This window comes from Ixodes scapularis, unplaced genomic scaffold (genome assembly GCF_016920785.2).
Source record: "Ixodes scapularis isolate PalLabHiFi unplaced genomic scaffold, ASM1692078v2 PGA_scaffold6__148_contigs__length_123643588, whole genome shotgun sequence".
NCBI lineage: Eukaryota > Metazoa > Arthropoda > Arachnida > Ixodida > Ixodidae > Ixodes > Ixodes scapularis.
This window is the reverse complement of record NW_024609881.1, coordinates 66,873,597-66,945,685: the sequence shown is the minus strand read 5'-3', so window position 1 is coordinate 66,945,685 and position 72,089 is coordinate 66,873,597. Positions and strand designations below refer to the sequence as shown.

At 46.4% G+C, this 72,089-nt stretch overlaps 1 protein-coding gene across 1 annotated transcript; it reads right to left on the bottom strand.

Annotated features, from left to right (window-relative positions):
* Positions 1-14,102: 14,102 nt before the first annotated feature.
* Positions 14,103-50,549, bottom strand: LOC115316311 (venom metalloproteinase antarease-like TtrivMP_A). The gene is made up of 14 exons (XM_040212251.1): positions 50,483-50,549; positions 47,977-48,134; positions 46,994-47,086; positions 46,491-46,608; positions 45,690-45,731; positions 45,141-45,268; positions 44,930-45,001; positions 35,620-35,753; positions 33,918-33,973; positions 32,662-32,773; positions 32,263-32,430; positions 24,204-24,336; positions 22,896-23,015; positions 14,103-14,231 (listed from the first exon to the last, which is right to left on the bottom strand). The coding sequence occupies exons 1-14, from the start codon at positions 50,529-50,531 to the stop codon at positions 14,184-14,186; spliced, it is 1,431 nt and encodes a 476-aa protein (XP_040068185.1). The 5' UTR covers positions 50,532-50,549; the 3' UTR covers positions 14,103-14,183.
* Positions 50,550-72,089: the final 21,540 nt, after the last annotated feature.

Sequence of the window (72,089 nt, the reverse complement as noted above, 5' to 3'; positions counted from 1 at the left end):
CTTATGAGACGCCGAAACGTCCTGGAAAGTAACAGGCGCGCTGGTGGTGGAACAACTGAGATTTCTCCATGCCTTTCTTATTCTGTCTGTTGAGCGTGTAACTTCTATTCTCTAACTCGCCCTAACATGGACAGAGCTGAGGAGTAGGGTTGTGCGATTAGGGGATTTTGATTTCCAATTGAGTTCGAAGCTAATAGCGATTTTGGCCGAATATTTTCGAATTGAATATCGAATACTTGCTGTTAAAAATTCTTGGCCGCAAAGTGGCATGCGAGATAATTACTGCAGACGTGCAATTACTAAGTTTGCTGATTTCTGAGTGTGAGACATTAATTAATTCATGTATGACTTATTTATTGGAATAGAGGGCGCCAAGATTGTTAAATATGGCGCAGGCGTTGCTCGAGCTCATTCATCGGTTTCTTTTGACCGTTTTTAAAGAAAGTTGATGAAATGACTACGATGAATATATTTGAGAGTTCCCACCATAATGTCTGTATCACTTTGCCGAACATGTGAGTATATTTTTGATTTTAGAAATTATTTCTTACGTATTTTACGCAGTAAACAAACACGCGACTCGAGGTTGTCAACAGTTCAAAAAGCACGAATATTACGACTGCTCTCGAATCGAATATCGAATAGCGTAATATTCGAAACTTCTATTCGAAATTTCGAATATTCGCACAACACTACTGAAGAGCATAGGCCTGGCGAGTGCCCTTATACTGCATACGCCTTTGTACAGCTGAGGCTCTTTCTAAATCGAGTACCTTGTGTATCTTGGCTTCAAAAACACATCCTTTATGGGTGCGAAAGGAATTCTAAAACACATTTTTGCTTGTATTTTCCTATCACGCATTGACTTCTTCGACTAAAGGCAGAGTCGACCCAGCGTCGTGAAAAATATATTGCCTGCCAAATAGTTGTTTTGCATTTAATTAATATAACACTATACAGTTACGTATCCCAAGTCATTAGTGATTGATACCCAGTCTCTCTGTAAGTCAGTCATTTTAAACATTCATAATGTTGCTAGTGAAATAAAGACACAGTCGAGGTCCTGTACTCAGCTCGAACAATCGCTGGGCAGAAGCTGGTCGGGTGGTTACAGGCAGCAAACATCCCGTTTAGAACGTCTGAGTACCTACTTCGCAATGTAGCTGAAGATTGGCCCTGGGCCCACTTGCAAACGTCTACACTTTGTATCTCTTTAAGGTGGACCCCTTTTGGCACTACAAGCCATAGCAGCAGAAACAACGTGACACGCTCGACGTACCGTGGCGTCCAACTGAAAGGTCACATGGCTTGCTTCCTGCCCTGAATTCATAATATTGGCTTGAAGCATCCGCCGTGGTTAACTTTAAAGGGTGCAGCAATTCTAAGATTAAAAAAATTTTCATCGCACTTTTACGTGTTTCTTTTTGTGTCCCGGATGATAGAGAAAACATCTCCCTCATTAATAAATGGCACGATTCCGCTGCATAATCGCAAAGGAAAAAAAGTCGAACTTTTTTCCCACCTGCAGCCGCGAGCGGCGTCCGAAGCAACTACGGCGGGAAAAACCTTGGAAAGTAATTCGCTACAAGTAACGGATGACTTGTAATCCGTTACTTTTTAAAGTAACTTTGTAATTGCCACGTTACTTTATTTCGGAAGTAATTTGTATTGTAATTTCGTTACAAAATATTCGTAACGGATTACTTTAGTTACTCGTTGCTATTTAAAAATATGAGCATAATACAGTAACTGAGCCATACGAGCAGAACATTCACCAGTATAAAGAGCGCATGTTCAACAAAATATAAAACATCAGGAAGGGGAGAATAGCCGAAAAGAAAACTGGATTTTTGTATGACCGGTCACTAGAACCACTAGAAAAACGGGCAAGGTACCTACAAATATACGAAAGACAAAGATCAAATAAAACAACGTCAAGTAAGCTCTCCGTCCCCCATCTTTCATCGTGTATTACTTCTTCTCCCGGCCAAGAGAAGGCTGTTCGTGTTTATTTGTATTTGTCTTTTACACCGTCTTACCCTTTACAACTTCGACGTCTGCACAGACATCAAACGCGGCTCCGTACCCTTTCGCTTCGCGGGTTCACAACTGGCGTAACAGACAATGTAGCCTCGAGCGAGGGGTCGAATTCTTTTTGTTTTTAATGTGCGCTACTGGATTATGGCACCCTCTTGAGGCACGGCTGAAAAGCGCCCGGCGCGAGGCTGAGAGAATCGTCTTCGAGGGTGCGGACACGACACTCCCTTTGGTTTATTGTCTGGGCATGGTTGTTGAGTTCACTCCTCACTTTACAGTTAACTGTCAACATGAAAGGGAAGGGGGAAGAGCGGGGGTTAGGCTTTCTAAACAGTCCTGACAGAGAGACGGGGAACGTGTGAAAAATATGATTTTTTATTGTTTTTTGAGACCGGCGGCCACCGCTTCTCTTGCTCTCTATGCTCTCGCCTCCACTGGCATCCACCAATACTGGTATGAAAGCGAGAACAGATGAACGCTCGATAACCCGTAACCGCCACTCTTTTTCTGACGGGTCGACCTTTCGGTCATGGAGAGTCCGTCGTCTTCATGGTCATCCCTTATTGAGATGTTCAAAATTCAGTGCATTGCGGAGAACGGAAACCTGGAGCTTCAGTGCATATTTGCTCGCCAATAACACACGCATTGTCATCAGCAAGAACAACGAACTAATCTACGGAAACACATCAAGGTAAGCTGGCATACTTGCATTCTGAATTGGCTATACATTGTATCGTCACAATCAAATTTTTCTTTAGTTGAGACTGCCAGGCGAAACAACCGAGTCAAAAGGGAGCTTTCGTAGAACGCGTCTTTAGCTCCGAATCTCGCAGCGGAGAACGCGTCTTTAGCTCCGAATCTCGCATGCTGCTAATGAGCATGCGCACCACTAGCTTTGTCTGCTAAATTCCAGGGATCATTTCTGTAGGCCATAAGCTAGCGGGATGGTGGTTGCAGCTTTCGGTGCCTTGTCAGCTTACAGGTGAGCGGAGTGCACCTACACTCACTATCTTAAATACAATGCTTTATTTTTACTAGCACCACCATAATACTGGCGAATGAGAAATGAAAAGAAGTGGTTGCGACACATTGTGAAAAATGTAAAATTTTTTATTGTTTTCTGGATAAGTGTACGGAGAAAGTAAAGTGAAAGTAATTTGTAACGTGTCGAGTAAAGTAATCCGTTACTTTTCAGCGAAAGTGATTGGTAACAGTAATGCATTACATTTGAAGCTCGGTAACTTGTAATTGTAATCTATTACATTTTTTAAATGGGCAAGAAGCTTGCTTGACCTCGCTTGGCTCTAAGCTTCCGCTTAACGGCCGCTAATGTCAGCAGACAGAGGAAGAGTTAGCGTCCTCCGAGAGAGCACACGGGAACCTACACGGCACTATGGTGCCTGGAACGCGTCTCCGACTGGTGTGTTTACCGCCTCCAAAAAAGTGGTCCCTTGATTTCCGCCTGATGACGTCATAGAAGTGTCATGCTGTCGCCGATCGAGATCCTGGCGGCGTCTCAACAGTTGTGGTGTATATGGCAGACGCCTGTTCTGCTGCAGGTCGCTCTCCACTGTGACAGTCCATGGAAGTTGAAGCAGCCGGAAGTTGGGACGCCTGGGACGCCGTGACGACAGCGACACTCGCGTTCACTCGTGCTTTTCTGCCAGCATTCCTACGCCCAACCGCTTGGATCGCGACAGGCAACAGCATGACAATCCGGCTTCTGTGACGTCATTTGTTGCCAGTTTGGGACCACTTTTGATCTAAGGGCAGGATAGTGCGCTAAACACACCATTTGAAGACGCGCTCCAGGCACCATAACGCCACCCCGAATTACGTCACTAGGAGTGAGACCAGGTATGACCCTGAAGACCAACGCTACTAAAACACTCAGTTGGGAAACTGCCATAGAGTCTAATCAGAAAAAGTGGCCCCGATCTGTCGCCGAGAACTGAGGTAATGACGAACACAACGCCGCCATTTCTCCTCTCAAAGAACTTTTCGTGACTTCAATTTCGGCTTTAATCGGCCATCGTGGAGCCGAAGCAGATACAGCGGAAGAGCTTTCAGGGATGCCACCGCCGTCTCCCCAGTGGACGCCTCGCGACTTAGTACGGAAGTTAAAATGCGCCTAGGTCGGGACGCGCTACCTGAAAGCACCGGTGAGGCATGGATGTATAAAAACAATATTAATTGTGCCGCAAAACCCTGCAACCTAAAGATTTTAAAAACATCACGCGCCCATCATGTGGTACTAAACTCCAATAAATTTCATACAAAAAGTCTTTTCCGTTTGTTTTTACGCAAAAACATGCTCTCTAAAAGCTCAAGATGACCACCGTACAGACAAATGATAAACAGTGGCGCTATTGTCGTATTTAGCTCGGTCTCGGTGGACGCCAGAGGCCCAAGTTTCGACGGCGAGTTTCCCAACAGAGTGTTCTAGTAACGTTGCCGAAGACTGTGAGTTAAGGGGGGCAAAAATGTCAATAGTCATCTTTTTTTTTTTTTTTTTTTTTTTTACACAGCAATTAGGAGACGCAGGCGAAATCGGTTTTCTGTTCTTTAATTCAGAAGTGTCAAAGGGCAACTTACACGAGTTTTTCATTGAAGACCGGAAATCGTTGTAACCCCCCGCCCCCCCCCCCCCCCCCCGTTTAAGCTGAGATGGTATTGGATTAATGCTTCCGGTTTTTGCGTTGCCCGCCACAGATAACAATTTGTTGATCTAGTGATGCATTTAAATGTCAGCGCATTCATGACAGTATCGCCTAATGGATGCATAATAGCTATTAAACTCTCCGTTTTGCAGAGAAATTAAAGGCACCTTACATCCAATTGAAGCGCCTTCTCGTGCACTATGGTATGAAGCACCTTATGGCTGCAACCAGAGTGGATCTTGTTCTGTGATCTGCGCTGCGCAGGCGCATTGCAGGAAGCCACTTCGAGAGCATCACCAGAGTTCCCTGCCCGTTGTCGTTAGTCCTAAAATCTTCTGTTGTAGGTATGCATCCCCTGTCTTTCCCTGGTATTCGGGTGTTTTCTTTTCATTGTCGCCAATTTGCCTCAAAATTCGTTAAGCAGACGAATAGACGCTGTGAAACAGTATCCCGCATATCTTGGTCAAGATATCTTTGCCAAAGTTACAGATTCTTTATGAAGGTTGGTCTTTCTTGTTTTCATTTATAAATATATTTGAAATTCTCCATGGGCAGCAATAAAACGTTAAGCCTGCGGCAAGGACAAGTTCACTGCTCGAATTTGTTCTCAACTGATCGAAAAAAAATGGTTGTGAAAAATGGTTGCGTTAAATCTCCTTCCCGCAGTTCCTCTGCAGCGCGATAAAATATATACATAAGAGTGAGGGCTTAATGTCTGGGGGGGTCTCAGGGGGTCTCAGACCCCCCACTGATTTTAACGGGTAGTCTGAGATCTTTCTCCGAAGCCCCGGCGTTAGGCAAATCAAAATTATATATTGCAATAAATTAGCTTGTCGTTTTACGATGTGACATGAATTAGCGATTTGAGGGTTGCAAATAAAGTGTGGACAGAATCAATAGTGGGTTTTATTTTTTCTTCATGTACTACATCTCGTCAGAACACACTGGCTCCTCTTACCACCACCTTTTTGTAGGCACCCCCCTCAAATTATTGGAGACTTTAGGCACTCCATAAGACATACCCTGTTTTTTAGACTGTTTGCTCATTAGTAGCTTTGCCTGCATGCAATAGATTTGTGCTACTGGAGAGAGAAGGCCAAATCGAATGTTAGGTTTCCATTGCTTTCTTTAGCAGTTGTTGAATAATAGCAACAGTTATTGAATAATGTAAACGACTTTGTTTTTGCGGGCTCAAGTTTTCACAAATCGGGCCAAAGCAGAAACCTTAAAATTATTCCCAGGTTCTAATTTTCGCGAATCGAGTATAGCTTCCGTAGCGTTCAGGTATTGCGCGAATGTTTCGCGGGACGTATTTTGCGCGAATTGTAGGCGATTCGGGAAATTCGCGAAAATTAGGTCCTCCCGAAAATTTAGTGGTTTACGGTATTTAGAGATGTTCCTAAAAAGCAAGCCGGAAAGAATATTTAGTTGGATTGGGTAGCTGAAAATAATGACCGAGTACCCTTTAGTCAGTAAAATCGATACCGTGCGCCACTGTTAATGCCAAGTCGAGATCGGCGCTTTTTGGGGATTTTTCTGTAAGTAGCACCAATTTGTCTCAGTTAGCCTGTTAATGCGCCAACTTAACTCTTTCGATGCAGACACCTGCCCACTGCTGGTACACTCTACCCTCATGCCCAGTGAGTGCATGAACTGGAGTTTTATTCCCAGTCGACTCTGGTTGAGCGTGAGGTTAGGAAAAATTTCCATTGGAGTAGTAGTTGTGTTTTCGTAGTCTTACATTTGAATGCTAATAGTCGACAGAAATATCTCAGGTTTGGGACGGAGAAGGGTTCAATGAACATGTTTAATCATTTAACTTAATTAGGTACCTGTCATTTCAAGGCCTATATTGCCTTGTCCTCAGGAGTGACTATGGCTGTAGCAGCAAAGGAGCAGTTCTTTTTGTTAGCACAAGTACAAAGTATAAAAATAAAAGGATATATGTGCTGATCCAAACGAATATGCCAGCCTTTGTAATGTATCTCTGCCAAGTACTTAAGTTTCATTTGTGTTTATTTTCAGCTACTTGGGAGCCTCAAGATTGGGAGATCCTAGTGGCCACAAGCTCGGACTCAATCTTCTTATGTGGTTTGGCCAGATCCATGGGGGAGGAAATCCTAGCATCAAGAACATTGCAGTATCTCCCTGCCTGTGACTTTTGGTTAGCTTCGGGACAGGGGAGTCCTCGGGCCACCAGGTGTTAGGTACGGCACTCAAAATAAGCATTCTTCTTACCTATCCGTTAAGTGAAACAGCAAAAGCACTACTAAGTCAAAAATGCAAAAGGCATATTCAAAACTTGGGCTGGATGGAGTTCCAATTACAAAAAGGAGTCTGCTGACGTGATTAACATGTAAACATAAAGCCCACGGATACAGGTTCGTCGGTGCCACAGAAATAACTTCTCACAGATGGCTTCGCTCGTGCTATACCCAAATTTTTCAAATGATCATTGTGTTACGTTGTATGGCGCACCGTGCATTCACGGGGACGCCTATCAAACCACTCTGCCGTCTCGGCCGCGAGGCAGCTATGCAGTTGCCTCGCCTCAGATATGATCACATGGTCGTGTCGGAGCGGCGTCGATCGGGATCTGGAATTCGGCTCCCGACGAGCCGCTTTCTCTCCTAGCCACTGGATGGCGCTGCAGGCGCCCCTTGGCGGGCGAGGCGGCCATCGATCGCTCTATACCCGGTAGACACGGGTCGAAGAGTCTCTTAGAACTTCGAACGCTACCGAGTGGCTAGGAGAGAAAGCTGCTTAAATAGTAAAACAAAATGGCTAGGTGGCGTAAGCTACCGCCCGATCCAAAGGGCTCACCCGAAATCATCCATCCATCGTCGGGCGAGGAGAAGGCTTCTCGCCATCGATCGAGATATACTCGGTAGACAGGGAGCGAAATGTCTCTTAGAACTTTGGACGCTACCGAGCCCAAACAAGTATAGGGCGACCGGATCTAGGGTAATCGCGGGACACGAGGCCTGGGGGCCCTCTTTGTGTTTAGCTTGGGGCTTAACGTGCGTTTGCAAATATTTGTATAATGCCGGGATTATTTGCACTTTAGATTAGGTGTTTTGTAGCGTTGTGTTTCATTGTACCAATAAACGGGGAGCGGAATGCCGCTCCCGCGAAAGAACCAGGTTGGACTCCGGTTGTTGATTCGCGTCAAACAAATTAATTTTACAGAACCAGCAACAATCACACTGAGACCCAGAAGATTGGCGCCCTAGACAGCGACAAAATCCAGCTTATGGGTGGACCATGACATCAATTGAGGCTCGTACGGTGATTGACCGAAATGAGCGTAGTCCGCTCCTCCTCTTTTTCGATTGTAAGTTCTTTAAAATATTTCGTGTCATTTTTTTATTTAGTAGCAACGAAAATTTTTTGTTTTGAAAGAACTAATTTTTACTACAAAAATAACATAATATTTTAGTCCACGGGCGCGCAGAGGGAAAAGACTGAAGAGCCGAGAGGCTTGTAACTTGAAAAGCGTTTAGTTTGGTATCAACATAAGATCGTGTTGTTGTTGTTTTTGTTTTCTGTTGAGAAAAACAAAACTGGGGAATCATTGTGTTTTGTCCCGTTTTTTGCGCAATTCTTGGTTCCAGGCGTGAAGGGATCTGCAGAAACGGTTCTAGGCTGACACCTGGAGTTTCCTGTACTTTCGCGAGTTCATGTCAAAAATCTTCTGTCAGACCTCCTCTCGCACGCCGCGATCTTTCCTGCACATCCATGCAGCTTTTCATCCGTGACCCTTTTGCGCCTGTAGTGTGCTGAAACATCGGAACACGTCCCTTCGCGAGCCCAAGACTGCGCTTCTTTCACGCCGAGCCTCCTCGAGCAGGACCACAATTGTGTCATGTCTTGGGTTAGCAAAGCTGATTGAACTCTGCCTTCAGTTTCTCACAATCTTATGTCTCACTTGGTGCGCCACAGCAACACGCAACGATTAGTGATCTTCGTAATGGGATAGCGCCGCTCACAACGCGATTGGCAATAAACGGTGTCGGCAAAAAAGAATGTTCCTACACACAGCGGCGTTTGAATGCGTTCGAATTCGCCTTATTAACGAAGATCTCAATTTCTGAGATACGTAGTTTTATTGTGCAAAAAGTAAAACCGGTTTTATTTCCTGGAACTAACATAGTATCTTAAATTTACCCAGGACTCCTTCAAATGAGACATCATTTCTTTTGATTTACTTCTTGCTCACTTTATATTTCTGTCACGTGATGAAGACGTTGGGTTGCAATAGCGACGAAATATGCTGACACGTGCGAGAGGATACGCGATAACCAGAAAGCTATCCTGCGCATCCGAAATAAAGGCTTTATATGTGCAGGCTGTTGTGTATTGTGTGGCAATTCAGAAATAAAATTGATTGGCCTCGATTGATCTGATACAAGTTGCTACAGTGCTCTCGCTCTTCATCGATTTGTAGCAGGGCAGGTATCAAAACCAAGACTAATGACTGCCGCGAAGAATCTTTTACATTCTAGTAAAATTAAAGCAAAACGACCCGTTAGGTCAAGTCTTTGTATTTCGGTTTTCGTGTTACTTTTGCAGCTATCACTAAATGAAGTTCATAAAAAGTTGTAATAGGCATTTTATTGTAACAAAGATATTGTAAATACATAAATTTATTGTGATTAGTTTCTCATATTGCCGCGCGCCAAGTAGGCAGCGCCGCCGTAGCCTAACGGTTATCGCGCTTGCCTCACTCGCGAAGGGCCAGGGTTCGATTCCTGGCCGCGACTATGCATTTTTGTTAACACTGTAATGTGAAGTTGTGGTCAAATCGAGAACCGTCTAGCTGATTCGAGGTCAGAATTTTCTACGCGTCGAACCTTCTACGTCGAATGCTCCAGAAGCCAACGTGTGTACAAAAGCGGCTCCGCGGGCAAGCCGGAGCCAGTCTCGCCCCAGCGTTCGACTCTGCTGCCAGGCCGACTTCGACGCCTGCGACGCTCTATTATTATCTTTTGTAATCTTTTTTTTTTTTGGCACAAGTTCGCCACATTAAACGTTTCTTTCTTCCTGTTTATTTATTCTTTTTTTGGTCACCACCCGTGACATTTTTGGTGGAGGTGCGCTGTACCGCATGTCCGTGCAGCGCAGCCCTCCGAGTTCCCGCAGTACAAGTCCAAACCCAAGCTCCCGAGGACCCAACGAAGACCAGATCGAGGAATACCTCCGTCGCCCTCCATCACCAGCGCCCACCGCACCTTGAGGTTCCCGTTCTCCATCCCCCCGACGTTCCGCGTCGCCTTTCCGTCGGTCGCGCCGTGACAGCCTGTCCCCCCTATCTCCTCGGGAAAACTAAGTGCGGCAACGCCTGGAGGTGCCGTTGCCGAAGACGACCCGAGTAAAGAGCCACCAAGAACCCCGGAGCGCTCCCACTCTCCCGACGCCACGTATCGCTACGACGCCCCTGCAACGGTGTCCAACAACCTAAACGTCGTCATCGACGGCCACGACGCATCGGCACTCGTGGACACCGGAGCAGACTACTCAGTCTTGAGTGGGAGGCTCTCCCGCCGCCTTCGAAAAGTCATGACGCCGTGGGAGGGACCCCAAATACAAACCGCCGGAGGACATCTCATCACACCAGTCGGGAGATGCACTGCTCGCGTCGAGATCCACGGTGAAATGTGCCCTGTCAAGTTCGTCGTTCTGCAAGACTGTTCGAGGGACGTTATCCTCGGAATGGACTTTCTCTGCGAGTATGGCGCCGTCATCGACCTCGGAACAAACCGGCTGACGCTACGAAAACCTGCTCCACCAGCGGAGGAACCCCAAGCGACGTCACCCACGGTCCGAGTTCTCGCAAACCACGTAAACCTACCGCCGCGGTCGAGTGTTTTCGTACTTGTCGGGATCGATGCAGCTTCCTGTGGCGAAGTTCTTCTCGAGGGAAGCCTCCAATTGCTCCTGGGAAGATGCATAGGCGTCGCAAGGGGAGTAGCTAAACTTCAGGATGGGCGGCCTGTGGCCCTCGTGACGAACTTCCGAAACGAAACGCAACACCTCACGAAAGGTGCAGCCGTGGGCCCCGTCGAGAAACTCCGAAACCCCGCCGAAATCACCGCGATTACTGACGAATCCTCGCCGCCCCAGCAAGACAGTACGTTGCCAGCGCAGCTCGACATTGACTCTAAGCTTCCGGACCCTAAACGGCGTCAGCTGGTTAACCTCCTCGCCAAATACCGCGACTGCTTTGCGACGTCGTCCAAGGTGCGCCAGACCGCGGTTGCCAAGCACCGCATCGGTACCAAGGACGACGCGCGCCCTGTGCATCGATCGCCGTACAGAGTCTCTGCTGAGGAAAGGGAGGTAATCCATCAGCAAGTTCAAGAGATGCTGAATGACGACATTATTCAACCTTCAAGCAGTCCATGGGCCTCTCCAGTCGTGCTGGTTAAGAGAAAGGACGGAACTCTTCGGTTCTGCGTGGACTCCCAGCAGCTCAACACGGTAACGAAGAAAGACGTCTACCCACTCCCCCGCATCGACTACACTCTAGACCGGCTGCGCCACTCTCGATACTTTTCATCGATGGACCTGAAGAGCGGCTACTGGCAAATCGAGGTCGACGAACGGGACCGAGAGAAGACAGCCTTCGTCACGCCGGATGGACTGTACGAGTTCAAGGTCATGCCCTTCCGACTATGCACGGCGCCAACAACATTCCAGCGTGTCATGGACACCGTACTGGCAGGGCTGAAGTGGCAGAGTTGTCTCGTCTACCTTGACGACGTCGTAGTATTTTCAGCTGACTTCGACGAGCACTTGAGACGACTCCGAGCTGTTCTTCAAGCCATTCAAACCGCCGGACTCACACTCAAGCCGTCAAAGTGCCGGTTCGCCCATGACGAACTGAAGTTTCTTGGCCACGTGGTTAGTAACGAAGGCGTCCGCCCAGACCCCGAGAAGACTGGCGCCGTCGCGGCATTTCCAGCGCCGACAGATAAGAGGGTCGTGCGAAGATTCCTTGGACTTTGTGCCTATTATCGACGCTTCGTTCGGGATTTCGCAAGGATTTCCGCACCACTTACGAATCTCACGAAAGACACCGAGAAGTTCGAATGGGCCGAGGAGCAACAGCCGGGATTCGACGAACTGAAACGACGACTCCAGACTCCTCCTGCGCTTGGACATTTCGAGCAGGATGCGAAAACAGAAATTCACACGGACGCAAGTAACATGGGACTGGGTGCAGTACTAGTCCAAGTGCAAGAAGGCATCGAGCGAGTCATCGCCTACGCAAGTCGGACATTGTCCAAGGCGGAGAAAAATTACTCCACGACTGAGAAAGAATGCCTTGCGGTCGTCTGGGCAATAACGAAGTTTCGTCCGTACTTGTACGGGAGCCCGTTACGTGTAGTCACGGACCACCACTCGCTCTGCTGGCTTGCGAACCTGAAGGACCCGTCAGGACGCCTCGCTCGATGGAGTCTTCGACTACAAGAGTTCAACATGACAGTGGTCTATAAGTCAGGCCGCAAGCACAGCGACGCCGACTGTCTGTCCAGAGCCCCCGTCGAAACCCGTTCCGGCTGCAGCGACGACAATGACGACGAGTGCTTCCTAGGAGCAGTGAACCCCGACGATATGGCACGACGTCAACGGGACGATCCTGAGCCGCGCGCATTAATCGAGCACCTGGAAGGGGGCAGGAGTACCGTGCCACGTGTCTTCTCACGAGTACTGCCGACCTTCGCCATCCGACAAGGTGTACTCTACAAAGAGAACTTCGGCAACAACAACACACCGTGGTTGCTGGTAATCCCGAGTGACCTTCGAGAGGAGATCTTCCAAGCCTGCCACGACGACCCGACATCCAGACACCTTGGTTACAGCCGGACACTGGCCCGTATTCGTGAAAAGTATTACTGGCCGAAGCTCCCCAAGACCGTCTACCTATACACACGATCATGCCACGAGTGCCAGCGGTGCAAGAAACCGCCGACGAGGCCGGCCGGACTTCTGCAGCCCATTTCTCCTCCAACTACACCCTTCCAGCAGATCGGAATGGATATACTTGGTCCTTTTCCGCCTTCGATGTCGGGGAACCACTGGATCATCGTCGCCACTGATTATCTCACGCGGTACGCCGAAACTAAAGCTCTTCCTCCAGGGACTGCTGTGGAAGTCGCCAAGTTTTTCATCGAGTCCATCGTCCACCGGCACGGCACTCCCGAAGTTCTGATTACAGATCGCGGATCTTTGTTCATGGCCCAGCTGACGCAAGAGATCCTTCGTCTCAGTGGCACCGGCCATCGTCGAACCACTGCATACCACCCGCAGACCAACGGGCTGACCGAGCAACTCAACAAGACAATCGCCGATATGATCTCTATGTACGTCGACGTAGCGCACAAGACGTGGGACGAGGTGTTGCCCTACGTCACGTTTGCCTACAATACGGCGGTTCAGGAGACCCCTGTATTCACCCCTTTCCAGCTGGTACATGGTCGGAAGGTAACAACCATGCTGGACGGAATGCTGCTGCCCCATGAGCCATCTGTCAATGAGAGCGACGACGCCCAGGCTCTTGCTCAACGTGCCGAAGAAGTCCGCCAGCTCGCCCGACTCATGATGCAAGACCAGCAACGCGTCGACGCGGGCCGCTACAACCTTCGTCGCAGGGACGTTCACTTCCAGCCCGGAGACAGGGTGTGGGTGTGGACGCCCATCCGTCGCCGCGGCCTCAGTGAGAAACTGCTGAAACGGTACTTTGGACCATACAAGGTACTTCGTCGCCTCGGCGAGCTGAACTACGAGGTGATGTCCGACGGAACAAGAACATCATCACGCCGTCCACCACGACCTGAAGTCGTCCACGTCGTGCGCCTGTGATAGGACTGTGGATCTTATGTGTTTCAAGGGACTCTTTAGTTTGCCGTTCTTTTTATGTGCTTTGTTTTGTTTTGGGATGCATCGGGGCGATGCACTTTTTAAGGGGGGAGTATTGCCGCGCGCCAAGTAGGCAGCGCGGCCGTAGCCTAACGGTTATCGCGCTTGCCTCCCTCGCGAAGGGCCAGGGTTCGATTCCTGGCCGCGACTATGCAATTTTGTTAACACTGTAATGTGATGTTCTGGTGAAATCGAGAACCGTCTAGCTGATTCGAGGTCAGAATGTTCTACGCGTCGAACCTTCTACGTCGAATGCTCCAGATGCCAACGTGTGTACAAAAGCGGCTCCGCGGGCATGCCGGAGCCAGTCTCGCCCTAGCGTTCGACTCTGCTGCCACGCCGACTTAGACGCCCGCGACGCTCTATTATTATCTTTTGTAATCTTTTATTTTTGGCACAAGTTCGCCACATTAAACATTTATTTCTTCCTGTTTATTTATTGTTTTTTTAGTCACCACCCGTGACAATATAACACTCAATGCGAAAGGCAAAAAGAAACGCTTTTATTTATACTTCTTCAGAGGCGTGGATATTTGAGACCGCAATTTTCCACCTTGTAACTGTTTAAGAAACCTCGCTGTCAATATTTGTGCAGTTTCCGAACCAGCACCGCTGAAAAAGAGGGAACATTTTTTATATCATGTTTCTCAAACTCGTCGTGGGGAAACACCGAGAAATGTTAGCCAGCCGTCAATTTATGCTTTGTACGCGATTCTAAGCACCACGCAGAAGTTTTAAAGTAGGATCTCTCAATCACTCGTACTGGTCTGGTTTCGGTTTTCGGAGCGTAATATACGTTAAAAATAAGCATTAAGCAAAAATCTGACAAGGTTAGCAAAAAGATATGTCTGAATACATATAGTTGTAGTACATTTGTGTATACATGTGCGAACAACTTAAGACAAAACAAACACACGCGTATTCGCACTATATACTGACATAGGAAAAGCGCCTCATGCATCAGTATCAAGTTTACGTAGGTTTGAGCTGTTTGCAATTTGTGACGAGCTCTACTTATTTGTTTCCCGCCTGGTTACAATGGGTGTGCGTGCCGAATGGAATTGGTTGCTTTGAACGAGTCATCAGATAGCACAGTTTCAATTAATTTGAGCTTCACGTCAAAGAGTGGTTGGTAATTAACATCAGACTAAGAATGCTTGAAATGGGAAAGTGGCGCTTCATAAATGTGCTTTCTTTTTTATCTTCTACGGTGTTCGAAAGACTGCTCTTGCTGGCGATCCTCTCGGTTCAATGTGAAATTGGAGATATACAGAACTGGGCAGTGTCGCGGTACACAGGTATCCCGATAGAATCTTAGAGAACCTTTTGAGTGTCTGTATCTTTCTTTCAAGCTACATGTGCAATATGAATTTGTATCTCAGTCCTAAAAAAAGAAAGAAAAATCGATGTACCACTTGCATTGCAAAACTGTGACAGGCTTAGTTATCTCGTTACATTCGATGCCGAGTTTTAACTGTCCGATTTTTACCACAAATTAAAAAAAGAAAAACATATTTTTGGTGAACTCGCCCTATCCCCTTTACAAAAAAAAGGCCTAAATTCTATTTTAAAAACTGGTTCGGAGGAAAGTAGATTTTAAAAATTGCACAATAAGCTTTGCTCACGAACTCCTTCACTCTTTCCACAATAGCAAAGGGAACTCCAGAGAAGAGGAGAGTGGGGAAAAGGAAACCTCTAAGCATCAAGAGTAGGGTAGCTTATCTTCCTCTGATGGTGCAACAAAGAGAAGTTCAGCATTCTGCGCCCAATCTATCCACCCTAGGTGACTCAGGTCGAAAAGTTAAAAAGCACCATCACAGCTAAACCGGGTTTATTTACGAAAAATGTATTACGTAAAGCATGGTAGTTGGCATCTAGTCCCAATAGGTGTCGTTGGGGGCGACATTATATTTTCTCACCATTAAAGATGGCAGACTGTATTAATGCAGCAATCACTGCCTTTTTGAAAACCAAATCAGAAAGCCTAAAAGAACAGGCTGTGTATACAACTGGAGACTCATTGGTGCCGGACATTACTTTGTGGGGGCCCGCTCTGCCGCCGCCTGATTGCTACCAGACGCTGGCGGCCGAGGGCGGCTCAAGGGCGAGCCGTCGGCACCCTCGGTAGCCGATCGAGGCTGATAGTGGCCGGCTGGTGGCGGCGGCGGACGTCCTCGGGCCCCCTTCAAAGGAGCCCGACCCCCAAGGGCCTGGACGGCGTGGATGGGGAGCCGGGAGAACACCCACGTCGGGAGGAAGGCACCCGTCGGCCTGGCGCCGGGAAAAGGGGGTGCGAGGGAAGGACCGGCGGGGGGCTCGAGGGGTCAGTGGGAGGACGCGGGAGTGGTGCGACGGACGTGAAGGTGGACGGACGTTTGGATACCGTGAGGTGCGACCGCCGGAGAACTCAACAATGTGAGTGATTAAATGTTTATATGGAAAGTGGTGTTGTGTCACTCGGGGGTGTGGAAGCTGGACGGGGATAACCCCATACACTGGCGCCCAACGTGGGGCCCGATTAATTGTCCTTCTCCGGTTCCTCTTCCCGGGTGTCACCACTCTACTTGTGTTTAATTTTGGAGCGGGGACCAATTTGCCAAGGGTTCTGATTAGGCAGAGAGCTTTGACTTAAGTCGAGATGCCGAAGTCCAGGCGCGAGGGAAACGGAAGTTCAAACGGCGCGAACCAGCCGAGCAGACGGGAACCCACAGCCGCCTTTCCCCCTGAGGCTAACCCCGCAGGGGCGACTGCGTCGCTGGTTGAGAGTCCGACCATCGCGCAACCGCAGGCGCCTTCGGGTGCGGCTGAGCTCATGGAGCAAATGACAGCTATGTTCGCTACACTTACGCGGCAGTTAGCTGCGGCGCAGAGCCCGACTGCTCCCGCGCCGGTGACTCTTCCGCGTCCGCGGCTTACGATGGAGCTGCCCACGTATTCGGGTTACGCGGATGAGAGTTCTGTTCATGACTTCCTGTTGCGCCTGGGCACCTACCAAACGGCCGTTTGCGCGTCGGATGACACCGTCATCCGGCAGATCCTGCCAATCGCCCTTGTCGGGGATGCCGCCCGTTGGTGGAGGCTTCAGGAGCCTCCCTCATCGATGGCCGCGTTCCATGAGCGCTTCCGAAGCGAGTTTCTGCCGCCGGACTATGAGAGGCGCGTCCGCGAGGAATTAAACACGCGCACGCAGCATCCTGACGAGAGCCTTTTGGAGTACGTGCGCGCACTTCAGGAACTTTATTCGAGAGCAGACCCCGCGGCGAGTCACGCGGACCAAGTTTCGCGCGTAATCCGCCAGTGCCACCCATCCTTCAAGCCGTACCTTCGTGGGCGCAGCTTCGACACCCTGGAGGCTCTGGCTCGAGAGGCGCGCGTCGTTCAGGCGGACTTGCTTGCTGAGCTCCGCTACGCGCCGCCGCCTGGGCCGGAGGAATCGCTTGAGCCTAGCTGCGCCTGGGCGGGGTCCCAAAGCCCGACCCCCCGCGTCGAGGCAGCGTCGGTGTCCTCGGTTGTTAGGCGCGAGGCGCGAGAAGTCGTTTCAGCTCGCGCGCTAGACCCCTTCTCGTACGAGCAGAGACGCCGCGCCGGCCGCGAGAATCGGCCTTCGAGTTCGGTCGGGGCCAGCGCGGCCGGGGCGCGTGGTGTCGCGAGGCGGGGAGATAACGCGCCCCGTTTCGGTCGAGATGAAAGGGACGGGCGTCGCCAGAGTCCGGGCCGCCGACCCCTGCGTTGTTTCCGGTGTGACCAGCCTGGCCACATCATACGTAACTGTCCGCAGCTCGAGCGCGACGGTCAGCACCAGGGAAACGCCCGGGGCCAGCGGCGCTAACCGGATCATCCAGGTTCCCGCCGCTGGCCAGCGGCGAAAGGGAGGGGCGACGCGGTACCGTGGGGAAGCCCCACGAAGACGTGTCGCCGACATGTCCCACTGATGTCGCGGACGCGTTTGCCCCACTGGCATGTAGAGCCCAGACGGGACTCTCTGCCTCTGGACCTTACATGACGATTAACATTGCTGGGAGGGAGTTCTCAGCATTGATAGATACCGGAGCTACCCTTTGTCTGATCGGTGACGACGTGTACGAAGCATGCCGCGAGAGGAGGAGGAGTTTAAGACCGGTCGACATCTGCATGCGTTTGGCAACGGGCATGACGAGGGCTGAGGGGGCTCTGCGCCTTCAGGTCGAGTTTGACGGTCGACGTAAGAGGCAACGTTTTGTGTACCTTCGGGGTCTCACATCTCCGGTCATACTGGGGCGAGATTTCCTTTCTCGGGAAAGCATCATCGTTGACCTGCGGAACAATGGGTACCGTTACGACCCGTCTACTCCGCTGATACCTTTCGCCGACCCACCGCCCTGTGTTCCTTGCGCTCCACGTACGACGGCTCTCGCTGGGTGTCCCAAGCTCCAGCCAGAGGCGCTCGTCACGCAGGTTGGAGCGGCGGAATTGGAGGCCGTGCTCGCGTCTTTCGACGGCCCGACCGAGCAGAGGCATGCACTCGCGGACGTTTTGCGCCCCTTTTCGGCGACATTCACCGAACGGCCGGGCATGACTAACGTCCTTCAGCACCGGATCGACACCGGCGAAGCTAAGCCCTGGGGTTGCAATCCCCGGCCGCTTAGCGTTCACAAAAGAAACCTCCTAGACGCCGCCCTCGACGAGATGATTGACACGGGCGCAGTCAGGAGATCGAAAAGTCCTTGGGCTTTCCCGGTAGTTCTAGCTCCAAAGAAGGACGGGACAGCCAGGCTTTGCGTTGACTACCGCCAACTCAATTCTCTGACAACGAGGGATGCGTATCCTTTTCCGTCGATCGAATCCATCATGTATTCCTTGGGGAACGCCCGAGTGTTTACAACACTAGACTGCAGCAGGGGGTTTTTGCAGATTCAGATCGCTCCTGCCGATGTCGAGAAGACTGCTTTCACTTGCCATCGCGGGTTATTTGAGTTTACTCGCCTTCCCTTCGGACTGTCTAACTCGCCGGCAAGTTTCCAGCGACTTATGGACATCGTTTTGGGAGACGCCAGGTTTAATTTCGCAATGGCCCACATGGATGATGTTGTGGTCTTCTCCAAGTCATTCAGCGAACATCTCATTCACCTGACGATCATCCTCGGGCGAATGAGGGATGCGGGGTTGACGATTAACCCGAAGAAGGTACAGCTCGCTTCTCCGAAAATCGATCTCCTTGGGTTTGTGGTCGACGAGGGAACCTTGAAACCGAACGAGGAGAAGTTAAGGGCCATCCTTGATTTCCCTCGGCCGCAGGAGGTGAAAAGCCTCCAAAGGTTTCTAGGAATGATTGGGTTTTATCGCCATTTTATTCCCAACTGTGCCGAGCTAGCCCGCCCGCTTAACCAGCTGCTGCGCAAAGGCTCGAAGTACGTCTGGCAACGAGAACAAGAGGTGTCATTCATCTCTCTCACTCGCGCGATCGCGGCGACTGCCAGTTTGCGACTGCCGGACTTAAACTTGCCGTTTGTGGTGCAAACAGACGCCAGCGATTACGGCGTGGGAGCGGTCTTGTTGCAAGAGCACGACGGCCAATTAAGGCCCGTCGCCTTTGCGAGCCGCACACTCACGCCAGCGGAACGCAACTACAGCACCACCGAGCGAGAGGGAGTGGCAATTATGTATGCCCTGCATAAGTTCGATCTCTACCTGGATGGCGCTCTCTTTACCATCCAAACTGATCACAACGCTCTCGCCTGGATTCAGAGGCTGAAGCAACCAGCCGGCAGACTGGCCCGCTGGGTGCTCACTCTGCAGCGCTACGCCTACAAGATAGAGTATCGCAGAGGCACTGCGAACCAGGTCGCGGACGCATTGTCGCGCGCACCCGTGGAGACTGACCCGGGGGAACTGCCCCGGGCAACCCTCCACCCACGACAGCAAGCTTGCGGGAATGCAGAGGAAAGGGGCGAGAAGGAGAGAGCGCCCGGTCACGCGCCGGAAGCTGGTTCCAGGGGAGCCATCCACGCGGAGAGAAAGACTCGCGGCAATGCGAGCGGTGGCGGAAAAGGTGATACCCCGCCTTGTGCGGCTGTGTGTGATGCCACCAATGAACAGATGAACGCTTGGGGTACTGTTGTGAGCAGGGAAGAGTTGTTGGAAGCCCAGAAAACAGATGGTTTCTGTCAGCGAGTGTCGGAAAAGCTAGCGGATAACGCAGCAGACGCTGGAAACGCAGGCACGGGACAGCGGGTGTCAGAAACGCTGGAGGGCAACGCAGCGGACACCGGAAACGCGGGCGCGAGGATCGATAGAGAGATCGATACCTATCTGTTGGGTGAAAACAACTTGTTGCTCAGGTACATCCCCGAGATGGACGAACACGAGGGAGACCCATCCCCCTTCAAAATCGTCGTTCCGCGGAAGCTGCGGCGGAAACTGATGAGGTATTTTCATGACTCGGCCCTGGCAGGCCACGGGAGCGGCAAAAAGACTTACGAAAAGTTGTGTCGTGTCGTGACCTGGCCGGGAATGAGGAGGGAGGTACTTCGATATGCCCGCAGCTGTCCAGCGTGCCAAGTGGCGAAGCCCAGGGGAGGGAAGCCCCCCGGCCTGATGCAACCTGTCATCAGCAAGCGCCCTTGGGAGACGGTCGCGTGTGACATCATCGGACCACTGCCCCGAAGTCCACGCGGAAACCAGTATCTACTCGTCGTCACGGACCATTTCTCGAAGTGGGTCGAGCTTTTCCCACTCAGAAAGCTAGTGTCTGCAAGAATCTGGGAAAGACTGTTGGATACGTTTTGTCGCTACGGTTTCCCTGCTTCTCTGATCTCAGATAACGCGTCGGTGTTCACAAGTAAGGTCTTTGTGGACTCGTGCCGGTCACTCAATATCCAGCACAAACGAACAACGCCTTACCACCCACAGGCGAACATCACCGAGCGGGTGAACCGGAACCTGAAGGCGATGCTGGTGACACTCACCGGTAAGCATAAGGATTGGGACGCGAACATATCCGAGCTCGGTTTTGCAACCCGAACGACGGTAAATCGATCGACTGGACTGACACCCGCGTACCTTAACTTGGGAAAGGAGCTGACGTATCCCTTGGAAAATGGATTCCGAGAGTGTGGGCAGGCTGACCCCCGCCCCATCTCTCGCTACGCATCGGAACTCCGTGGCCGACTCGGGGACGCCCTCCGCACGGCCAGGGAGAACCTCGACGCTGCCCGGCTGGAGCAGGCCGCCCAGTACGACAAAACGCACCGCCACCTGGTTTACGCCGTTGGGGATCTGGTCCTTATGCGAACACACCCTCTCAGCAACGCGGCGCAAGGGTTTGCGGCGTCGCTGGCACACAGGTGGGAAGGGCCGTACCGGGTCGCGGCACGACTGTCACGTTTGACCTACCGACTTGCTCGCCTGGACACGGGCGAAGTGTCCGGCTCGGTGCACGTGGGCGACTTAAAGACCTACTGCCTCCGCGATCCTGACGATACTGACGGGGAGGCAGGCGGGACAAGCAACGCTGAGGAAAATCCCCGGAGATACAATCTCAGGGCCAAAAGGCACTAGTGTATCTCATCCATTAACCACCTCTTTTTCCCACACAGAATGTCTGCCAACGGCGGTGCACGGGGCCGACCCCACCGCGGCGAACGCCGAACTCAGCCCTGGACGACGGAGCGGGCTTACTACCCCCGCTCGAGGTCCAGGTCTGGTCGCGGGTCCCGGAACCGGGGGGGCGACAATGGGACGCCCGAGGACTTCAGGCGCGTCCGGTCGGGCAGGGGAGGGCGCTCGAGCTCCCACTCCACGCAACCGCCTCCGGCTGGGCCTAAACCCCTGGAGCAGGCCAAGAAGACGCGGTCGGCTGCTACATGGACGGTGGTCTCCGGGAGGGAGGCAGTCGGTTACGCGTCCCACGCAAGGTGGAGGGACCAGTACCGCCCCTCCCGCGGGGTCAACCCGTCCGAGGTGAGGCCACCTTTCCGGGGATTGACCATGGCGGACTGGGACGACGAGCCACCGGCCGTCTACACGGCAGAGGAGGAGGCGGCCCTCTGTCCGGTCTGCCACGTCTTGGTGGTGTGCCAGGAGGCCCACGCCGGGGGCAAGCTCCACACGGAGAGGGACCAACGGAAGAAAGACGCAGCGGCTGCGGCTGCTGCCACCGAGGAGGACATCGAGGCGGCCCTCAAGCTGCTGCGGAGGGAGCGGCCGGGGCTCCTGACTCCGGCCCCAGATTTGGTCCCCCCTGCCACGCCGATCCCGCGGGCCCTGGAGCTTCCGCCGCTGAGGCAGTCCGAGCCGGTCCGGCCTGCCGAGTTCATCGGCCCCTCCCCGACGGACTCATCTGCCACCGGGCCCGGAGGGCCTATCACTCGGACCCTGCCGTCGCCGTCCTTGATGGACGTTGACCTGGACTCTTTCTTGGCGGCGTCGGGGTCTGAGGAGTGAGGGGGGGGTGGTGTGGGGGCCCGCTCTGCCGCCGCCTGATTGCTACCAGACGCTGGCGGCCGAGGGCGGCTCAAGGGCGAGCCGTCGGCACCCTCGGTAGCCGATCGAGGCTGATAGTGGCCGGCTGGTGGCGGCGGCGGACGTCCTCGGGCCCCCTTCAAAGGAGCCCGACCCCCAAGGGCCTGGACGGCGTGGATGGGGAGCCGGGAGAACACCCACGTCGGGAGGAAGGCACCCGTCGGCCTGGCGCCGGGAAAAGGGGGTGCGAGGGAAGGACCGGCGGGGGGCTCGAGGGGTCGGTGGGAGGACGCGGGAGTGGTGCGACGGACGTGAAGGTGGACGGACGTTTGGATACCGTTAGGTGCGACCGCCGGAGAACTCAACAATGTGAGTGATTAAATGTTTATATGGAAAGTGGTGTTGTGTCACTCGGGGGTGGGGAAGCTGGACGGGGATAACCCCATAACTTGCACCTCTAAAGAGTCGAGCTAACTGAAAATATATATCACACTAATTGTCTACGTAGTGTTCGCTAGGAGATGATATACTGGTAAGCCGTTCTTGAAGCACACATCGAGTCGCTGTCAGTTGAAAGGTCGCAGGGTGTGGACCATTGTGGCCTGGATTCTGAGAGCGTAATCGGCTCTTCGACGTTCTTATAAACTGATGCCGAGATCTTATGGGCTACCGAGCAATGGTAAGATGTTCAGTACCCGGCACTTAATGCGTTTCTTAAATTGTTGGTGCTCTAGCTCCCCTAACTGACATGTTACCTTCTTTGCACTCATCAGAAACACCCATGCTCCCCAAGCTGCTTAAAAACTACGAGAAGAAAAGTATTTTGGGATGTCCTACCTCTCCATTATTTCCGCATGGGTAGCCAAATGGAGCGAAGTGGGTCTTTTCTTCTATTTGGTAGTAACCGTTTCTGGTGGGCACATTATTACGGCACGTTATGACGCAGTTCTTCATACTCTGAAAATATTTGTAGCAAGAACGGTAGTTAACTTCAAGTATATGTTGTGGGACAAATGTTTGATTACGTTTTCAATATTATTTTGACCTCAAATTGTGTAGAACATATGTGCACATAACCACAGATGCTACAGCAAATGTCTAAGGGTCTCCGAAAGCGATGGCGTTTTCAATTGAGATCGATGGTCAGCGAATAAGGAGGTGTTGACATATGTTATGCCTATGGGCCTCTAAGATTCCTTACTGGGTTAAAACAGTAAACTTTAGTCGTACTTGTATTATTTTTTATGGAAGATAATGTGTCGTGCAGTAGGTTCTATTTTTGATACATGTTTAGCGATTTCACGTCCGTTTATGTCTAGGTTTCATTTCCAACGGTCTAGTCCCTATATATGCAATACCTAAGAGGCATTTGAGGTAATGTGAATAAACAAATTTTAAACAAGTGTTTGTTCTTTCTTACAAAGACCAAAAATCGATATTGTACTTCTCCAACCATAAAGAACGTCGCTCTATGCGAGCCTGCGCTCTATGCGGGCCTTCATGACACAGCAGAGACATAATCGGCATTACTTGAAAGCTAACTTTTCTTATTGGAAACGTGTTTATTCGGGTACGACTCAAAAGTCCCCTCCCCCCCCCCCCCCCAAAAAAAAAAACAGAAAAAAAACGCCCGTACGCGGCAAAAAAAACCAAAGAAGTGTGCACGCTTCTAAAAAGCGTGAATTTTGCTGCGCGCGCCTGCGTTTTCAGTGAGGGCATCAAGCATACAAACAGCACGCCTTTCCTCCTCACCTCCCCACTATCCTCCCCTCCTCTTCCTTGTTTTCGGAAGATTGGCGATTGCCAACAACATTGGGGTCTTGACGACAGCCAGCAGAGCGTGTGACTTCGGATCCACGTGATGAGCACCCTTCAAGCCTCTCTCCAAGAACCCAAGTCATGAATAGCATTTCTCCCAGCCGAAAAAAACAAAAAAACAAAAAACAACGTTCGCAAGCAAGCAACGTTCGCAAGCGGGCCGGAACTGAAGGAAACCATTTATTTCTAGCGACAGCAAATGCTGTGGCTGCACAAAACGTGTCCTGTTTGGACAGACCTTCAGCATGCTGCGCGCATTGCCGAGAGGTAGGGGAGCGAATTTCAGGTGAGGAAAGGTATACAAAGGGGAAGAGGAGTGATGCTCACGGCCGATGAGTATTGCTCTGGGTTAATGCGTCGACAGAACGTCTCCGGTGTGATCAAACGGCCCGCAACATCCTTGGTGACGGTAAAAAAGTCATAGTCGGATTGTGTTTTCCAGCATTTCTCTCCACGTAGCCTGCGAATGAACAAGAATCGATCGTTATATGTTTTAAAATAATATATCAAAATCTGTGTGTGTCCAATGGGAGAAATGCGGATGTTTTTTATAATAATGCAATTAATCCAAAGGTGCAAGGGAGCTTCACTAGAATGATTAAAATATTCCATGGAGAAGAGGAACATCGGGGACAAAGGAAAAAAACACCACTCTTCAAACACAGCTAAGTGACTGGTGTACGACAGAAAAGGTCCGCCTGGTCCTGATATCGAATCAGGAAACTCTCTATTTCCAGTGGAGCTCTCTGCCAACTGAGCTAACCAGGGTTTAGGCGTCAGTAGAGCAAACGGGTTTATCAACTGCCGCCGGTCGAACAACACCAACAACCCTAGTGAAAAACAACATATAAGAACTGTGAAAATAATTATATAAGATATATAAGAACATATAGACCCCTTTCGGAGTAGAGCGCCACCTGTTGCACGCAACTGCAACTAGGTCCGCCGCCATCACGCAGGGCTCCCGCCAGAACAGCCTGCATCTTACCGCCTACAACTGTGTTGCTTACACTTTGAGTCCCAGTCTGCGCGCCGCATCAATATGCCATCGCACTGCTGCGTACCTTTGTGTACGCAGGATGGATACGTTGACGGAGACGGAAAAAAGGTTCGTGTCAGACAAGTTCTAAAGCGTTTAAAAGGAAAAACCGAGTCCTCGTGTTGTTTAAAAACTTTCGCGGGCTAGACAAGAAATCGATCTTATCATCCGTAAGCGGAAGCATCGCAAGTGATTATATGTTGTAGTAGTGTGGTTGTGTGTCGCGCCCCGTCTTTAACTAGAGAGGTACGGCCGAGGTTCAGTGCGCGGCTCGCATGCGCGAGCGACTCCCTCCTTCAGTGCTTCTCCATTGCAACCGAGGCCATTTTAGGTACTTGTTCGGTGTGTAGATGCAGGATTACTTCTTCCGCAAGTTAGTATCCTTTACTCACGCCGGTAAAGAGTTTTCCAGAAAACTGACGTCGGGTGGAGGGGGTGTACAGACTAAATGCAGTGTTAACCGAATCTGAAGATCACTCGAACCCGCCTTGCGATCGTGGGAACTATGGGAGTGGTGGCCTGAACAGGGTGCCAAGGCCGTACCGCTAGACGTTTAGGGACGTTACGCTACTAATCAGTTTGTAAATTTGTGATAATGCAGCCAAAGAGTTTATAGCATGTTCAACAATTGTTATTCTGTTCAACGGTTTTTATTCCTGAACACATTGTATGTTGTTCTTGGGTCGTCTTCTTGCTTCGGTAGCAGGAACCCTTGATGAAGGAACTTCCTGCACTGAATGAAATAAAAAAAAAAAAAAAAAAAAAAAAAACCGGTTTTACACTTCAAACAGCTGTGCGTATTTTCTGTGCAAATAAAAATCAGTTCCAGCACACTTTTTTTTTTTTTTTTTTTTTTTGCAATGTCGCATTTTGAGTGGGTTTGAACAAACGTGGTACGTTTACAAACTCCGTGAAATAAACCCAATACATCAGTGGTTCTGGAAAGTCTACTCTGTAGCTTTGTGAGGAATGCCACTAACCGCGTAATTTCGTAGTCTTCAAAAGGTTACCAAGGAAGGATTTTAAAATGGCCTGCCTGCCACCCACACCTACAAACTTTTCTGCTGTTCTGTACGATTTGCAATTGCGATTTCTCAAACACTCAAGGTTGTGACTCGTGAGGCATCTTTTGCAGTTACTGGTACGCGGACGTAAGTTTATTGGAGGGGTACGAAAAACGAAACGAGCGAGTTCTCGGCTGTCGCCGAACGACAAGCTCACGACGGGGGCAGCGTACCGGGTCGTTCGGAGTGGCCACGCTAAAAGCGCGATCACCATGATTAACTGTATTAAAATTATGGAATGTTACTAAAAAAATCAGTACAAAACAAGAAAGAACTTGCCTGGACCGTGAGTAGTTAGCCTTTATCGATGCGGGGGCCACGTATGCTTCGACGAAGAAGTTGTAGCTTCTTTCCATGCACCGGTCTGTGCCTGACCGGCTCCTGTGAAACTGCTACACCTCTCTGTCACTTATATGTAGCAGTTTCGATAGATCATTAGTCCAACACGTGATCGGGAAAACACCCGCAAAAGCCATAGCTCGAAACGCTACGGCGGCTAGGTTGCGCGCCGACCGGTCAAACGAGTCGAACCCTGCGTAATGGCGGCGATCACCCAATGTTGCTAGATGTTTTACTATTCCGGCTAAATTTTTTTTAGTGTTGCCAAAATTCCGAAATGGGTCTATAGGAAACGTTTCACAAGTTTCTTATATTTTTTATGTGGTTCTTATATATCTTGAATGATTCATATCTGTTTATTGGACGCAGAAAATTCTCATACAAATTAGATTTTTCAATACGGAAGGGTAAATGGCCAGCATATTAATGTAATTATAATAACGAAATTAATGCAAAGGTGCAAGCGAGCTGGAAAAGAATGGTGAAAATAATCGCTGTAAAAAAAGAGCAAGCTCAGGCAGCACCGAGTTCTGGGCCAAAACTTGGCTTGCGTCTGTAGCCAAAGTAGAGCCAAACCTGAGCTCCCTTGGCAACAGTCTGGGTATTTTGGCCCTAATTCGCCAAACATTTGCCAAACTTAGGCTTCACTGCCTAGTAGTTCGGCTGTCATCTGGAATCTTTGGGCCTAAATCGCCTAACAAATGCCAGATTTAGGGTTAGTTCCCTGTAGTTCGGCAGATCTTCGGCATTTTCGAACCAAAATCGCCACACTAATGCCAAAGTTAGGCTTTACTTTTGATAGTTCGGCTGTCATCTGGCCCATTCGGGCCAAAATTGCCACAGATGTGCCAGACTTAGGCTTACTACATTGTAGTTAGGTTGACATCTGGCATCTTTGGGCCCAAGTCGCCAAACAAGTGCCAAAGTTAGGCTTCGCTTCCCGATGCGATAGTCCGGCTGTCATCTGGCAGCTACGGGCCAGATTTGCCAAACAAGTGCCAGAACTTGGCTTATTGGCTTAGAGTTCGGCTGATGAGGGATTTGATGTACGCGGGTGGTCTTCATCTTAACTAAATATAAATCAAGTTTTATTCGGCTGGCAACTTTATCTTATTTTGGGTGTCTCTTGATTTCCTCAGTCCAAAGGTTGGCTGAGTGTTTTGACGCGGCTGGACCAAACTTTGCATACGAAAATTGTGCCGGATCTTGTACTCGCGCGTAAGCACACGCCAATATCGGCACGCGCCGTTAGACTTTTTCGGCATTAAGGCGCGTTCACTCCGGCGATGCGATCTAGTCGCGCAATAACTTCATCGCAAAAGCGACCATCGCGGGCAAAAAGCGACGGGATTTGAGCTGTCGCTTGCTGACCCGACTTTTTGCGATGCGCTCTTGTCGGGGGCAGGCCGAGGCAATCAACGGCGTTCGGAGCGAGAGTTCTTGAGAGGCGACTCGCCAACGAAGGCGTTGGACTCGCTCATCGCGCACGTCCGATTGATCATCTATTTTTTTTTGCGATGCGATTTAGTCGGATCGCGCGACTGCTTACATCCCCGGAGTGAATCCGCCTTTACAGGAAGTGCTGCCATTGAGCGTCTCCACGTCTCCACAAGAAATACCATTATTAGGCGGCGCATTGCAAAAGCGAACGTGGCTCTGTGCGTGTCTTGCATTGTGATTGAGCACTGTCAAATCCTAGCGATAACAAAGAGCAGAAACGACCGGGGCTCCGTGGCGCGGCTCCCGCATCACACTTGGGGAATGAGAATGAAATCCCGGAACTTGAACTATTTTAGCGTGTCGGCACCTTTTAAATATTTAGAAAGTGGAGACACAAAAGGGACGATACCGACAGGATTATCATCTTTAACAACATTTATATTCGGCTTCAAGCTCAAAGCCCGCCCGCTCCGTGGGAGTACCGGAAAGGGAAATCTTGGGGGAAGGGGAGGAAGCAGAGGAAGTGTACGCGATCCTCCTGTCCTGCGGGGCCAGGTATATCGGGCAAACGGGGCGATGCCTCAACGACCGACTCCGAGAACATCAAATGGACGCCGAAAGAGCTGCTTCGGATTCTAAGTACCCGATCATCATTCACGGGAGAAAATTTCCCGGCTGCGCTCCTAATTTCACCGGCGCAACAGCCATGGGAATCCAGTGGGAGCGAGACGGGAGAGCAACAATTGAGGCCTATTGAATGGCGACAAGCTCGCAAAACAAAGCACCCCTTCCATTTCGCTCTCAAGAAAGGAGATTATCTTTCTGAGTCCCACAATGGAAGCCGATCGCTGACAGACTAGGCAAGGCGACAAGGTCACCGGGAAAAGCGGCCTTTCCTTTTATGCGTTGTTGATGCCCCTTCGACCTCGCCTTTTGCAAATCCTCCCCAACTACTTTTGTGTCTTCGTGTGGCTTTCAGCGAGCGCGACAGCCGCTTTAGGCAAATCAAAAGGGTGGCGCCAAATGCGTAACCAGGCATGACCTCTCTACGTAGGGCGCGTACGACAAAAACGTTTGGACGAAAATTTGTCACATGATTTTCTCTGTCACGCTGATGGGATCTCTGGGGCTGTTGTTTTCGCCGTTTGCCTAGTTATAGAAATAGGCGGGCCACGTAGGTCCGGTTTTCGAACTGCGCTCTTCAGTGTTCTGTTGCTTTCGTGCGTTGCAGACCCGGCCGTGTTTTTTCGTCGTAAACGGTCGGAATACGTCTATGCCAATTTTTCGGTAACAGCCATTTTATTTCACCGAAGTTCGTGGAATTCTTGTGATTAGTTTGTTGGAAACGCTTCGACAAAACTGCTCATCGCCGACGACGAGACGTCAGTTGAATGTGCGCAACCTTCTTTCTCGAATGCGTTTGTGGGGTGCCTGAGTTGGATTATGCATCTATCAAGGATTACCTGATATCGCTCTTTTATTAGTAAGTACACTGAAAGCATTCTTCTTTTAGTAGTCTTGTTTTCTTCTCAATCTCCGCGGTTTTTTGTGTGATGAGTTTTGCTTGACATGAGGACAGTGTTAATTTTATTTTATAATTTGCTTTTCGTTTTACAGAAAAGTGTGGCCTTTGTAAATATGTCGCAAAAGCACTGTGTGTGATGATAATGGTTTAATAAACATCTGGGAGCGAAAAAAAAAATTGTTTATCCGTATATGTGATTGGATATGCAACAAATGATATGCAGCCTACACATACACGCACGACGTTCGGCCAATACGGACCAGACGCATCGTAGGGTATTCGCACAATATTGCACGGACGCTAGGCCGGGGCGAAACAGCTGTACGGCAATACCTGCCGGATATCAAACGGTGGTGCAAAACTGGACATTTGAGCGATAATGGACCGACTTTCGGCCGGCACTGGCACGATACTGCAAAGTATTGCCGTGCTGCTTGGGAACGGAGGTGATGACATCTTACCATCGTGTTTCCAACGCTTATTTAATTTAATTATCTTCTGGGACACGTGAAAGAGCACTTCTGTGACACACCAGAGATATTCGAAACTTGGGCAGGCCTCTCGGTTTTTTTTGACACTTTTGGCACTTATTTGGCACTTCAGTAGGTAACCAGAGAAGAGCCAAACTTCGGCATGCCCCGAATCGCCAAATTAAGATTTACTGCAATAGTTATGGCTCAAGTATGGCACTTACTTTGGCAGAACTGTGGCGCACCAAAGAAAAGCCAAACTCGGCATGTTCGAAATACCCAAATTAGGCGTTGCTTTGGCAATTAAGGCTCAAGTTTCTCACTTTGCCCCAAGTGCATCAGACCAGAGAAAAGCCAAACTCGGCGAGGCTGAAATACCGATATTAGACTTTGCTTTGGTAGTTATAGCTCAAGAATGGCACACTTCGGTACTCCTCTGGGGTACCAGAGAAAAGCCAAACTTTGCCGTGTCTGAAGTACCCAAATTATCCGTTGCTCTGGCAGTTATGGCAGAATTATGGCACCAACTTTGGCGCTCCTCTGGCGAACCAGAAAAACGCCAAACCTTGGCATGCCCCAAATTCCCAGGTTAGGATTTACTTTGGCAGTTTTGGCTCAAGTATGGCGCCAACTTCGGCGTTCCTCTGGCGGACCACGGCAACGCCAAACTTTGGCATGACCGAAATACCGAAATTGGGCGTTGCTCTGGTAGTTATGGCTCAAGTATGGCACTACTTTGGCACTCCTGTGGTGGAGCAGAGCAAAGCCAAACTTTGGCACATCCCAAATACCGAAATTAGGCGTTGCTCTGGCAGTAATGGCTGAAGTATGGCCCCAACTTTGGCGCTCCTCTGGCGGACCAGAGAAATGCCAAACCTTGGCTTGACCCGAATTCCCAGATTAGGATTTGCTATGGCAGGTATGGCTCAAGTATGGCACCAACTTTGGCACTACTCTGACGTACCAGAGAAGAGCCAAACTTTGGCATGCCTTAGGATCGCCCAACTAAGGCTATATTTAGGCACCGTACGTTGGCACTGATGAGTGTCATGGGGCAGAAACCTAACTGCGCCAAAGTTGGGCCCTTATGTTTGCCAGACCTTTGCTCAAGTTGGGCATTCCTCTGGCGTGCTACCTGAGAGAGGACAAAGGACAAAAACAAATCTCAACACAGCTAGGAGGAATTAACTGTGTTTGGAGATATGTGCTTGTCCTTTGTTCCCCCTTGTTCGTCTTCTCCAGGGAATATTTTCATAACGGATGTTTTCCTGATTCATGAGATTAGAATAATAATACAACATTAAAATTTTTAATGAACACACCTGAAGAAAGGAGAAAAGTATCCTTCCACTAGCGTAAGGCAGCCGATATACTAATGCCTCTTTAATTGGTGTAATTATCCAAAATGCGTGGCTACGAAAATTCTAAGGGCCGTGTCACACTGAGGCAACACGACGGCAACAGCAACACAACACGTTGTCCAACATTCGTGCAACTTGTTGCTCCCTTCCCATGCTGTCCGAAAACCCTGTCACATCGCGGCAACACTAGCACAACATGGATGACAACGAAAAAGTTACCTTGGTATGACAGCTTTCCTAAACAAAAACAGAAGCAACTTGTGTTTGACAACGTGTGCTGCTCTGATGACTGGCTGTGCGAATTTCGGGCCGACAACAAGACAACACAGATAGCTTTAAGGGCAGAGCTAGTTTTTTATCAACGTCCTTTTCTTACGAGCTTACTGAAATAAAGGCTTGGAAAACGTTATCCAACAATAATTAAGGCTGTCGTGCAGCTAAAATAGTTTTATGAATGTTTTTACTGCATAATTATGGCAACTGCTTGTCGAAATGGTCACAGCGGCGGTCGTGAACGTTCAGACTGGTGTTGAAATTGGAACTACCGATAGAACACCTAACATTACTGCTAGTGAAATAAAATGGCAGCTTATACTCGCCTGCTGATAACGTATAATTAATTTAACGAAAAAAACAAAGGTTAAAAATAAAAGCATTAAAACGACCGCTATGATAGTGAGTTCGTTTACACTAAGCAACCGACGGACGTACACTAGACTCTAAAAAGAGAGATTATTTGTCAAGTTTAATGGTTATTTGTCACGTTTAAAGTCGATATAATGGCCATAATTTGTTTATTTCGAGATTAACAGCACAACCACAATACTATGTATTGTCGTTGTGAACTTGCAGCCTCGTTGCTTCTCCAATGAGAGGTTAGCTGCAAGTTTCTTTCAACTATTGCTGACAACTTAAGGAACATAGTGCGCCTATTATGTTAACGCTTGCCGTCATTCGTTTCGTGGATTCAGCTACCCTTTAAGTGAACTACGATTTAAGTAACTACGATTGGAAGTAACATCCCCGTATACTGGCAAACGATACATTCACAATTAGGGTGAAATAATAGCATAGGAATTATCACGGGTCAAAAGAAGAATAAAAGTTCGACGATACCAGTGCCTAAGAAAGTTCAAGCAAATACTTACTTCAAAACAAATTGCATCTGCACCTCACTGCAATTCGAAAACGCGAAAGGCGGTCCACGAGGCCATTGAGGTTTCATAATGTATTTCTCTGGTAACTTACAGTCAAGAGCACCAGGATGATTCGGGATATATTCCAAGGGACCACTTCCATCGTGATTGCTCCCGAGCCTGCGAAAGTATTGTACATGTTAAAAAAACCATCTAATGCTCAACACTATAATCAGGGACAGATTACGAAATGCAAAGCAAGTCTTATTACGGTCACGCTTCTTATCGGCGCTTATCGCATTGTCCGTAGCGACGATAAAAGGCATGGGATTCAGTAAGGGTGACTAAAAAGCTCTTCCCGGGTGATACGCTGAGCACATGAGTTTATAATGGTAGTGACAAGATACTTACAAATGCCCGATTTCGTGGGCTATAGTGGTGAAACTATAGTAAATAGCAGGTTGTTCCTCAATTATTGCTACATTGATGCCTTTCACGCACACCATTGCTGCAAATGCGAGACCTGGAAATAATAATTCATCTGTTGCTTACTAAATACATTCAATACCGTTTTTTTCAAGCTGTAAGAATACGCTGTGATATGAAAATCCCCTTCTTTGGAAACGCAGCTATTTAGAATTATGAGACGGCAGCTTTAAATTTTAAAAATGAGCCGAGGCGTGACCGCTTGTGCGAAATTCTCAAATGCCTAGGAAACAAGTCGTATCTAGAAGTCGTGCGATGTGATTACAGGGAAAATTTGTTTTCAGAAAGATACAAGCAAAGCAAACATGCAAACAAACATCTACATTTATTTTTTTAGCGCAAAGCTAAATTACGAATAACTAAACGCTCAGTCTTCGGCCAAATGTAGCGCTCGGTGCTCGAACCTGATGCTAAAGTTTTAGAACTTTAGCATCAGGTTATTCTGAAAGATTATGAACAGTTTTAGGAAATTCACAATAGGACGAGAGCAGTCGACGAAGTCCAGCAACACACGAAAATGAGTGACGTCGGCTACCGAAAACAGGACTCCTCTTGCACGTGCAAAATTTAAAAAAAATTGCTTCTAACTTTTGAATCGGCAAACAGTGACTTTTAAAACTTTCGCATCAGGTTGTACCGTTAGAGGGCAATAAGTGTTGCGCAACGCGTAGGCTGTCTTGTCATGAAAATCAGAATTTTTTTGCGAACACACGTACACATGCGGCCTTAAAGTTTTACGTAGAATGAAAATGTACAGTCATAATTTGTAGTTGATTTTCCCGTTCGGTATTTTACAAAACTCACCACGAATATAAGGGAAATTTCCAAGAGATATTTGTTGAATGTGATTTTTATGTCCATCATCTGACGAAAACCCTTCTTGTCAAATTTTATTTGTGAATTAAGTAGCCAAAACTTGCTTTAAAAACATTTTGAACTTGACTTTCTGCAACTGCTTCATATCAAGCGATGTTCATTTTATGCAGCAAAGGCCATCTTCTGTAAAAACGGCTACCAACTTCCAAATCCCACTCAGTAATTCGTGTTACTAACTAGCAGAAACGGCGTATATCATTCGTTATTTGTTAGACGTCTCTCAGAAATAACTGGTTAAACTCCGATTTTCTCAAGATTCAGCATAAAGGTGTGGTCCGCAGCATCGTCTGACCCCGCTCTCTTACCGTCAACATCATTAGATAATTTCTTAGTCTCCTCGTCAGGCATCACTAAGCCGCGCCTGAAATGCAAATATGAAAATACTAATTATGCGTATTCCTGCTGATATGAACATTAATCACGTGAAAAAATAAATTTACATATAGCTTGTGCTTTTTAGGCTTTACATATCTTTTTTTTAGAAAAGCCGTGAAGGCTACACTTTTGCAGTCTCGGCAGGTGAGTTACACAGCGATGGGGACGTAACAGAGCAGCTGCCACGATAAGTAAGATTATTAATTAAAACTTGTCAATGAACGTTCAGGTTTGTAAGAAAAAACATATCATTCTAATCAAGAAGCACTAAGTTAGTCGATTTTAGAAAATTTTGGAACATTTAGGAAGGGTTATGGCGCGCTGACGTTACCACCCGTAAAATCGATGCAAGGTTCTCGGATGAGAATATAATCTTCTGCGTTTACCCGTCACCAGCCCTGCCAATCTAAAAAACAAGATTTTGAACGTAACATTTTCCCGCGGCCCTTACCACGCCTTTCTCTAGGCCATCGCTTTGAACCAAACGTAGAGAAAGAGAAAAGGATTGTGCATCAAGAAAAGCATAAGCTTTTTTTGTATTTAGAACATTAAGATACCGCAAGAAATATTAAATATCTGCTAAACACATTTACTATACATATACAATCAACAAAATTGAAGACACTTAACCTTTGCAAGAGAAATATTGTTTCCAGGAAATTGTTTCTTAATGTCTGCTGACAGAAAATTTTAAAACCAAAACTGCGATGATTGCGACAGCCTAATACTGACAATATGAGATCACTAGGGTTCGCATAAATAAAGGACTTTGATATTATCGGAAATAATACATGAATAACTTGTAGCATGCAGCGCATATTAGCCGAAATTATGCACCTCTACCCCTCGTTTTGAGGGGCAACAAAACTTTTTTACACGTCTCTTGTCACCTTGCCGCAAAGTCCATTCAAGCGGCGCATAAAAAAGAGAGCATGTTACAATTTTGGATTGATATGCTATTCACACAAGCTTGCTGGCACGAGTCCGACAGAAGTACGAGGGTAGCAAAAGTGGCGATGCAGGCGAGTTTGTTCATCACTAGGTACGGTAAATACAGCGCAGAGAAGACCGGTGGCTTCGCTGCGTTTCCATAGGAGCTAAGCCTTTTTCTTTCTTTACTTTTTCCTCAGGTAGGTTCGCTATTTGCAAATTTTACAAACAGAAATGCACCATCTGTGGGCAGCGCTGCACAAAATTGTAGCGCAATAGGTTAAGAAACCAAATTTTGCGGTCGATTTAAAGAGCCTAGCCTCTCCTTGAATCCCCCTGTAGTAATACCCTTCTGGCCTCCTGCAAGGTTTTGCCACTTGCCTGCCTGAATCCGTAATAGAAGATCATGTGGCCACTTCTTGCGGCCACGAGTAGAAGGAGCAACTGTGCTCGTTTCCGTACAAAAAAAAAAATTATACGACTGCTTTTGTATTGAAGTAAAAGCTAATCTGTGTTTTGGTGAGTTATGGAAGTCAAATATTTGATCTAAGCAGTGCGTAATTTATTGTAAGCCCGAAAATTGCGACCGCCTTAATCTATCACATATCCTTCGGGAGCATTGAATCGCCCTAAGGAACTAGGATATGCTATCTCTGCCTCAACCGCACAACTAGACCTCAGGAATTACGTGATCTTGCTTACCCAACGAGCATCAGGTAGAAATCAGCAGGCCTTTTGAACGTGGTGTTTATGGTGAATTTTCCAAAGGCTTTTAGTGAGTCATACGCTGAGACTAAATTATCTTCTTCCACAATGAAATACTCATCTTCTTTCGTCTGTAAACATAAAGAGTTAGACGAAAATATTCATATTATATTACTTTCTCAATCATAAATTAGACCGCCATTGAAAAGGGCGCTTGGTTATCATCAAAAAGTAGTACTTTCTAGATGCAATGATGTTTCAAGGTCCAATGCTTATAAAAATGTGCAATGCTTGACATTGAGTCTACTACGTACAATAAGCTAAATGAAACATACAGGCCTTTGCGAAAACGAATTAGAATGGAGCTAGTTTTGTTTTGACAGCGCCATCTGTCACGACGAAAATTAAAATTGTGCAAAATTGAAATAGAAAATGGAAGGTTACTTCGAAATAAAACCGACGGCTTCGACTGCGCGAACAGAAGCGATTTCGTAACTTTCATTTAGACCGATAAATCCCCAATTGCTCTTGATTGACACAATCACTTTGAGACATATGTCTTCGTTTTCTTATTTATATAGAAGGTGTTATCTAATCGCGACATAAAAATACTGCAAGGTGATGGCGAAAATAAGTTGTTTCTTTGTTACCCTCACCGAACCATTGGAACCCTTCTTCGCAACACAGACCGACCCTCCTTTCTTACCATGTTCGGGGCACCAACATACCTTCAGATATCAGATATGTGTGCAGGCACGCACTAGCACCGCCCCCCCCCCCCCCTCGCCTCCCTCCTTTCAGGTTTGTTCGAAACCATTTCTCCGTATTCGATTAGAGGGATACCATCTGTTTGCGACAAACGTATCTTGCTTTTATATCTCACACATCACACACTGGTACAACGAATCGACTGCAACTTTTTTCACACACCTATTTGTCCGGCTAAAGCTCTCAGCAATGCCTATACTTCAAAAGAAGCTTTAGCATAGTTCAAAAATTTAAAAAAAAAGCAAAATGACGCCACTGTGAAAACGTACTTCAATATTCCGGCCTCGCGCACGTACGGCACCCCGGTTTCCAATTGAAGCAAGACGACACTTGTTTGGGCCTCGTCTCTCTCGAATAAATCTTTGAACACGAAGGGGTTCGGGTGCGATCTTCCACACATGGATTGAATTTTTCGATGCTATTCTTCCATATGGTGGATGGTTCTGGATCCCCTATTTTCGTGATGGTTCCAGCGTTACAGTTTATTTATTTATTTATTTATTTATTCATTCCCTCAGGGCCCGAAGGCATTATAGAGGAGAGTGGACACACACATCTAATTGCACACAAAGACAAACAGTAATTAGGCGGGTAAGCATAAAAATCCCAAAACAGAACATTTTTAAAACAAAACACTGTCTACCAAAATCCAAAAAATATTCGCAAAGTGCAGCTTTGAGTCCGGCATTCTCGGCTACGCTGGCAACAGGTGCGGGAAGGCGATTCCAGTCCAGTGATGTCATGGGTATGAAAGACTGATGAAAGCTTGAGGTGCGACACTGAGGGATGCCAACTTTATTTTGATGGTCGAAACGTGATGAGACGCATGATGGTTGTTTCAACAGATGCTGACGAATATTTGCATTGTGGTGGTAAATTTTAAGAAATAAACATAGACGAGATATTTTTCTACGTAGGGAGAGGTCAGACAAGTTTAGGGTAGTTTGCATTGCTGTTACGCTAGATGTGCGATGATAGTTATGCAGTATGAAACGAACAGAACGGTTTTGAGCAGCTTCTAATGATAATGCAAGCGTTATACCGGGGTCCCAGATAGCGGAAGAATACTCAAGTTTGCTGCGGACCAATGATTTGTAAAGAAGTAGTTTTAAGGACAGTGGGGCAAGAGAGAAGTTCCTTTTTAGAAAGCCCAACATGCGGTTAGCGTTTTTAATTATATACTCAATATGAATGTTCCATGAGAGGTTGTTAGTGATATGAACACCAAGATATTTAAATGAGGACACGGATTCCAGCTCAACAGTTCTTATATGGTACGAGGGACAGGCGTTATTTTGACGTGATACTCTCATGGATTTGCACTTGTTGATATTGAGTTCCATTTGCCAATTATCACACCAACGAGAAATACTGTCAAGGGCAGACTGGAGTGCAAGAACGTCAAAATCGTTAGTTACTTCAGAATAGATGACACAATCGCCTGCGAAGAGACCAACTGAGGATGAGATATGCGAAGGAAGGACATTGATATATATTAAAAACAAAAGAGGGCCAAGTACTGAACCCTGGGGGACGCCAGAAGTCACAGGAGAGGGGTGCGAGTTAATGCCATTAACATGAACAAATTGAGAACGGTTAGTTAAAAAGGCGTTGATCCAAGTCAAAACATGAGAGTCAATGTTCAGTTTACTGAGTTTATACAAAAGGAGCCTATGTGAAACCTTGTCAAATGCCTTAGAGAGATCTAAAAAAATGCAGTCAACCTGAGATGAACGATCGAGGCAAGCGTGAAGGTTATGCGTAAGTGTTAATAGCTGAGTTTCGCATGAGAACAGTTTTCTAAAGCCATGTTGAGCAGGAGAAAAGAATGTATGGGAATTAAGTTGGAAAATGCCCTCATCCAAGTCGCGTGAATGTAATCAAGTAATGCAATTAACTCCGGAATACCGAGCAATATACGCTCCGACGCAGAAACGCCCAGGGGCGAGGGATGTCAGAAGGCGAAACAAAGGAAAATGCCACGAGCTTAGGAATGAGCCACCTTAGCTGGCCGTTTCTTGAATATGCGCTTTTGACCCCAGCCCCCTGAACGGAAGCCCAAACGTTTTGCGCAGAAATGAAAGTGGAACCCGCGATGAGCACCTTGGGGAAACACGACACGCAGACCACAAAAAAGCGCCTGCTTAAAATTCGTCATGAAACGTTCAGGGGTCCATGAAGTAATCCCAGCAGATGTAAAAGTAATTATCGCCCTTCAAACACACGGCCATAAATTTGTAGCTAGCCGACCCGACAACAAAAAGCAAACTGCTGCGCTAGGCATTCCGTCAGTTACAACATGCAGGGTTAAAAGTTTTTCACCCATGTAAGGTACAACAAAAAAAGTCTCGTCCGCAAAAAAATAATTTGAACTGACGACAGCCGTTGCATGCCATCTCGTGTTGCGAAGGCCACTATTCAAGACGAGGGTCTCTGCGGTCGTCGACGATGAAGTAGGGCTTCTCTCTATTTGTCTTTTTGTGGGCGCAGTTGTCTTGCGGAGTGTAGGCTGAAGAAGGAACCGGTGGCTGCGATGAGCGCCTTTCTCGATACATCGAATCCTTCAGGCTGGCAATCGTGGGCCTATCTGCTGCTTCTTCATCTGGCACCTAAAATAAATTTAGTGTTTTCGTTTAGCAAACTTTGCATGATACTTAGTAGGCGTTATAGATATAATAATTTGGTAGAAAACTGCAGAGCAGGTTTGGAGAAGTTCCTCGTTAAACAACCTTGGCAGGGGCGTGTTCGGTTGGGTGCTGCTGACGTTTTCAGCGCCAAGCGCAGCTGGTCCCTCACAAGCCTCGGCTCGTCTGCTGCATGGTTATTTGTCGCCTATAAGTAAAAGGGGCGTAAATGTGCAATGGCATGTTAACGGCCCTTAAGCATATACCTAGTGGCGCTAATAAGAGTAAGTAAGAAACGAATCAAATAACAGTGGTTTCTATCATGCATAAACAGACCGTTAAAGACAAATCGGATAGAGCAACTTACGGGATCTGCTTTTCACGTTGTCTTCTTCAGTCGAAATCGAAGCCGCGCATCCTGATGAATTGTAACGGCAACTAGACGAAACCATTCCGTATGGTTTCTTTTTCTGTTTGTGACATATCTAACCTTCAAGATAAAGGCGATTTTCTTCTCCTTGTTTCATTTCTACAAACCCGGACATTGCCCCTTACTGATGTCTCACTGTTGATTGGGTCGTGTTCTATTTCGGAGTGCAAGGTTATTTTTTTTTTAGTGTGAGGGGGACATAGAGTTTCGTGTTTTGACACAAAGACTGTTCGGCGTTTTATGACTCAGCGCCAGTGTTGGGGTAACGCGTTACAAGTAACGACGTTACCGGTAACGCGTTACTTATTTTTGGTAACGCGTAACGTACTTGTTACTTTTTTTAAAACAGTAACGGGTAATTGTATTTACGTTACGCAGTTCGAGTAACGGGTGACGGCCCTTGCAAAAAATTGTTCTGCTTTTCTGTTGAAAAGCTGTTGAAAAAAGTCAATAGAGAATATAGAATGTCAACAACTTTTCTGTTTGCTTTCTTTTGAATATTGGCCCACTTTTCTAATGAAAGCCCACTTTTCTAATGCACTGAATACCTGAATCACTGACCCATTGACCGCCCCAGAGCCTTACGCCTTATAGTACGGCGGAAGGCCCGATGCCTTCCGTCGTGCTTTGACTTCACGCGCGCGCTCGAGGTGCGCGAACCCCGAAGCGTTGTCAAGGGTAGTAGGCTCGCGCTGGACACGGGACAACTGAAGCTGCTTCCCGTTCTCACCTTGCCAGAGACTATTGAAAAACTTAGCAACTTTTCACATCCAGTCGAGGTGTACAATGTTCAATGAGAAGTCAACAGAAAGTCTGTACCTTTTCTAATGACACTGGCTACAGAGAGTCAACAGAAAATTTTCAACGCGAAGTAAACAGAACGCCTGCAGTCATTTTGATGAAACTGTCAACAGAAAGTCAGCAGAAAAAAAAGCAAAATAAAGTTAATAGGAAGTCAACCGCTTTTCTTTTGACTCAGGCTGAAGAAACTCATCAGAAAAGTTTCAACACAAAGTCAACAAACTTTCTGTTGACCATGTCAGCAGAAAGTCAAAGTCAAAAGGAAGTAATCAGTGTCAACAAGAAGTCAACACGTTTTCAATAAAAAGTCAAAAATCATTTTTATAGGGGGATTTACGTCGCTGGTTACTTTTACTTCATAGAACTTAAAACAAAATTATACAAATTGTTTTCCGTGCTTCTAGGCGCCAAGCTAAGTGATCTTTTGTTTTCTTTGCGTTTTTCTTTGCATTTTTTGTGAGTGTTTGGGTCAAGCCATAAGAAAACAAAGTAATTATGTTAAGTGGCTGCATAGACATGATGTTTCTGGAAATATGGAGATTAAGTATACGTTTAACGTGAAAACATCAAACCTATCAATTCATAACTAAAAAAGTAACGCAAAAATAATGTGCGTTACTTTATATCGGTAGCTGTAACGCGTTCCTTTTATTTTCAAGCAATTGAATTTAATTGGCTTTATGTAGGCACTAGGCCTACAGTAACAGGACAAAAGGCAGATTAGCTCTGCCTGACTTGAGCCTATCACCCGTTTACAATGGTCAGCAGGCGAAAACAAAAACAATTATCATTAAAGATAACAAGGAGATACAATAGCCCATCAGCAACAATCAACACAGCATGTTTTGTACAGGGCTTATACTATCGTTAGTGCACTTGATACTTTGGAAATAAATGAGACAGGTAATACAACTCATACACAATGAAAATATAATCTAAAAGTATGTACTCGACATGATATGAGAGAAGGTACCATTGCAGACTAATTTTAAAGCTGTGTTTTGTTCCACCATCTGAGATTATTTTCCTAACGGATGGATGTTTATTTAAGAAATCAGGTATGAAGTATGATAATTGGTGATGTCCATAATTCGTCCTAGACCAAGGTCTTCTATAATAGCCGTGTCGGAGATTGTACTGTGTATTACTAGGAAGAAGTGCGTAAAAAACGGGTGGGGTCACTAATTATTTCGAGTGGTAAGAAAACTGTGTTTAAAATATGAAAGCCGCTTACACTCTAAGAAACGCCCGTACGTCTACTTTCCCGCAGAACACTCGGAGATCCAATCACCGCAACTTGCGGAGGCAGCTCAGCGAATGACGATGCCGAAACATATTTTTACACAACGCAGTCTGAGTTGTGACATTAATCTATACAAAACATCAGGCTTGCATTGCTTAATGTCACAACTGAGACTGCTTTTTTGTCTAAACATATGTATCGGTATCATCATTCGCTGAGCTGCCTCCGTAAGGTGCGCTTAATGAATCTCCAAGTGTTGTGCGGGAAAGTAAACTCACGGAATTTTTTAGAGTGTACAACTCTCTGTAAGACCGAATTAGAGCGCAGCTCTCGAGGAGGAAGAGGGAAGGGTACTGAGGGAAGCGTATAGTCCTTCATCCTCCTCATCTCCTCACCCTGCCTGATACTTCTCAAGGTTACACCGGTGGCGCCGGCGACGCCGACGCCATCGGCGTAACTGTGAGGTCACGTGACCCTCACGACTTCACGGGGGTCAGGTTATCTCACAAGGGTGACGTGACGTCGCCGGGGCCACGCGAACTCACTGGAGTCACGTGACTTCATGGGGATCACGTGACTTCGCGGGGTCACCTAACCTCATGGGGGTCACGTCACCTCACAAAGGTCACGTGACGTCCCCGGGGTCACGTGACCTCACGGGGGTCACGTGACCTTACGGCTACGCCGATGGCGACGCCGACGCCGCTCAAGCCTGAAACGGGAGCCTAAGATTTTTTTTGAGCCTAAGAGCTTAAAAAAAACGGTGCTTTGTGGTCAGTATGTTGAAGGTTTTTTGTACTACGTATAGCTTTTGATTTCGCAAACGAAACAACCTATAAATATTATTTTGTTGTTATTCAACCGCAAACTATTAAATAGTAATGGAGATGAAAGTAACTAAAGTATAGTACAACTGACGTTTTAACCAGCATGGAACCAGCAATCTAATTTTGTATAAAATACCAATAAATGTCAAGATGCTCGCATGCTTTTTATTAATACGAGCTGTGTCCAGCATAAATTTCTTCTGACAATTTATAAACGCTTACACGCTCGATCACACAGTCATAAATAGTTTTTAATAATTCTCAATCGTCAGGTTTACCTCGTGGCTTAAAAATATCATATTTTGTTTTCGTAACATTTAACTGAAGTTGATTAGAATCAAGCCAGTCCGATAACTCGTTGAGCCACGTGTTAGCAATAACTTCTAGATGACGTAAAAATGAACCAGAAAAAGATAAGCTTGTATCGTCGGAGTACAAAACTATTTTAGGAGTTCTTAGGATAGATACAATATTATTAACATAAATATTAGAAAAAAACAGAGGACCTAAAGTAAGCCCCTATGGAACCCCATGCGAAATTTGTTCTGGCTTGGGCCGGTAACCATTAAAACACGTATATTGTGGCCGTCAAGATAAGTAACTACGTACCAAATCTAAAGCAACACCTTGAATTCTAAAGAAACGGTAGTTTATAAAACAATATATCATGTTTAATGAGATCAAACGCTTTTCTGTCGTCTAAAAATATTCCAGTGCTAAATAGTTTTTTTTTTAAATGTTGATTGATTTTTCTTTGATACTAAGTAGCGCCATTTCTGTTGACTTTTTTTTTCTTGAAAACCGTATTGCTGCATTACAAGGACATCTCTTTCATTCAACAATTTGCATAAGCGTTTTTTTATCAGATGTTCTGATACATTTAAAAATAAGGGAAGTACGGATATGGGCCAATAGTTATTAATGTTGCCAAAAGAACCTAGGCTTTGTGCCATGCCATGGGGAAAAGTATTAAGGCTCGTTCACACTCTTGCAGCCGAGCACGACCAAGACAGACAAGACCGGTTTTTAATCCTCCTGCGACTTCTTAGGAGCAGCTCCACTGCGGCGGGGCTGGTCCAAAGACACTGCAAAAGGCTAAAAAACCGGTCTGGCATCTCTCGGCCGTGCTCGGTCGCATATATGTGAACGGCGCTCTAGTTGCTAATGGAATGTTACATATATGCTGTAGAGGAGAACACAAAAGATGCGCGACAGCTATGATTGGTATGGCCTTGATATCATCTGCTGTAATGAGTAACGCATTTCGTTACTTTTTTCCGGTAACGCCTACAATACTGCTGCAGCGCCCACGCTGCATCTCAGAAAAATGAAGAATGGAATTCCGGGTCCCGATTTTTGCTCGACCTCTGCTATTTCCCCTCTGAATTTCCGGGGAAATTACGTCACATGACTTTATGTCACGTGACCTATAGAACAATGTTGTTTCTCCGCTAAATATGGCGGAAAAAGTGATGTCATGTGAGTTGGTCACGTGACCAAAACGAAATTTTAATTTGCCTGCTAGATTTAGCAGGAATATCAACGCCACGTGACCTCAGCACCAATTCAGTTTCTCCGCCAAATTTAGAAGAAGAAATGACATCCCGTAACTTTGTGACACGTGACCAACGCACGAATTCAGGAAAGAAGTTGTCTAAGAAAAAACGGTAAATCACTTGCGGACGTTTTTATCTATTTTACTGCCATGCCCCTTGTCATTTTATGCAAATTGCTAAACCTGGGTAGTTTCTATAGTAACTAATATTATTTACATTATTTACCTAATATATAAATCACAATACTGAACATATTTTTTTCATCCGTTACAATGGTGGATACCTGCTCTGCAGCACTATTATATCAAAGACACAACATTGCATCAAGATAAGCAATACAATATTCTTGCAACCCAGAAAGCATGAGCGTTAACAGCATGGTGGATAATAAAAGTCTGGACGACTTAAATCGTGATTTGTGTCATAATTTCAAAAGTGCTTTAAATCATACCTGCTTCACTACAATATTTTGAATAAAAACATTTCCACAAAAATAATACTAAAATTGTTTTTTTTTAAGTTACTACTTTCTATCATGCATTGTATATTACTTGTTTTCTTTTTTAATCAAGGAATCGCTAATCAAAACAAAAAATCTCATAACGCACTGAAATCAAAAATAAAGTTGTGCCTGACCAAATCGAACCACACAATATTAAGCTGTTTATTTTTTCTACTAGAAAGTCAAAGTTTACTAAAAAACAGTCCCTTAATCTGCAAATTTACAGTAATACATCTAGTTATCAAATGCACTCTTTTATAGCTCTACTAATGTAAAATACATTAATCTGGTATAACGCAAAAAATCTCGTTTAAATCATAGGCATCCAATAATTTGTAGTTAAACAAAAAGTTATTGTTTTTCGCTCCCTGGAATCCCCTAGGCAAAGCGCAATCTGATCAAACGGTTTCAAATAAAAAAAGTCGAACTAAACGACAAAAAGTTTGTTTTCTTCTAAAAATGTTCAGTGCACAATTGTGTTGCACTCTTGTCGGCAATAGCAAGACTTTCAAATTTAAAGATACCAATGTGTGGAGGTTGGACAATGAATACGCACTGGAAACCGGAATATTCCAACAAGCTGGAGGTTTATTCGGGGCTTGCGAACCGTCTTGAAGATTGCATTCACCTTCGTGGAAGAAATAAGGCATTCGAACGGGTGTCAGTAATCGGAGCACGAAAGCCTCAATAAGCACTTTTTGTTTGGTCAATGAAAACTGACATTACTATATTATTTCTGAACAAGAACAAATGTAAACCATACGCACGATGTTCATCAGCCTTATGATGTATCGAGCCTGTAATAATTTGCTTTCCTTGAGGGCCTTGTGTATTACACTGTCAATCATGACGTACATTTCAGGTCGCCACACGGTGGGTGGCTCTGCAGCGTCATCTAGAAGGTTTCAAATCATGGCACGCCCTCAGTGCTTCGCAAGTTTAGAATGAACTATGTAATCATTTTGTTTTTTAATATGCACGCTGCCAGATAAGTTTATCTTGTTTTCTGTGCAAGATAGTGAAACAGTCTCTCCAAATAAATGTTTTCAAATTCATTATATCATCAAAGTGCGGTCTCGAATTGTAGTTACTCGCGCAGCACGTGCTGACGTCTACCGAATTATTTAAAAGCAAAATCGTCATGCAGAAAAATTAGGGTTTCCACTGTGTACAGAAAATTGCATCATGGTGATAAAATGGCCAGTATGTATGCCGCGCATGTAACTAGAATTGCAGCCTGCTTCTTGGTTATTGTAGAATTGGTTGAGAGGACTGCTGAAAAAAAGTTAAATTTTTTAAAAACAATATAAGCTTACTTTTTGGCAGTAGACTTCCATCGGAACGTTCTTCAACGGGAACTGTAAACATTATAGTGATACTGAATGTGAAATGTAATCAAATTCAAAGGTTATATCTTTTTAAAGGCATTCTTCTTCAGCAAAATTATAGAGGAACGCTTCGTGTTTTGCTGTCAATTAGTTTTTGTTTGTATTTTTCTTTTTTGCTGTCCCGTTTTTGCGGTTTTTAGTCGTTAAGATATCTTCAAGATAATTTTCTCAAATTGTTAAAATATCCGATATCAGTGCATATGTGTTTATCGAAATACCATCACCTCAAAACTGAACCATGCCGAAATAAAGTAGATAACTCTTTTTGCTTGAAAGAAAAGACGACGAAGTGATATTTTTGCATGTGTTACCTAAAAAGCAACCATAATTAAATAAAAATATGAGACGTTATAATTGTCAGTATATTCCGCTCAGGCTGGAAACGGGCCCCTAAGAGCTGCTCTCTAAAAATACTGAGGGGCCGTCGCCTTTTCAAGAACTTCTCCTTTTCTCTTTCCGATGATAATCAATTAATGCGCTCATTTCGCCACGCTTTAAACATAGTGTGTTGATAGAGAGAAAACGGGAGGTGAATTAATTCATCGAGAGAATAAATGGCAAATAAGTGAGAGCATACCAGTATTGACACTGCACGTGAAGCGAACGCTGAAGGAAGGAATTCGGTCGTACGTTTAAAATTTCTAATCATTTTTGCTTCAGGAAATATAGCCTTTAATGATTGAATTTTCAACAAATATCTAGTGTATAGTGTTTTATTCTGTCACTTACTTCCCAAGTGGATCGCCTTTTCAGGCGTCGGTAGCGGATATATTCTGTGAGGGACTCGGCCGGATTTTTCATGTATTCTCAATGGCTCAATTCCATGTGTAAAGTTTAGGTATCCTTCCTGTTAAAAAAGTGAAAGATTTCTGAATATTGCAAGCATAGCCCGTTGCAGACCGTTTGTGAATCGCTAAACAAACTTTTTATCCTTATTAAAAATTCAATTGAATCGGAAGCAATTTATGGAGAAAGTATTCTAAATATATATTTTAAAGTTCTCATAAATAATGTTCTTTAGACGCTGTGGCGATGTGAACTTCCAATATGCTTAATACCCCTTCATTTTTATGAAACTTAAAAAAACACTCCAGGTTTATAAAATGTTCGCGAAAATCTATGCAGTTAGCAAATACAGGATTTATAAATAACGATTGCATAACCTCCTCTACATTTGTATAATCGTATTTATTGTTTCTATAAGAATATATACTTAAAAAATGTGTATATACCATTTCAATTCCCACGTCTGTTTCAGTAATTGTAAAGGATGCCTTGTGTTCCGAATTTTCATAAACACTATTACGTATGTCTGTAGTATCCATCTGAAAGAACATATTATGAGTAAAATAACTGCGAAGGAATATTCATGTTAGTAGCAGCTGAAATGCTAAACAGTTATAACTTATAGCCAAGCTATCTATTGCTAGGGTTTCGTGGATTCTTTGTGTACGTCAACAAAACTCAGGCCCTCAATTTGGGGCACACTCACTTCATTTTATGCAAAAGCTTATGTCTCATCACTTGGATATGCATTTTCAGTAGATTAGTTATCAATAGCCTCCATTTTCAAGATCAGTAGACTCCCACGTAGATAATAAAGGTTTTTTAAATATTTGGGGCTGTGCTACTCGTGTCTGCTATGTGTACTCTCGCACCGTTATCTCCTTGTAGACGCTCCAAGCGCTTGCGAGCTCCTGCTCGTCACGACGACCACGTATCAAGACCATAAATCTGGTCGTACCTTTGTTCAAAATTCTTTGACACGCCTGTGTCGTGTGCTAAACAGCTTCGCTGGTCATCCACCTTCTCAGAGTGGAATTGCTCATGCTTTTTTTGCAAGCTTTGGCATTTTACAAAAACACAGTAAATGATAACATTTAACGAATTTCAACGAGACGGAGAACAAATATCGGTGTGAATGGTTGTGTGAATTATCGAGGAAGTTAAAGTTTCTCAAACAATGCAAAAAAGAAATCGTGGGAGTCGGTACGTCATTTAAACAAATGTGTGTTTTTTACGTTATAATTAGCGGAGACAATTATAACATGAACGGCATCTCGAAATGCACGAAAACTTCCAAAGGCACTAGCGGGCACATCAAAAAGCTTCTGAGCGAAAAAACAGCTGGAATGTTTATTTTCTAAGTAAATTAAGTGAATTTCGAACAATGAGGCAGAAGCATGCTTTCTTGTGAAAGGTAATCTTTTCTTACCAATTCGTGATTCACCTCTCCATGCTTAGCCTCGGAAAAATACAGACTGTCCCCTAAAACACTGGATTCTTCCAAGTCTATGACGTAGTCTTTAGAAAGTTGAACAGCGCCTCTTGAGTTGCCGCTTCTGCTTTCAATCAAAACCGGATACACGACACCTGGAACGTAACCGCTCCTTTTATCCGACCGTTCCATACTCGCAACAAACTTCTCGGTACAGAGGAAGAAATTAAACGGTGGTCACAGGTCACGGTGTTTTTGCTACAAAAAAATCGTACGTAGATCTCCCAGCAACGTTGCCTTTCACAAACAAAAGACAATTAACTCAACAAAAATAAGAAAACCCTTCTGCAATGACAAGACGTTGGGAACGTTACGTATTGCAATAAAAGCACACCACGTAAAGCAAGCCTGCACTCATGTGAATAGTTCAAACGGAAGAGATTTAGAAAATACGGGGAAGGGGAGGGGGGCATCTTCCAATCGTGTTTCGTTAACACTATTTATCCTTTCATATGCATTTCTTAATATGCAGCCCATCAGAAGATATGCTACTTCCCTAGACCTCAAAATGCTATTAGAGTGCCATACCACATAAAAGGAAGGGACTGAAGAATCTAGATTACCTTGTTGTCAAATTTTTGTTAATGATGGTTATAACCTTAATCTTTTGTACCACGCCTACGTTCCTGTTCTTGCGAAAACCTTTTGGCAATCTATCAAACCTTTCGCTCTTCAGCGCTCTAATTGTACGGCTCCATGATGAATGGAACATCGTTTTGGGACGGTCACATTCATTTGGTAACTTCGATTGTACAGGTATTCTGAACAAACAGACTCTAAGAAAGGCGCGAAGGGTAATTTTCTCAAAGGCGCAACAACGCGAAAGAATTTCTGGCAGATTGGAACTCGGGAAAACAAAAACATTACGTGATTGTGCATTCCGTGCACGTACAATGCAATTGGCGTTCCAAATTAAAAAGCCACAATTGCATCGTCTCTTTATTTGTAGGTGTAATAGGAGGAACCAAGTGCATGGTATTTACAAAGACCTGACGTTTGCCAGACGTTGATACGCGAACAACTGCTTCCAGTGTGATGACCCCGGTGTCGCTTTCTACCAATTTATGACGCCCTTTGGCTGGCTGAACTGTGGGGTACGATGCCTTTAGAACTCGTTTGTGACTGGTGCGTTCAGGATCCTATCGCACCCATGCCTTAAAAGTAATCCCGAATTTTTCACAAACGACCTCACAGGAGCCAAAGTGTCACACTCACGAATGTCGCAACCCTTGCGCTTGGTGCCAGAATTCCCGGGCAAAATTAAAATGGAATGCTCGTACATTTGGCTCGTACAACCACCGCTGCGACGCCCCCAGGATTCTGACCAACGGCATAGAACTTATATGACGTCAGAGTGGTTGAGAGTACAAGAATTTCGTTCGCAACTTCTATGTCACAGATATTAAAAAACATAGAATCACTAGGTTTGCGTTAACCCAGACGCAATTTCATTTCGCTTGTGTTTTTAAAGACCTTTGGATATAGTACCGGGTGTATCAGGTAGCGGCCAAACGCTTTAAATCGACCGAAAATTTCGTTTTTTTAAACTATCGCTCTACGATGTTCTGCAGCTTTGCACACAGGTGGTGCATTTGTTCTGTAAAATTTGGAAAGAGCGAGCTTACCTGAGAAAAATGTAAAAAAAAAAGGCTTAACTCCTATGGAAACGCAGCGAAGTCACCAGTCTTCAAACAGTAGGGCACCCTATTGACTGAAGACCGATGGCTTCGCTGTGTTTCCACAGGAATTAAGACTATTGCTTTCTTTACTTTTTTCCTCAGGTAAGTTCGCTCTTTGCAAATTTTATAGAAAAATATGCGCCGCCTGTGGGCAACGCCGCACAAAATCGTAGAGTGATGGCTTAAGAAACCGAAATTTGCGGTAGATTTAAATAGCCTGGCCGCTATTTTTGATACCCGATAGAATACCAACGTATTAAAATGTCCGAATCAACGCGTCATGTTATCGGGAGATATAGCGGCATATATTTATAGGACGCCGCTTCTACAATCATTGACAACCTAAGTGAAGGACGTGCTGACTGACGAGCATCTCATTATTTCTTCTCATCCAGTAGGATTGCGGTATTAGAGGATAAGAACACGAAAAAAGCAATTACGAAGCAAGAACCAAGAGTATAAGATCAAGCCACACCCTGCGCGCCTTATTTGTCAGCGACTATGAAGGAATCTGTGAATACAATCAATGCAGCGTGTCTACCCCAGCTTATTTAAATATTTAAACTAAGCCTTTGGGGGCATGGTGCATGCCGTAATACAAATTATTTCTCGTCTGCAATATTGTGTGCGGAATTTCCATGATATTTGTTTATCGTGCCCAAAAGCTCGGAAGTTGAAGCTAGGGAGAAATGTAAAATTCGATTTTGCGTCACTAAGAAAAACGCGATGCGGAAGCGCCTGAGTAAATAGAATGAATACATCACCGGCATGAGCAGTAGCTACGCTGAAAAAGATGAGTGTAGCCGAATACATTTTCCGTCATAAAAACGTCCTTAAGGGAAAAATTTATATTTGGAAATGAAAGAATGCCTTTGTCAGGAACCTCTTTAAAGGGTGAAAAGGTTAAGCGCCCTTTAACATGATACACAAAATGCGAGATAATGAACACAATAGGCAAAATGACGTACACAGGAAGTTGCATTCAATATGTTAAAGGCAGCTTTTGCACAAGACGAGAATTAACTCCGGCAATGGACCTTTTTCAAACGTCAGAGCCATCTCGTGGCAGTCTCAATAGCTCAAATTTCTCCTCACTGATGACGGTAATAGAAGATCAAGATTGTCTACCTTGAAACACTCCCGATTTTGTGAATCAAAGGCGACTTTCAAGGGCCAACTTGTTAGAAAGGATTCTCCGCTTCTCTGTGGTATGCTTTCAAAGGCGTTCAATTTTCCAAGAGTGCAGAAGCTTCGTAGCGCCGCAATTAAAGCGTCGAGTTTGGCTCTGCACGTGGCAGGGAGACTAACATTTGAAAATGGTCTATCGAAGCGCGTCAAAAAAGATACGCCTGCGGTTTGGTTATCGTGGTTGAGACTAATTATGGCTTGCACTTACGACACATCAGCGGCCATTCTGGTGGCCATTGCTGGCTGAGCACGTGGGTTCTGCATCAATGCATGAAAATAAGTATGTAATATGACGTCACATGCCGGCCACACACAAACGCCGCGGCTAACGAGACATGTTATTGTCACGAAACCGGCCCGTCGAAGACGCGGAAGAATACACCAGCGGTTTTCGACAAATGGCTTCCTCTGATATATCGTCGCTTCGATATCAAAAAGTGCGATTCCATACACTGAATAACAGTCATAGCACGTAAAACCGGGATTAAACAATCGTGTACTTTCTGAGCGGCATCTGACTTGCTACTAGAGAAGGCCTGAACAGCTCTCAAGGGCTAGCTTTACTCAAGTGATTTCTATTGACATATTCACGACCGAGTTGGCATCGCGCTCGTCACCCACGGGAATGCACGGGGCTAGGGCCCCACCAGCCAAAGTTCTCATTTTATCTTTCTCGTCTCTGCTATAACGTTCTCAACTTGTAACGTATCCCTCGTTCATGTTCGAAATGTTCTAGACCACAGAGTATGTACGAAAGAAGCTGAATCCGGCAAGATTCGGACATTGGTTCCTTGTCACCGTCACGGGATGCGCGCTGTTCTTTTTGCTTCAGTTAGGGATGCGAGTTCACCTTATTGTACATTTATTTTCAGTTTTTAAATCAACCTACTTTTTTATTCATGATAATAGAGTAGTGCCCAGGGAAGACACCCGAAACTGTAGGGAGACCGGGAGGTATCCAGGGCTGCCCGTTAGATGACGCCACTGTGTTCACACTTTGTAAGCGGTCGCAGGCGTGTCAAAACGACCATTCCGCCGGTCGTTTTGGATCAGACGACAGGCTACGGGGAGTGACCAACTGTCGTCCCGGCATTCCCCATCGCGCTCGGCTATTGTAATTTCCGGAAAGCCCCATCACCCGTCGGTCGATCGCCGTTCCCCTCATGCTCGGCGACGCAGGAAGTTACGTCTCCCAGAGATCGGCTTCCACTCGGCTCCGGGAAGATCAGCCGATCGAGATCTGGGCGTTCCGAACCCTAAACCAGAGTTTGCGCTGCTCCAAAAGGACTTGCGAAAGACATTCGGATTAATCTCAAACGACCAGTGGCGATCGCGCCCTCCAAAAAAGTGCATCCCGGAACGCGACAAACTACGAGTGGAATTCGTCATTAATCAAACGCGAATCTCTTAAAAACACCTTGAAGGGACCATGAAGACCACTTTGAAGTTCAGTTTAACGATTCGTATGAACGCCAAGCGCTTGCGCGTCGCACAAATTAATTGAATAGAACCAGCAACAGTCACACCGGGACCGATGCGAGCGACGCCGAGACTGCGGGAAAATCCAGCTTATGAATGACGTGGACCGTGACATCAATTGAGGCACGTCGGGCGATTGGTCGAAATGAACGGAGTCCGCTTGCCCTTGTTTTTGATCGTAAGTTGTTATAAAAGATTTCGTATTTTTTCTTATTTAGTAACAACGAAACTTTTATATTCTTGACAGAACAAATTACTACAATAAATTAAAATATTATTTCAGTCTGCGGGCACGCGGAGTGAAAAGACTGAATAACGGAGAGCCTTTAAAAAGAAGCAGAAACAATTCTTAAAAAAAAAAAAAAACGATTTAGAGGAGAATTTTAGAGTATTTTTATCCCGTTAACTTGAATACCACGTTCATTTTCCACGGCGATTCATACTAAACATGAGAAAACCCGAAAATCCTCCGACCAGTAGTGACGTCATACTAGAATCTTTGGGCCGCCAAGCGCGTGTCGCTTGTTTGGGCAGCGCGTGGAATCGTAAGCTTGCCAGGTGTATTTTTCCGCACTGACGTCAGTCGTGACGTCTATCTCTGACCTTTTCGAACACAGCAAGAGTGCACGCGCACAGCTTTGACAGGTGCTGAAGATGCGCTAAGCAGGGATTCCGAAAACTCCTAGTATCGCGCCACGCCTCGTGCACTTTGATATTAACTTTAAAAAAATAATTTCTGCAGCCTCCGTGCGCCATACTGAAAAAATATTTTTCTATACTTGTGATCTTGGAGGCCAAATGAAGATGATTGTGGTGTTTTTTCCTAAGGCAAGCCGCTACCCAAAAACAAAAATAAAATTCTGCAAGAAAAGTTGATCTTGAAAAATGATATATTTGCATCCACTAGCATCTAGAGGTTTACCGCATAAAGTTTAATTAGTTTACACTGCATAGTTAACTTTTTATACATCATTTTTGTCCAGCGAAGCTAAAGAAAAGGTAGGGTTTGCAGCAATTTGAACACACTTTTCTCCGTTCCGCTTTTTGCTAGAAATTCTATTTTAGTCAATCTATCGTTTGATAACGGCAATAAAGGGACGGCTCGTTCTTCACTTTTCCTGACTCAAATTTAATAGGGAATGCGGCTATGAAATTGTTTCGTCACTTTACGGATATTTTTATAAAAAAAATCAAAGCCACAGAAGACCAAAAACTTGACCTATTTTGCAGAAGAAAACATTTACAGAAATAAATTACATTTTACAAGAAACTTTCCATAGCCGCGCCCCCTAGGCATTCCGCTACATATCTAGGAGACAAAAAATTAGAATATTGGGATAGTTTTCCGACGATAGATTAACTACACAATGTAATCGTGTTACTGATAGAAGCTGCTCTAATTTCCTTCCCGTTTGACCGACAGACCTGAACTTTTGTTAAGCATCCTCTAGCATGACTATCAGCCTGCCCTGTAAATTTCATTAAATTTACGCCAAGGGTTCGAAAGTTGACCCCCTGGGGGGTGTGTCCCCTTAAATAAAAAAACCACTTCAGTCTCTCTCTAGCTTGAAAAGCATTTAGTGTAATACTTATAAAAAAATGTTTTTTTTTAGAAAAACAAAATTGGCGAATCACTGTGTTCCGTTCGGCTTGTGACGCGGCTCTTAGTTCCACGCTCGAATGGAGTTGCAGAAACTGTTCCGGGCTGACGCACTGCAGTTTCCAATACTCGTCAGGGTCCCTTTTAAAAAGCATCTGTCATACCTCGTTTAGCACGCCGCAATCTTTCCGGAACATCCATCCAGCTTTTCATCCAAACCGACCTTTTTGCGCGTGGGGTGTACGTAAAAATCAGTACATGTCCCTGCGGGAGCCCAAGACTCCGTCGCTTTCACGCCGAGCCTCCTCGATCAGGACCATACTTTCGTCATGTTTTGGGTTAATAAATCTAATTGAAGTTCCCGTTGAGCCTTTGACGAGTTTTATCTCACATGGTATGCGCAACAGCGACACGCAACTGTTATAGTTCTCAGTAACATGATAGCGCCGTTCGCAACGCGAATGGCAATAAATCATGTCAACAAAAATTAAGGTCCATACCAGGGTTGGGCAGAAATACTCAAAAATGTATTTGGGAGTACAAATACTAGGAGACATAAAAATAGGATCAAAAATACTGATACTCAAATATATCTGGAAAAATCTATCGCGATATGTATCGGAGATAAATATTAAAAATAAGCCTAAAATCTTTGGAAATACAAATATAGAAATATATTTTACTGAGGGCGGAAATAAAAATACTTAAATACTGATACTGCAATACATTTTACAAATTTGTTTGAGACGCCAACTGTGATTAAGCTTGAAGTGGAAGTTTTTGATGACGAAATTACCTTCTCGCAGGCTTGGCACTTCACCTTAAAGTGGCAAGCGACGTCGCCTCGCTGTACGGTTCCAAGCGGCAAGGAGTCTTCAATGGGCTCAAAAACGTTCAGTCAAGGAGTTACCGAGGTCCCTTCTCTGGAATTCTGCGTGTCTGAAAAGGTTAAAACAGCGCAAAAAAACGACGGACAGCGTAAAGGACACGGACAGAGAGCTCTGTCCGTGTCCTTCTTTACACTATCCGTCGTTTTTTGCGCTGTTTTAACTTTTTAAGTATGTCATACCCACTCGCCCAGGCTTCAACTTTATCTGTGTGTCTTATGAGCGATGCGAAAAGACTTCGACCTGTAAATCAATTTCATGTCACCCTAAATTCCATCGAAACGTCATCATGCTCCCACTCAATAAGGGCGCCCCTCTCAACAGTGATCACATGACGTCACGGTGGAATGATCTGGTATTCGTGTATCTGTAGGTGTGGCCTTGAACGTAAAACTTCACCCAGGCTGCTGTATGAAAGAACGATATGTAATTTTGTTGTAGGTGACTTCGTTGAAGATCGTGCAGGCAGTTAGTTGCCATTGAAATTTTTGAGAGCAGTGGACCACCTTTATCATCCTGGAACACGTCTTCTGTTAGGTTGAAAAAAACGACACGGTGGCATCGTTGTTGTGACGGTCCTTCCTGCAGACCCGCCAACGCTATGACGCATGGATGGCAGTCCTCGAGTTTTTCCTAGCCGCATTCCAACAGAGACCTTCGTGGATTGCGACCTGAGATCGCCGGCGCAGGTGCTATCTCTCGGAGAAACAGCACGCTCGAGACGAGCCGCAGGTATACGAAATCTGTGTCGGCAAAGAGAGGCCACATTTGGCCTCCTCCATGGTTATCGGATCAGCAGAGTAGCGGGCCATGTTCACGTCAACTGAGGACGTACCGTTGAGCCGCGCAATATAACGGGCACTGACGCTTTCGGATATGTGTTGCGGGCATCAAACTTCGATTCCCTCAGACCCTCTTTCCGGACGAACATGTCACAGCAATACTTCGCTCTCGGCCAAAGGGTTTATTCACTCACTTATTCCCTGCGGGTTTCGACGTCGGGGAATGGTCAACAGCGAGGCCTTGGGGACGTCCGACGCCATAACAGCTGCCCCTAGTCCCAGCGGTAGTCATCCACTCCGCGTCATGGGGACGTCGTCGTCCAGGGTCGCTGTCCGGTCCGTTGTTCGAGTCCGCCGATCGGTGTAGTGCCTGCACTCCCCGCGCCAGCGTCCCCCACCGTCTGAGCTGCACTACGTCACTCGTTTACCCCCAGGTCGGCACCAAGAGAGAGCTACCCTTTGTCTCGGTTCCCCTTTTAAGACTTTCCTGGCTTTGTCCCTCCAACCGTCCAATCGGAAACCCTGCCGCGAGCCGACCCTTCGACGTCAGCGCTGAATGAGGGAGAGCTTGCCCCGTCCCTCCCGGAGGGATCGGACATAACACGACAGGACTGCAGTGGGAAACGGGAAGGTCAAGGAGGAACGGGGGGCCGGGCAGAAGGTCTCCACACCTCCCCTCCCTCGAGCCTCGGACTCTGGAAGGCTTGAGTCGGCGGGGGCCGGACGGTCTCCCGGGAGAAGCTCCTCCTGCAGGAAACTCGCCTGAGCTGAGTGTCGCCCATGATGACGTGCACCCTCGATGATGATGGTGGCGGCACCAATCCAGCCAGGTCAGCGGTGAACGTTGATTCACTGGGAAGCTCGCGAGCGACGAAGCACGGTTTACGACCTGGTCCGGTGCACCACAGCACACAACACGGACGATCACTCAGGCACCCGCCGGCTCTGAAAGTTCGTTTCGGTCCCTAATATTCAAGACAGCGAATCGCGCGAAAACGAATACCGGCACGCTATATCAGACAGCGGAGCGAAACCAAATTCCTCCGATCGTTGGACATGCCAGAAAATAAAAACAAATCATGAAGACCGTCATGCTACACGTTCCAGAGGTAGGTAAGAGGAAAACCATTCCTTAACTAAAAATTATGACCACTCACTGTATACTGAAATCGTACATACGCCCGCTATATAATGGTTGCTCCTATAAAACTCAAACGCATTCTTTTAAAACAGAAAACAATCTACGAGAGCGTTAGAACCGCACACTTCTGACAACAATATTAACCTCTAACCCACACTCGAAAAACGCATAAAATTTCGAAAACTAACAACGATCTCCCGTAAAAAAGAAACAGCCACATATCCAGTCCCGTTCGAGAGGTGCGACTCGAAAAAAGAAAAAAAAAGCACGCTGCCAACAGTAGAAATTACCCAAGAGAGGCACTCATGCACTCGGCGTTCGCTAAACCCGAGCTACAAACACGCTACAACCAGGCTACGCAGCACGCCTTCATCGGAATAGACAATGAAGAGGCCGTTGTTCCGTGGTACCGGCCACTTACACCAGTACAAAGGAAATAGTATCTAATAAAACTTTGGTTGGGGCCAGTTGGTTCATATCGATTAAAAGATTAAAAGGCGCGAAAAAACAGGACGAAAAAAGACTAAAAATGACGTCGTACGTGGCGTGCGTGCGTCTTTTTTCGTCCTGTTTGTTCGCGCCTTTTAACCCTTTTATCAACAGCGTCTATATCGTGCGAACCGCAGATCTCATTGGACAGTCTATATACACTTATTTTATGGTCACAGGTTTTGTAACATTTTGTCATTAATTACAGCAACAATTCTGCTTGAATGGCGGGTTAAATTGTGCAAGAACCTCTAAATGTACTAGCAGACGTATAAAATAACTTTTGACCGACATCCACATCATTTAACCACCCCAGCTTCGAGTGTCCTAATTTCTTGGCTTTAGTTTTTGAATGCTACCAAGCTGAACAGGCGGCATATATTTATTTTCTAATATAGAGCTTAGTTTGAAAACCTGAGGAAAATTCATACCTTTCTAACAAAGATAAACATTCCTCACCAATTCGTGATTCACCCCTTCATTCCCAGCCTCGGTAAAAAAGAGACTCCCCTAAAACACTGGATTCCTTCAATTCTATGACATAGTCTTCAGCCAATTGAACAGCGCCTCTCGAATTTCCGCTTCTAATTTCGATCAGAGCTGTATACACGACACCTGAAATGTAACCGCTAGTGTCATCTGACCGTGCCGTACCCGCAACAAACATATCCTTGCTGACGAAAAAGAAAAGAAGAAAAAAAAAATCTGTGGTCACATCACAAAATCTGTGGTTTTAGAAAATAAATTGCGCCTAGACCCTCATGTAAAGTTTCAATTCACAAGCAAATATCAATTAACACAGCCTATAAATTTAGAATAAAATAACCCCCGTACAATGTCAATACTTGGGTGATGTAAAATAGTAAAAGCAGACCACAGCCAATAAACCCCATGATTCATGTGTCCCCCCCCCCCCCCCCCCCGCCTAAATCTTCCAATAGACCCTTCCGGAAAACTGTGGCACCCCCGTATTCTGGTGGACGCATTGTGACGTTCCGATGTCCGGCACGTGAAATTATCCAGGAATCGAAAACGAAATTGACGTCGGTTCAACATTTTGTGATTTCAAAACCCAGAGAATTCGAAGGAAAGCAAAACAGGCTTTGTGATCACCTCCTTTTGTGTTCGTAATGATAAGAGAAAATTAATCGTGCCACTTCGAAGGTATATAAAGCGTTCGAGTCGACAAGAAACGCACACCCGAACAGGCCTACAATGCCCCCTCCGCGATGTGTCCTGGGATTTTCCAGAAATTCTAATCGGGATTTTCTTAAAGGGGCACTGACACATCAAAATCATATTTTTTTTTATTATCCGAAACGATTGAAAACGATGCCGGGACATTACCCTCAAAATTTGAAATTTGGGAATTCAGCATTTGTGAAGTAAAAAAAAACAATTTCCAAATGCCGAATTCGAAGTTCCCGCGCCATCGGCGCCGGTGCCTTGACGTCAAAAATCGCGGAGACCTGAGAGTCGACTTCCTTTCACCACTCCCTGCTGTTGCCATGGCGACCCAAAGCGAGGAGGAAAGGATTGAGCGGCGGCGTTGCTACGGACCGGTTTTGAGCGGTTCGCCTGTTTTCCGTTGGAGGATACAAATCCAGGAGACGGCACCACAACGAACTCCCGATTTTTGGTATTTCAAAAAGAAGGGCCGTAGTGCGTTCGCAATTGCGTTAAAAAACATGTTTTACGATTGCCGTTATTAAACGTTATAGAGATGTCGCCTACAAAGCTTCTAAATTTCCTGATTTTTGACGTCACCGATCAAAAGAAGCGAGGAGGCGAGAGGCGGGAAAATCAAACGCCGAAAATAAAAAGGCGCGCGCGCGCGCGGGAAAATTTTTTTTCGCGATGCGTTTTTTTTGCGTGTCTATGACTGCAACTTGCATCGTTTTAGACAATAAACATAAATACGACCTTTCGGGTGTCAGTGCCCCTTTAAGGTACTCATAATTTCATGTGTGCCAAACGGATGAATGCATCCTCAATCGCGCATCATGAAAAAGAAGCTAGTTCGCTTGACTTCAATTTCCTTGACCCCCCCGCCCCATACCCTCGCTCGACCCCCCCCCCCCCCCCCCCCATACCGCACAATAAACTCGAAAAAACTGAAGGATCTAGGATATCTTTTTACCCAGCCTTTATATCAATAATTTTTATCTTAACGTGTTCCGCACCTGTTTATATAAAAATCTTCTAGATACTCGTAGCTTTTTTTCGCTTTCCGGTTATCTAATTTGACTTTAAGATGATGGATGACACAACTTTTTGAGGCGGTCACCCACATGTAGTAACGTAGATTCAATACCTTCTAAACGGAACAAACGAGAGGCTAAAAAAACACGAAGAATAATTTCCTGCATTGTCCAACAACCACAACGGAATGCTGGCATTTTGTAACTCGGCGAAACGAAAACATTACATAAGTGCGCATTTCGTGCACGTACAATGCAACTCCAGTTCTGCCTCTGTATGCTATATTTACTTCTCTGTTAATTCCTTCGTGTAGCGGGAGGAACAAAGCGCATGACCTTTACGTAGAGTTGACGTACACCCGCTGTCGAATAAGAAAACATCTGTTTCCGTTCTGGTGAGCTTGGTTTTGCTTTCTATTTGTTTTTGAGGCCCCTTGGCTGCTACAAGTTTAGAGTATAGATCAAAAGTGGTCCAATATTTGCAACGAGCGACGTCACAGAAGCCGAAGTGTCATGCTGTCTGATGTGATCCTGGTGGTAGGCGCTAGAAGTGCCAGCAAAACGTGCAAGCGAACGCTCGTACTTTTGCTCGTACCACCACTGGTGTGACATTGCAACGATCCCGGCCGGCGACAGCATGGCAATTCTACGTTGTCATCAGACTCAAGAGGAGGGATTACATTTTAGGACGTGATCGCCGCACCAGACGGAGATGCGTTCACGGCACCATAGTTTGGAGTCAGCACTAAGCATGTGGATGCTGATTAAAGGCCGACGACCAGACGCGATATTCTGCTGGGCAGAACATCCTCCTCACCCTGGGGTAGGAGGAAACGGGCAACGATGGACAGGATAGAAAGGAGGAGAGGAGGAAGCTGCGGAAAATTGGAAATCGTGACCTGATCGGCGATCTTCAATTTAAGTAACTGACGAATCTCGAGAAGGTTAAAAATTAGCCCATCTACACAACGATACCAAAACTTCCGCCACAACCTTGATGTCACAAATATAAACAAATTGACACTAGGCTTAAGTACAAAACGAGCGTGTTGGTAACGGTAATTAAACATGAGGAAGATACGTAGAAAGGGGGGACGGACAACAAAGACTTCGAAGTCTTCTTTGTCCGTCCCGCCTTTCTATGTATCTTCCTCATGTATAATTACACTAGGCTTGTGTTAGCCTAGTAGCAATTTTATTTTGCTTTGTCTCTAAAGAAATAATTTTTAGTATAGTAAACTACCAGCATAATAAACAGGCCGAATGAGCACGTTTTCTTAAAGAAGATATTGCACTATTAAATTCTATGAGGACGCTCCTTCAATCACTTACTTCTTAAGAAATTAAGGGCGTGGTTGACTCAAGAGCACCTCGTTATCGCTTTTCAACTAATGAGATTGCGAGATTTGCCAATAAGAGCGCTAAACAACCAATTAGAAAACAAAAATCAGAACTATAATATTAAGCCACAGCCTGCTCTTCTTATTGCTCAGCGATATTGAAAGCACCTATGAATAAAATCACTGCAGTAAAATTGCTCAACTCCATTTGAACCCTACGCCTTCTTAGGCTATCACTGCATGATAGCCGTTGACCTTGTCCAGAACCTTGGAGAATTCTCCTATTGAAATCAAAGTTCGATTTTACGTAACTTAGTCAAGGCATACAGATGCTTCTAGATAAATAGGATCTATACATTACCGGCAAAAGCTGTAGCAAAGCTAAAAATAATCAGTGCAGCCGACTACATTTTACCGTGAAACAACACTCGTACAGCTGAGAAATGGAGAGTAGAAACTCTAAGAATTTCTATGAGAAACCGTTTCAAAAAGAAAAAAAAGCTTCAGCGCCCTTTACAACCACAATATGCAACATTTAGAATATAAAAACGAAGAAAAATAGTGACGTATTCGGGAAGTGACATTCATTTCGCAGGTGGCCCTTTTAAAACGTGAGAGCCATCTAGTAGCAGTGCGAATAGCTCCGATTTCTTCGCAGAAATGGCGGTGATAGGAGAACAAGGTCGCCTAACTTGAACCACCCCCGACTTGGTGACTCAAAGGCGAGTTAGAGGTACCACATTGTTTGCAACGATTCCTTCCTTTCCTAGGGTATTCCTTCGAAGACGTTCGCTTTTTCTAGTTACGAGAAGCTGCGTAGTGCCGCCATTAGGTGGTCGAGTTTGGCTCGGCACATGTTGGGTAGACTATCTTTTGAAAAGGGCATATTCAAACGTAAAGAAAATACACCAGCGGTCTGCTTATCGCGGTGGATACTAATCATGGCTTGAACTGACGCCACATGAGCGGCAGTAGCGGAGGCCTTTCCTTGTTGTGTACGTACCTCCTGCGGCAAGGCATGAGCACTGGTATGTACGATGACGTAGCAAAAAAAGCCACATGTAAGCGCCGCGGTTAACGAGGCATGATTATGTCACGTGACCAGCCCCTGGGAGGCGCGGAAGTACAAAAGGGGTATCGGCCGTAAGCCTTCCGCGAATTTCTCCCTGTTTCAAAATAAAAAAAGTGCGATTCCACTCACAGAAAAACGAAGAAAACTTTAAACTGGAACTAACCGCATAATCGTTTACTTTAGTAGCGGCATTTAAGTTGCCGGCAGGAAAGGTCAAAACAGCATTCGAGGACTACGTCGGCTAGAGGGTGTTTCCACGCCAAGGTCGTACAATGATGGTTCGGGTCACTGTTTTTATATTTATGTAAAAAGTATATGTTAAAGACATATTCTTGAGAGGAGCATTCAGCTATATGCGAACGTCGTAGCTAAATTTCTTCGGGAGACAGAATATTTCGAAGCTCTAGGCGTTGAAATTGCCAAGGTTTCGCATAGACTTCTGCCTATCTCTAATACTCTACTCAAGACACTGTATTTCAATTACTTTTCTTAGGAATTCGATATCTTGCAAATATACCTAAAAGTATTTACCATTTTTTTTAATCACATTTTTTAGCACCTTGTGCTCATTATCTCAAGTACATTTTTCAATCTTTGAGAGAAGCTTGTCAACGGAATGGTTTACCGGAAAAGACCAGTTTCGAAAATCGCCGCTTCAGAAGGTCCATGTGTGAAAATAGGTGAACGCGTACTCAAGCGAGCTCAGGTACTCCATCTAACAAGGAAGCAAGCTCCGGCTGGATCTATTGAGATGCAGAGACTTAGATTGGGCTCCTCCAAACTTTCTTTTGTTCTTATTTCGGCTTATTTTTTTGAGGGCGAGACACTTTTTTTTTTTTTAAAAGCCAATAAGATGTTTCTCTGCTGATTGTGTGTGTGTGTGCTGGTATTGCACGTTTGAGCCCTTTATCAATTCTGCCTACCCTCCATCGCATGCCGTAAACAGCTTAAACTAGACGGAATTCGCAAAACCACAGGCGCATACCACAACGCGCAATGCCGTGGAGTAGGAAGCGTCAAGTGCTCTTGGATAGAAAATTAGACCTCACGAGTGTCCCCCTCGTTGTGTCCAGTATAGGGACAGTAGGTGATTCGGAGGTACACGGCTAAATTCCAAAATTTATGTTCTAAAAAAATTATTTTGATTAAAGGGGCTGTGCAACGACATTGGGTAGGAATATTTTTTTACTTTACACCAGCTGCCTGGCACTGGTGGGAACCAAGAAAACTTGAACTGTGTGACCCACTTATGTAGGTCACATGTAAGATTTTATGAAACTTTACCAAAATTTATAAAATTGAGAAAGTTCGAGTTCTCTCTTTTCAAAATTGTTCTAAAATTCGAGCTTTTTTTATTTTTTTAATGCTGATTCTTTGCTGAGTCACGTCCCACAAGCCCCTGCCGACTTTGACCTGACTCGATGATCATCTTCGAGATCGATGCATTTCTGAATAAGTTAGGTTATATTATTAATATTAATATTAGTATTACTATTATTATTAAGCGTCATAAAATCTATTTTGAAGCGTCACAGAAGGATTCTTGTGCAGCAGTCCCAGAAGAGAATGCACAGCGAGCAGTCAAACTTGCGATCACCGACAGGTAGAAAAAATGTCACTTTCCGCCTTGGCAGCTGCAATAAACAATAACTTTAAAGCAAAACAAATTCTCCAAGCTTCCTGTATGCGCTGCTGTTTGTTGCTACAATTACTCTCAAACAAGTCTTTTTTTTTTTTGCGGCGCAGTTCTTGGAGGTTTGTTTCCGGGTTGACCTGCGTCGCAATCGCCGTCAACGTCGGCGTAACCACGCGTTGCATTATGGGACGTTCCATATAATGACGTCACGTGTGACGTCACGAGGGTAAAGGTTTCCCGCTAAATTAAACGGGCAGATTGTTCAGCTAAATCTAACTAGAAAATTTTCCCGCTAAATTTAGCACGGACGTTTTTCTGCTGAATTCATCAGAAAAATGTTCCAGCTACATTTGGCGGAAACATTTTCCACCAAATTTACCGGAAAAATGTTACCATCGTCACGTGATATCACACGTGAAGCCTCAACCCGGAAAAATGTTTCCGCTAAATTCAGTCGTAAAGTTTCCTGCCAAATTTAGCGGTAAAATTTTAGACTCGGGACGTCACAAGTGACGCCACATGTGACGTCAAATAAATGAATATGATATCACGTGAAATTTAGCGGAAAACTTTTTAAATTTAGCGGGAAAATGGGCGTCAAGTGACCTCAACTTCAATTCAGTTTCCTCGCTAAATCTAGCGGGGAACTTTTCGCTAAATTTACCGGGAAATTAAGGCAAAATGTCACGCTAAATTGGAGGAAAGAGCACGGAGGGGGAGGAGGGGTATGCCCTACCCTCCGTACACTCTTGTCCCCCTCCAAAAGATCTGCGGTGCAATTCGCCATTAGAGAGATTTATAAACGCCTTTATTTTTTTTTGTATAAATTAAAATTTTTACCTCAATTTTCTGCCTGCATTGATTAAAAAAATTCTACTAAAATGACCTTATGAGAATAAGACTATAAATATTACCATTTGAGAGCCTTACACAGGATACTAGGGCACCTGAGGCAAACAAGTTATCATCGATGCGCAGAGAAGTCTAGCTCGGAATTTCGCACTGTTCCCACTGCCCTTGCTGCAAGCTCTCTAAACCTAATGTCTCGTTTTAAGACAACTTTTTTCATGGTTGTGTCAATGAAAACTTGTATACGCCCTCGGAACCACAGTGCTTCCTTAATTTAACGCCGACACGAAGTTGTTAATTTTTACACTTTTTGTGTACACTTCTTGTGCTATTCCTTGGCCTATGGTCGGATTGTGTGTTGAAGTCTCGACTCCCAGATCACCACCCAGCCTGTAGAGTTATCTACCTAACGTCCCCGAATGAAAGCCAACTTGTTTCTAAACAATGTCGGCGTGTAAATACTGTTGGTTTGGGGGAATGTCACGCTAAATCTTCGCAAGATGGGAGTTCGTTTTATGCAGCACTGCATGCGAGAACCGGATTTCCTACGCCACTGTGTATCTCTAATTGTGAAGCTTCTAATGGCTTCCTTATTCGACCGAGATTTCCTCCACAGAGAGAAGCAAACGTCATTGTGATTCGAGGGCACATGGGCCACATCACGGATGCATGTACATCCCGGTACTCCGCCAAGAGGCGAAGATTGACCCATGGTTCCGGCATGAAAGGAAGATGGCGTCGAACGACAAGTTCGTTGGCGTGTGCAAAAGCCTTGTGGAAAGCTTGAAGTCGCCGCGTCCTTACACCAAAAGCGTCAAAGTTGACGGTGCGATATTGCTCTTGTGGAGGACTCACACGACAAGGATTTTCTCCAGGTAGAGGTGCATATGTCACCGTGTTTTGAGGTTATGTGGATCACGTCACTGATACTTGCTATTCTCAGTACTCTGCAAGGAGCCAAGGACAAAGTGTTCCATTCCTACGGACTGTGCCATCGCTCCGGCGAGAAAGAGAGATGACGTCGAACGATGAGTTCGATTAGTTTTTTAATATTCGTGAAAAGCATGGTGAATGCTTGAAGTCGCTGCACCCTTAAACCAACAGCGTCAAATTTGACAGTCCGGCGTTGCTCCTATTCACGTCGTTGAAACAAAATTATTCCCAATATCAGTCTGTCAACCTTGGCGTTGTTGGTGCAAGAAGGTGACACCTTCAAACTTCTACCATGCTTTGAAAACACAAGATGGAACTTGTCGGTTGACGCAATATTATTTTCTTGACGGAACGGTAGGAGAATTCCCAGCTCTCGGCGGGGTGGCTTAGAGGATTAGCAAGCATTCGTGACATGGCTCACGTGACGCCGAAACGCGATAACGTGTGCTGCTTTATGTGTAGAAAAACCTTTTTGCGAATAGACGTAATTTGTGGTTCGATGTTTAGGCAGTGGAAAGTTTTAAAAAAATTGTGCATTTGCAGGCGAGCTGGTGCTTATTAATCATGATGTTGAAACACTGACTATTAGCAGTGCGAGTAATTAAAAAAAAATCAGAAACGTTCTTAAAAAGTGAAAGCCGTTTACGACTCCCTGTAACACCGAATTAGAGCGCAGCTCTTGAGGAGGAGGGAAGGGCACCGGGGGGGGGGGGTGAAGTGACCTTGGGGGGTCACGTGACGGTGGGGGCCACGTGACCATGCCGATGATGTCATCAGCGACGTCACTGATGACGTCATCAGTGACGACGACGATGCGGACTCCGATGACGCCATCAGCGTTGATGACGATGACAATGCGGATGTCGGTGACGTCATCAGTGAAGTCACTGATGACGTCATCCGTGATGATGACGATGACGATGCGGATTCCGGTGACGTCATCAGTGACGTCACTGATGACGTCATCAGTGATGATCACGATGACGATGCGGATGCCGGTGACGTCACCAGTGACGATGACGTCATCGGGGAGGTCACGTGACCTCGGCGGAGGTCACGTGACCCTCGCCCACGTGACCCTGGGGGTGGTCACGTGACCTCGGAGGGTGTCACGTGACTTCGGGAGGGTCACGTGACTTCGGGAGGGTCACGTAACCTCGGGGGACGGGTTCACGTGACCCTAGGGGGTCACGTGACCTCGGAGTGGTCAGTGACCTCGGGGGGGGGGGGGGTCACGTGACCTCGGGTGGTCACGTGACTGAGTGTCACGTGACCCTAGGGGAGGGGTCACGTGACCTTGGGGGTCACGTGACCTTGCGGTGATCTTCGGGGGTCACGTAACCTTGGGATGACCTTGGGGGTCACGTGACCTTGGGGTGACCTTGGTTACGCCGCCGCCGACGGCGACGGCGACGCCGCTCAAGCCGGGAACGGGCCCCTAATGGCGCGTTCACACTGGAAGCGGATCCGCGTTCGCGAAGCGGATCCGCGCGTTCTCAACCGCAAAGCGGCTAGGATCGAGCGGTTGGAGCGCGTTTTTGCCAACCGCTTCGAGACCGATTTCTCCCAACCGCTTTCACGAACCGCAAAGCGGTAACCAATCACAACGCGACGCTGACGTGACGCCAGTGAGTTTCGAAACAAGATGGCACCTGTCGGTGGTGAGGCGTCCAGGGCGGTGTAGTCCTAGCGCTGTAGTCTTAGCTTTCGACTAATCAACGGAGAAACTTGATGTTCACGTCCGTCACTCGAATCCGCCGCGAAAAGAATTGCTTCGTAATTTTAACGGGCTTCGCACCGGTGATTTGGTTTGGGTAAGAGTTTGTTTATTATAGCGGGTGCCACAGCCCAAGCTCGCTGCCTTGTTAATCTCTGCCTGTAGAACGTCGAAACCCGCCCCTGATCGACCTAAATAACAGCCTTCCTACCCACTAAGATAGTCGCGTGAACTATTGAAAGCTTTCGACACCGTGCATGACCACCACGAAGGCCGATAGAGACGTCGTGAGCTCGATTGCGTAGCCAACGCACTACCGCGGAGGGGGCAGGGTACCTGCGCTAGCTCGACCTGTAACGTTTACTACTAATAAAATAAATGAAAGGAACCTACTCAAGGAATTAAGTGTACGTACCAGACAATGCAGAGCAGAGGTAATCCATACGGCGTTTATTTGAGCTTAATGTCAAACAAACAGTAGACTCGATCGACGTGCGAGTGACGAGAGGAGAGTCCGCCACCAACGAACCACGACCGGCTAGTACCGAACACATTCCCCCCACCACGGTTCACCCCACCGCTCACAACTTCGAAAATGATAACAGCGAACAACAACGAGGGGGGAAAACTGGCCCTCTATCCCGAAAACAAGGTCAGCTATTCATGCGGGAAGGGCCCACTTCGAAGAAAAGGTCGGGGGCATCCTGTTCTGAGTCAGCAAGGCGCGCCTAGCTGGGCTTTGCTTGTGGGCGAAGTCGAGGGAATCACAGGCGAGTTTGGCGGCTCCATGCTTCCTTTTTCGCTGCCTGAACTCGTGATGCGCGCGAACATCCCGGAGAAAAATATTCCGAGTGCCAAAATAGCAAAAGTTTGGCTTTGGATATTGAATTAAGGTGGATTTTGGATTGTAAAACAGGATTGCCAAACGCAAGTCTCGAAAGATCACGCGTGATCGCCGAGAAACCGCCAACCGGCTCTCGGTGTGTCTGAACGGGGTCGCTCGCGAACCGCATCCGCGACCGCTTCGCGAACGCGGATCCGCTTCCAGTGTGAAAGCGCCATAAGAGCTGCACTCTAAAAAGACGAGGGACGAGCGGGATTCGTATGCGCGAGCGCCGACAATACGGAACGATTCGTAACGCTTTCTGATTAAATCAGTTTTTTTATAATCCTAACATGGCGCAGTCGACACCGACAAGAATCACAGGTACGTGCTAGCTGAGGCACACGACCCAAGCATGCATTTTATTGAACGCCTGCCAAATTGACGCAAGACATGGCCGACTCTACAAACCATCTCGCGGAGCGCTATGAACAGCTTCAAATGGCCTACGAGAAGCTTGAAACTGATATGACGACGACCAAAGAGCAGGTCAAGAACTACGTCCGACCACGGGTTCAGTGCCGCAAACACCGGACACAGTCCTAGATCTTGAGCATGCAACAGTCACAGACGCAACAGTCGCGAGACTCCCCGAGGCGACCAGTCGAGAGCCTGCGATCCCTACCATCAGCGAGCTTCTCGCCATCATCGCAGGGACTCAACAACGGATCGCGGGGTGCGTATTAACAAACTCACGTCCCCTCGAAGTCCACTCTACGATTGACACGTCATCCGCCATAACCATTTAGAATGGACATATAGAGACTAACGTTTCTCATTGGCTTGAAGAGGTCGATCGCATCGCCTCTCTTGCACATTGGACGTCATCCCTCACCATACTGAATGCGTTGACTCGACTCAAAGGATCTGCTAAGGACTGGAAGACAGTATATGGTAAATCAATCCGTGACTGGGAAACGTGGAAGCAAGCAGTCCTCGAACGCTTCAAGAGGAAGATAACGATGCAAGACTTCATCGAGTATCAGGTTCAACGGAAGCTCCTGCCCAGCGAAACTCTTGTGAAATACATTTACGCCACGAATGCCATGCTACAAAAGTCGCCGTATGAATCAGTGCCTGAGGACAGAATCTCATTGATCTTGCTTGGCATTGCCGATGACAAATGGGCGAATCCTCTGGCGTCCCACAATTGCAGTTCGGTGCTCGAACTTATTGTCAGAGCAATGTGCACGGATAGCCAACGGCCACTCAAAAAGAGCAACTACGCAAACGAGGAACACCAAGAGCTGTACCGGAGGACAGCTGCAAGCTTCGAAGATAATACACTGCGCAACACAAATAAAAGCTCCAACTGTGGCAAGCCGGGACACTTCTCAAGAGAATGTCGCATTCCGAAGACACCCGCCACTCTTCGGGCGGAAGAAAGACGCAGCGCACACAGTCCGACGGCCTCCTCTCCAAGACGTTTTGAGCAAAGCGATGACGAACGCTGAAGCCGTACTACCATGTCAAGAAACGTTAATTGCTTCCTACGTTCAAGCGGGGACGACCTATCCATTGTTCGTGGAATAATTGGTTCAGAAACAACTGTGAAAGTGTGCATCGACACGGGCGCAAACGTCTCGATCATTCGCTCTACAGCTATTCCGCCCAACTCAAACATCATAGTTCATCCTAATAGATCTGATATGAACGTTATTGGAACACGAGTAAGACCCGAAAAAGTCACAGCTATGACAATCACTGTAGGCACTACTCAAGTTTGGCTACCTGAGGTGTTCGTCATAGAACTACCTGCCGCTGTCGACATCCTTCTTGGATCAGATTGGAGACGACGTGCCAACGTGTATATTACCTTTCACCCAGCAACGACGTTACGGTATTTCATCTGCCTCAACGAAACATGCTTGAACGTTGTAGTCAAAGCATATGAAGTGAGCTAGCGGGTGAAACACTCATTGCATAGTTCTGTCGACGCAAAGTTTTTATTGCCACAATTCCTGTGAGTGCAACAAAGCACGGCGATAGATTTGTGAAACTAGAAACGCGACCCAGTGCCCCAAACACCGAACTTCTCAAGCACATCGAAGTGGCCGTCAAAGAAATGACTCAAGATGTAACGGTCGATCGACAGAACCAGCTTCGTCACATTTTACTGACATACCACTCATCCTTTGTCGATGGCGAGAACAAAATAGGGCTATGCCCCCATTCTGAACACTCGATTGATCTAAGAGAAAATATACCAGTCACATCTTGCTCGTATATATGCTCTCGTGCTGATAACGAGCTTCTCAAACGGGAAACCAACGTTCTACTACATCTTTTCGGCTTCTCTGCCATCTCTGCCATCACGTTTCCTCAACGTACCTTGCTGGCTCGTGACACTGATTTTATCTGGACTGAAATACACGACAAGATAGTCAATGACGTGAAGAGAAGATTGAAGAGTCTTGCAATAATCGGGAACTTCAGGTACGGATGCCCAACAATAACTTATGTCGACGCCAGTCACACTGGTTTCGGAGCCCTTCTTGCTCAATTTCAAGAAGAGGGAGAACAAGTAATCGAGTATGCAAGCCGCAGTCTCAATGAACGCGACTCGGAGCTCAATTCAAACACTCTCGGATTTGTGGCTCTTCACTGGGCCGTCACCGGAAAATTCGCCATTTTTGTTTGTGCAGAACCTTGATTCACGGTCCTCGGGGGCAACATGAGCCTTACGTAGCTCGTGAAACAGGGTACAACCAACCGCAGGTTCGCCAGGTGGACACTGCACTTAGCGGAATATGAATTCGATCTTTTACACCGATCTAGAAAGCTCATCGTACCAGCAGACGCGACGTCAGGACTTGACATGCCGGACACAGCCCTGGAAGGCCTCATCAACAACGAGGCGGCTGGATGCACACTGAAGTGCTTGGCGATTGTGCTGAGTCAGGACTCCCAGTTCAGGAGTTCCCAGACGTCTGATCCAGAATGCCAACGTCTTAAGCTACTAAGAAACATGAAAAACAGTCTACTCGAAATTGACAACGGGATCCTTGTACGAAAACTGATCCGCAGTGGACGACAAAGCACGCGAATCGTAGTACGTCACGCACTGCACGACATTATAATGTGTTTGCGCCATGATAAAGTCGGACATATGGACACAAGAAAAACTTGAGATCAGGTTTCGAAGCGCTACTGGTGGCCGTCCATGACCAAAACGGTCTTATCGAAAGAATGGTAAGAACAGTCAAACAAGTCTTACGAAAACTTGTGGACAATCATCTCGAGAGGGTTATCGCATTGGAAGATGCAGTAACCGCCTATAAATGCAACTCCGCTCAATTCCGAAAAATTTAGGCTTACATGTGATTCCATTTCACAAAGCACTACTAAACAGCTCTAGGTCTTCGAACTCGCGAAATGTGGAATATTATTTGTGTAATGCTAATTTAAGCATCAGCTGATACCGAAACCGGAACTTCGGTTGCGTCAGGCAACATTAGTCTCGTGTTGTCAGAGTCATGGCCTCGTCACGTCGAACCACGTGGTCTTGTGACGTTGGGGGGGGGGGGGGGGGCGAGGGACAGGACACCGGACGCAGACAGGTCGCTTCGCGTTTCGTGGACGGTGATGGCCGGGGGAGAGGGGGAAGGGGAGAAGACGAAAGAGGAAAGAGGGAGCGGAGAAACAGACCGATTAGCGCGCAGGGCAGCGCAAACTGGCGCATCCGTGCACTCTAAAAAAAAAGGGTGTAGTACTTACACCCAGTGGGGTGTATGTGACTTGTCCCATATACGACACCCCCATGGGTATATATGCGACACCCCAAAAAAGGGGTGCATACATGCACCTCATTTTGAGGTGCACATGTGCACCTCAGCGGGTGCATAAGACACACCCCACCCCGGGGTGTACATATATTCCGTTTCTCACTTACTGGGAATACTGATACACCCCATTTTTAGGTGTACATATATTCCGTTTCTCACTTTCTGGGAATACTGATACACCCCAATCTTAGGTGTACGTGTATTCCGTTTCTCACTTACTGGGAATACCGATACACCCCCTTCTTAGGTTTACGTATATTCCGTTTCTCATTTACTGGGAATACTGATACACCCCTCTTTTAAGTGCATATATATTCCGTTTATCACTTACTGGGAATACTCATACACCCCATTCTTAGGTGTACATATATTCCATTTCACACTTACTG

Bases quoted from the DNA above. Each gene is read 5' to 3' on its own strand.
- LOC115316311 (XM_040212251.1), bottom strand. From the start codon at position 50,531: ATGTATTCGGCTACACTCATCTTTTTCAGCGTAGCTACTGCTCATGCC. The intron at 35,754-44,929 runs GTGCGTATTCAT...TTATGTTTACAG, and splicing joins TTGGAATATTCCGGTTTCCA to ACGAAAGAAGATGAGTATTT. The intron at 23,016-24,203 runs GTGAGCATCACT...AAATATTTTCAG, and splicing joins CAGAGCAATACTCATCGGCC to AGTATGAAGAACTGCGTCAT.